This window comes from Coregonus lavaretus (genome assembly GCF_964263955.1).
Source record: "Coregonus lavaretus genome assembly, contig: HAP1_SCAFFOLD_2952, whole genome shotgun sequence".
Classification (NCBI taxonomy): Eukaryota; Metazoa; Chordata; class Actinopteri; order Salmoniformes; family Salmonidae; genus Coregonus; species Coregonus lavaretus.
In genome coordinates, this window is record NW_028161840.1 from 1 (window position 1) to 70,915 (window position 70,915).

A 70,915-nucleotide genomic window follows, 5' to 3' on the forward strand; every position below is an offset into this window, starting at 1 on the left:
GTGATTTACCTAAATATATATACAGTATTTAGAATCACAACGTGTTCCCACAATCATACCATGTGTCCACAGAACATACCCATTATTTGTTTAAGCACCGTTTTGAAACACAATGCTAAATGGATTCATGAGTACAAAGCTCAGGTCGCTCAGACTTCAGAATCAGATGATGACTGCGTCCCAAATGGCACCCTATTCCCTAGTTAGTGCACCTCCTTTCGACCAGGGTCCATACGGCTCTGATCAAAAGTAGTGCACTACATAGGGAATAGGGTGCCATTTGGTACCCCAAACCAATGTTGCTACAGAGAGTGGGCTCTTACGTAACATTAGCATGACATTACCATTGTAAGGATGACATCTGCTAGGGACCTGTCCTCTGCTAGGGACCTGTCCTCTGCTAGCGACCTGTCCTCTGACTAGGGACCTGTCCTCTGCTAGGGACCTGTCCTCTGCTAGGGACCTGTCCTCTGCTAGGGACCTGTCCTCTGCTAAGGACCTGTCCTCTGCTAGCGACCTGTCCTCTGACTAGGGACCTGTCCTCTGCTAGGGACCTGTCCTCTGCTAGGGACCTGTCCTCTGCTAAGGACCTGTCCTCTGCTAAGGACCTGTCCTCTGACTAGGGACCTGTCCTCTGCTAGGGACCTGTCCTCTGCTAGGGACCTGTCCTCTGCTAAGGACCTGTCCTCTGACTAGGGACCTGTCCTCTGCTAGGGACCTGTCCTCTGCTAGGGACCTGTCCTCTGCTAAGGACCTGTCCTCTGACTAGGGACCTGTCCTCTGCTAGGGACCTGTCCTCTGCTAGGGACCTGTCCTCTGCTAGGGACCTGTCCTCTGACTAGGTAATGTACACTCAGAGGACAGGTCAGAGTGTAGAATGGTATCCTTACAGAGGACAGGTCCCTAGCAGAGGACAGGTCCCTAGCAGAGGACAGGTCCTTAGCAGAGTGTATATTACCATAGTCAGAGGACAGGTCCCTAGTCAGAGGACAGGTCCCTAGCAGAGGACAGGTCCCTAGCAGAGTGTATATTACCTAGTCAGAGGACAGGTCCCTAGCAGAGGACAGGTCCCTAGCAGAGGACGGGTCCCTAGCAGAGGACAGGTCCCTAGCAGAGTGTATATTACCTAGTCAGAGGACAGGTCCCTAGCAGAGGACAGGTCCCTAGCAGAGTGTATATTACCTAGTCAGAGGACAGGTCCCTAGCAGAGGACAGGTCCCTAGCAGAGGACGGGTCCCTAGCAGAGGACAGGTCCCTAGCAGAGGACAGGTCCCTAGCAGAGTGTATATTACCTAGTCAGAGGACAGGTCCCTAGCAGAGGACAGGTCCCTAGCAGAGGACAGGTCCCTAGCAGAGTGTATTTTACCTAGTCAGAGGACAGGTCCCTAGCAGAGTGTATATTACCTAGTCAGAGGACAGGTCCCTAGCAAAGGACAGGTCCCTAGCAGAGTGTATTTTACATAGTCAGAGGACAGGTCCCTAGCAGAGGACAGGTCCCTAGCAGTGTGTATATTACCTAGTCAGAGGACAGGTCCCTAGCAGAGGACAGGTCCCTAGCAAAGGACAGGTCCCTAGCAGAGTATATATTACCTAGTCAGAGGACATGTCCCTAGCAGAGTGTATATTACCTAGTCAGAGGACAGGTCCCTAGCAGAGGACAGGTCCCTAGCAGAGTGTATTTTACCTAGTCAGAGGACAGGTCCCTAGCAGAGGACAGGTCCCTAGCAGAGTGTATTTTACATAGTCAGAGGACAGGTCCCTAGCAGAGGACAGGTCCCTAGCAGAGTGTATATTACCTAGTCAGAGGACAGGTCCCTAGCAGAGGACAGTTCCCTAGCAGAGTGTATATTACCTAGTCAGAGGACAGGTCCCTAGCAGAGGACAGTTCCCTAGCAGAGTGTATATTACCTAGTCAGAGGACAGGTCCCTAGCAGAGGACAGGTCCCTAGCAGAGTGTATTTTACCTAGTCAGAGGACAGGTCCCTAGCAGAGTGTATTTTACCTAGTCAGAGGACAGCTGTTCAGTAGGCACAAAAGAAAAACACTGAGAAAACACTCATAAATGGAATGAAAAACGGAGGTACTTGGTGAACTTGTCCCATAAGAAACATTAGTTTTCCTTTTACATTTTTCTCCGGTATGCCCTATGAACACAGCCCCATTCTCAACCAGGTCATAACCCCATCCCCAAGGAGGTCAGTTCTCAACCAGGTCATAACCCCATCCCCAAGGAGGTCAGTTCTCAACCAGGTCATAACCCCATCCCCAAGGAGGTCAGTTCTCAACCATGTCATAACCCCATCCCTGCAGAGGTCAGTTCTCAACCAGGTCATAACCCCATCCCTGCAGAGGTCAGTTCTCAACCAGGTCATAACCCCATCCCTGCAGAGGTCAGTTCTCACCCAGGTCATAACCCCATCCCTGCAGAGGTCAGTTCTCAACCAGGTCATAACCCCATCCCTGCAGAGGTCAGTTCTCAACCAGGTCAAAACCCCATCCCTGCAGAGGCCAGTTCTCAACAAAAATATAGAACTACAACAGCTGGAATAGGCAAAGCAACTTAGGCCACTGCAATTGGACTGTACATGCATGGGTGTATACAGATGTAGGATCTGGGTGTATACAGATGTAGGATCTGGGTTTATACAGATGTAGGATCTGGGTGTTTACAGATGTAGGATCTGGATGTTTACAGATGTAGGATCTGGGTGTATACAGATGTAGGATCTGGGTGTTAACAGATGTAGGATCTGGGTGTATACTTGAATGGGAATGTACATTCTAAAGTAAAGTGAGAACAGCTCATAGGAGCAGGAGTCTATCTCCTGTTTCTGTAGTGAGGCAGCTTGATGTACAGTACACCCCCTGGACAGGACGCTAGTCTATCTCCTGTTTCTGTAGTGAGGCAGCTTGATGTACAGTACACCCCCTGGACAGGACGCTAGTCTATCTCCTGTTTCTGTAGTGAGGCAGCTTGATGTACCAGTACACCCCCTGGACAGGACACTAGTCTATCTCCTGTTTCTGTAGTGAGGCAGCTTGATGTACAGTACAACCCCTGGACAGGACACTAGTCTATCTCCTGTTTCTGTAGTGAGGCATCTTGATGTACAGTACACCCCCTGGACAGGACGCTAGTCTATCTCCTGTTTCTGTAGTGAGGCAGCTTGATGTACAGTACACCCCCTGGACAGGACACTAGTCTATCTCCTGTTTCTGTAGTGAGGCAGCTTGATGTACAAGTAGACTCCCTGGACAGGACACTAGTCTATCTCCTGTTTATGTAGTGTTAGACAGCTTGATGTACAGTACACCCCCTGGACAGGACGCTAGTCTATCTCCTGTTTCTATAATGAGACAGCTTGATGTACAAGTACACCCCCTGGACAGGACGCTAGTCTATCTCCTGTTTCTGTAGTGAGGCAGCTTGATGTACCAGTACACCCCCTGGACAGGACACTAGTCTATCTCCTGTTTCTGTAGTGAGGCAGCTTGATGTACAAGTACGTCCCCTGGACAGCACACTAGTCTATCTCCTGTTTCTGTAGTGAGACAGCTTGATGTACAGTACACCCCCTGGACAGGACACTAGTCTATCTCCTGTTTCTATAATGAGACAGCTTGATGTACCAGTACACCCCCTGGACAGGACACTAGTCTATCTCCTGTTTCTATAATGAGACAGCTTGATGTACAGTACACCCCCTGGACAGGACGCTAGTCTATCTCCTGTTTCTGTAGTGAGGCAGCTTGATGTCCAAGTACACCCCCTGGACAGGACGCTAGTCTATCTCCTGTTTCTGTAGTGAGGCAGCTTGATGTACAAGTACGTCCCCTGGACAGGACACTAGTCTATCTCCTGTTTCTGTAGTGAGGCAGCTTGATGTACAAGTACGTCCCCTGGACAGCACACTAGTCTATCTCCTGTTTCTGTAGTGAGACAGCTTGATGTACAGTACACCCCCTGGACAGGACACTAGTCTATCTCCTGTTTCTATAATGAGACAGCTTGATGTACCAGTACACCCCCTGGACAGGACACTAGTCTATCTCCTGTTTCTATAATGAGACAGCTTGATGTACAGTACACCCCCTGGACAGGACGCTAGTCTATCTCCTGTTTCTGTAGTGAGGCAGCTTGATGTCCAAGTACACCCCCTGGACAGGACGCTAGTCTATCTCCTGTTTCTGTAGTGCGGCAGCTTGATGTACAAGTACACCCCCTGGACAGGACACTAGTCTATCTCCTGTTTATGTAGTGTTAGGCAGCTTGATGTCCAAGTACGTCCCCTGGACAGGACGCTAGTCTATCACAGGGCCTTACCCCCAATTCATCTCTTTAATGCTGAGTGCCAAACAGGAACGCATTGGGTCCCATTTTTAGAGTCTTTGGTGTAGCGGTAAAGAGGCTATTCAACAACCGGAGTGTTCGAATCCCGGTCTGACAGTAAAAATCTGGCGGGAAGTGAGCTGGCAACCGGAGGGTTGCTGGTATCAAATCCTAGATGCCGTTGCCTGCCGTTGTGCCCTTGAGCAAGGCACTTAACCCCCCCCCCCCCCGCACCTCTCCAAAACCTGTACGTGTGTGTATGTGTGTCTTTCGGAGGGGTTGGGTTAAAAGCGGAAGTCACAATCGACCAATAACGTGAACTTAATCTTAATGACTCGGGCCGGGGATCGAACTCCACAACCTTCCAATCTCAGGACGGACACTAACGACAAGGCCACGGAGTTGGAATGTACATTCTAGTCTGTCTATTTCTATGCTGTATAAATCCACACTCACAGGGGTCTTGGAGGGGGGGCTGAGCTCCATCCAGTGCTGTGCCTCCTCAGGGCCCAGCTGTCTGAGGGAGAGGACACACTCTGCCACCGTCCTCTTCCTGGGGTGGTGGGTCTGCAGCCGGAGGACCAGACCACTGCAACGCAGCTGTTGCAGCCGCAACGCAAACACAAAGGTCTCCATGAAGACTGTGTCCTAGGAGGGAGGGAGGGAGGGAGGGAGGGAGGGAGGGAGGGAGGGAGGGAGGGAGGGAGGGAGGCAGGCAGGGAGGGAGGGAGGGAGGGAGGGAGGGAGGGAGGGAGGGAGGGAGGGAGGCAGGGAGGGAGGGAGGGAGGGAGGGAGGGAGGGAGGGAGGCAGGCAGGCAGGGAGGGAGGGAGGGAGGGAGGGAGGGAGGGAGGGAGGGAGGGAGGGAGGGAGGGATGGAGGGAGGGAGGGAGGGAGGGAGGGAGGGAGGGAGGCAGGCAGGCAGGCAGGCAGGCAGGCAGGCAGGCAGGCAGGCAGGCAGGCAGGCAGGCAGGGAGGGAGGGAGGGAGGGAGGGAGGGAGGGAGGGAGGGAGCAGAGAAAGAAGATAAGAGTTCTATTCAATCCACATCGCGGAAGTTAAACTTTACAGTGTGATTGAAATTTAAAGGCAAATGTTCCTGCTTTAGCGGAGACTGCATTCATGGTAAACGCTGCATATGTCGGCTCAATCTGAAATTACATTTACATTTATATTGTGGAATCTGTAAAGCTTGAACAGAGCCCTTATACGGTAGTCCACTCTGGCTCTGTCTGGTAGTCCGCTATCAGAGAATCACTTTGTTTCTTGACTTACTTACCCACTTCCTTGTAGCTCCTAGTGGAGCGAAGAGCCTCAACAGTGCAAATGAATGAACCCCGTTGTCCCTTAGATTCCCTGGGGTATGTCACTGTATTCACTGGCACAAACTAATTCCAGGCCAAATAAATCAGTCAGACTTTTCAGGCCTGCAACAGCTCAACAACAGAAAAACACTGTGCCAGAAGAGAGGCTAAACGTCGGTGAGAACTACAGCCAGCGACGTGGTCAAGGAATATTAGAGCTCTGAGGAGATCTCTCTCTATCTTCCTTGGCAGTGGTCAGGTCTGGGCCCCTACCCACAATGCCTCTTAGAGTAGGCGCGCTGATTTTTTTATTGATTTTTTTAACCCTTATGCTGCTGGCAGTGATCTAGGATCTGTCCATATAATCTTATTAATTTTGATCTAAAAGGCAAAACTGATCCCAGAACAGCACTCCTACTCTGAGACACTTTGTGGATACAGGCCCTGAGCAGGTAATGTAATGCCCAGGGGAATGATATCAGCTGCCAGAGAGAATTACCTTTCCTCTCTATCAAACAGAGCACCAATGTCTAGAATGGGAGTCAGAACTGCTACTTGGATTGGATGTGAAGCTATTAGATAACTGACCATCAGTGGTCCAGTGTTTTAGATAGGTGAGGTGATGCTGGAGTAGCCTGGTTCCAGATCTCTTTGTGCCTTCTTCTTTTCAACTCCCAAGGTCATTGCATGTTTAGGAGTTTGCTATAGGCCTACAACACAAGCAGGTATGGGACCACCAGGCTGATGCTAGTCTATCTAGATGTGATTGGAGTTGTACAGTACATAGAGTTACCTGGTGCCAGATCTGTTTGTGTTGTCTTTCCTACATCACTGATCATAGGAGTTGGTATGACAGCACAAACAGATCTGGTACCAGGCTAAGATGTGGTTGGGATGCGCTAAATAACTTACCGGAGAGCCTTCCTTCACGGAGCTCTTGAACTGTACTGGTTTGGTCATAGTGATGATGCCTTTAAAGCCAATCTTCTGCTGCTCACTGCTGTCCTGAGCGAGGGACACATCCTTACACTGAGAGAAGGAGAGGAAGAAGAATTGGAGGTGTGGCTACATAGTTGGAGGTGTGGCTACAGAGTTAGAGGTGTGGCTACAGGGTTAGAGGTGTGGCTACATAGTTGGGGGTGTGGCTACAGAGTTAGAGGTCTGGCTACAGAGTTAGAGGTGTGGCTACAGAGTTGGGGGGGGGGGTGGCTACATAGTTGGAGGTGTGGCTACAGAGTTGGGGGTGTGGCTACATAGTTGGAGGTGTGGCTACAGAGTTAGAGGTGTGGCTACAGAGTTGGGGGGTGGCTACATAGTTGGAGGTGTGGCTACAGAGTTGGGTGTGTGGCTACATAGTTGGAGGTGTGGCTACAGAGTTGGAGGTGTGGCTACAGAGTTGGAGGTGTGGCTACATATTTGCGGGGGTGGCTACATAGTTGGAGGTGTGGCTACAGAGTTGGAGGAGTGGCTACATAGTTGGAGGTGTGGCTACAGAGTTGGAGGTGTGGCTACAAAGTTAGAGGTGTGGCTACAGAGTTGGGGGGTGGCTACATAGTTGGAGGTGTGGCTACATAGTTGGGGGGTGGCTACATAGTTGGGGGGTGGCTACAAAGTTAGAGGTGTGGCTACAGAGTTGGGGGGGTGGCTACAGAGTTGGAGGTGTGGCTACAGAGTTGGAGGAGTGGCTACATAGTTGGGGGGGTGGCTACATAGTTGGAGGTGTGGCTACAGAGTTGGAGGAGTGGCTACATAGTTGGAGGTGTGGCTACAGAGTTGGAGGTGTGGCTACAAAGTTAGAGGTGTGGCTACAGAGTTGGGGGGGTGGCTACATAGTTGGGGGGTGGCTACATAGTTGGGGGGTGGCTACAGAGTTGGGGGGGTGGCTACAGAGTTGGGGGTGTGGCTACAGAGTTTGAGGTGTGGCTACATAGTAAGAGGGCTGGCTAGGTATCATAGTGTATTTATTATACAGGGACTTGTGTCTCATGTCATTTATTTGCTAGTGTATCTACGCTGTTTTAGTTCTGTTATATGATCAGATGACTGTGACCCTTTAAAGTTTTGTTTGGAACGGAAATTGTTGTTCATCATTACTAGTGAGTAACCTCTCAGAAGTTAGGGCGGCAGGTAGCTTAGTGGTTAAGAGCGTTGTGCCAGTAACCGAAAGGTCGCTGGTTCTAATCCCCGAGCCGACTAGGTGAAAAATCTGTCGATGTGCCCTTAAGCAAGGCACTTAACCCTAATTGCTGATGTAAGTCGCTCTGGATAAGAGCGTCTGCTAAATGACTAAAAATGTAAAAAAATTAACAGAGCAGTGACTTGTGAAGAGAGAGGAGATATTGAGATGGAGTTTCTGGGTCCTGGTTTCTGTTCCAACAGTCTGAGACAGAGGCCCCATTCAGCCAGGTACAATGGGCCCTTTAGCCCCCCAATCCCCCCCCCATCCTCACCCCTCCTCCCGGCCTGTAACCGTACCTGTACCAACGTGATCCACACCTGCTCCAGGGCCTCTTGGTAACTCAGCCGGACACACACCTTCCCCAGATCTCTCTGCCATCTCTCATCCCCTGACAACGTGATGGACTCTACAAGACAAGCACACAGAGACATACGTTAGCTCAATGGAAAACACAACGTTGTAACCCACACTCTAAGAAAAAAAAAGGTTCCAAAAGGTTTCCTCGGCTGTCCCCATATTAGAACCCTTTTTGGTTCCAGGTAGAACCCTCTGTGGAAAGGGTTCTACATTGAACCCAAAAAGCGTTCTTTAAAGGGTTCTCCTATGGGGACAGCCGAATAACCCTTTTTGGTTCTAGATAGCACTTTTTTTTCTAAGGGTAAGCTATATATTTTTATTTTATTTAACCAGGTAAGTTGACTGAGAACACATTCTCATTGACAGCAACGGCCTGGGGAATAGTTACAGGGGGGGAGGAGATGAATGAGCCAATTGGAAGCTGGAGATGATTTGGTGACCATGATTGTATGAGTGAACGGAAATCTTAACACTACAGCATACAATGACATTCTAGACGATTCTGTGCTTTCAACGTTGTGGCAACAGTTTGGGGAAGGCCCTTTCCTGTTTCCGCATGATAATTCCCCCGTGCACAAAGTAAGGTCCATACAGAGAGGTTTTTTTTAGATCGGTGTGGAAGAACTTGACTGGCCTGCACAGAGCCCTGACCTCAACCCCATCGAACACCTTTGGGATGAATTGGAACGCCGACTGCGAGCCAGGCCTAATCGCCCAACATCAGTGGATCACTAATGCTCTTGTGACAGAATGGAAGCAAGTCCCTGCAGCAATGTTCCAACATCTAGTGGAAAGCCTTCCCAGAAGAGTGGAGGCTGTTATAGCAGCAAAGGGGGGACCAACTCCATATTAATGCCCATGATTTTGGAATGAGATGTTCATGTAGTGTATATACAAGCAATTTGTTTGTACACAAGTCAACACTTTGTTACAGTGAGAAACAAGCTGCCTGCCTGTCTAGCTGGGGAAATGTCTAGAAACAAGCTGCCTGCCCGTCTAGCTGGGGAAATGTCTAGAAACAAGCTGCCTGCCCGTCTAGCTGGGGAAATGTCTAGAAACAAGCTGCCTGCCTCTCTAGCTGGGGAAATGTCTAGAAACAAGCTGCCTGCCTGTCTAGCTGGGGAAATGTCTAGAAACAAGCTGCCCGCCTGTCTAGCTGGGGAAATGTCTAGAAACAAGCTGCCTGCCCGTCTAGCTGGGGAAATGTCTAGAAACAAGCTGCCTGCCTGTCTAGCTGGGGAAATGTCTAGAAACAAGCTGCCTGCCTCTCTAGCTGGGGAAATGTCTAGAAACAAGCTGCCTGCCTGTCTAGCTGGGGAAATGTCTAGAAACAAGCTGCCTGCCTCTCTAGCTGGGGAAATGTCTAGAAACAAGCTGCCTGCCCGTCTAGCTGGGGAAATGTCTGTCTTTATGTTGAGAGTCCACAGTGTTATCTAAGCATTGGAATGCTGCCGACCCTGGAGCGACCGACTAGACCGACCTATGTGAAAACATTTGGAAGTAATTACTGTGTCTTCCATTTCACGATTTCTCAATACTGAGCAGGCAGAGCAGAATGATCTCAAGCGCAACATCTCTAAATGCAATCGCGTGTTAAAAACAGTTTTGGTGTATGATTTAAAAGAGCTACTATTTTTATTTCTCAACTGGTCATTGAAGTGGCCTCCCATTCACCATTCAAATGCAGGCAACAGGCTATCAGCGCCTCACCCATCACTTTACAATGTGAGCTGGAGACAGTACTCATTTTGAAAACATACTTAATTGTTTAAAACCTGAATGTTTTATTTCATATTATGAGGCATGTCTTACCTTGCTTCAAAGTAGCCTTTAGGCAAAATCCAACCATGGAAACTTGGAGACAATTATTTTATAAAGACTTCATAGGTGGCGCGTGAGTTTCAAGTTTGGGGAAGCTTACAATTTATCCTACCGTTTCTACATGGCAGTTATGATTTTCATATGCACATTTGCGTAGAACAGTTTAATTTCAATAATAACATTTTTTACATTTTTTTGTATTTTTAGTCATTTAGCAGACGCTCTTATTCAGAGCGACTTACAGTAAGTGAGTGCATACATTACATGTTTTTTTGTTTTGTGTTTTTTGTTATTTTTTATAGTATATATATATATTTTTTATATATATATTTTTTTTCTTTATACTGGAAATGAACCCACAACCCTGGCGTTGCAAACGCCATGCTCTACCAACTGAGCTACATTTCTGCCGGCCATTCCCTCCCCTACCCTGGACGACGCTGGGCCAATTGTGCGCCGCCCCATGGGTCTCCCGGCTAAAGAAATGAGCGCATGGAACTCACAGCCTATAGGCCAATGCAGCAGTAGGCCTATAACTTCCATTGCTCTTTCACACCGAGGATTGGTGATTATCGTAGGGGAGATTGCTGGAAAGATTTTTCAAATAGCTTACTATGAGGAACTATATATTTTTTAATAGTATCATTCGCAAAAAAACACTTTACTACATTTCCAAGCAGCAGGCCAGGTAGGGTACTATGTGGTAACTGCCCCCCCTCCCCTGTAATTCACATTAAGACCATAAGATGTCACCAAATTATTTCCCCAACACTTTCCCTGGCTTCCACTGCTATTGCTCAACAAAACATTTCCTCTGTGTCATCACAACTTTTGGAGATATTACAACAAAACGATTTTGTGGTAAGTTGATCAAATTTTTTGAAATTTTGAAAAAGTTGTAGGTATATTCTAATGACGTAGATCTATAATTGTTTTTTTTTTAAATATACAAGTAGGAAAGCCTTAAGATAAATAATCCACATGTTTAGAGAGAAAAATGTAGATCATTTTTAGTAAAGTAGTAATATGTTGGATGAGTGTGTTGGGGCCCCTGGGGGGTAGATACCACTTTATGGTTATGAATGTGTTTCTACCCGTCGTTTAGACAATGACTGGCCCAGTTAGCACTCGTTTATGCTAACTTGCTATCTAGCAACTTCACTAGCAGTAAATGCTAGCCAGCTAGCTAGTTAGCATAAGCTGCTAGGATTGCTAGCTAGCAACCTTACTACCAGATCGTCTGAGGTCAAATGCATTAAAAAGCTAGTGTAACATAACTGCAGTTCTAAATGTTTCAACTAGTGACTGATAGCTTTACAGTTAATGTTACTTTATAGCCTTTTAGCTATTTCACACAGCATTTTATGTCATATAGCTAGATAGCTAGCTACGTTTTTAAGAGAGAGCTTTTCAGTTGGCATCTCCCCCCCCCCCCCCCCTGTTTTCAGTCACAGGTGGGGGCTGGGTTAGGTGTGAGCAGTGAAGGAGGTGGACTCATGAGTTGTGCTCCAGTTTGACTGGAGATAGCTTTATTTATGACCTATGTACAAATTAGAATTGTGCAATAGCATAGCAGAGCATAAGAGAATTCACACATCAATGTTACACTGAGTTAATTAGTTAAGTTATTGTTATTAAATGTTATATTCCAATGTTATTTACTGTTATTAGTTATATCCCATTCCAATTATAATTTTTTGTATGAATTAAAAACAACTATTGAAAACCTTTTGCTCCTGAATGTCATTTTAAAGACTGCTGGGATTTAAAATCTTGCATTATTCAAATATTATTTAGTGCAATTGTATGGAAAAGGAACAACAAAGAAAGAACAAAGAAAATTAATGTGCAGATGAGTTAAAAAGAGGGACTTTACATCAAATCTCCTCATAGTGCAGATATTAATGGTAACATGTGAAACACCATTTCCCCCCCATATTTTATTTAAATAATTAAAATAAGACAACTCGACTTAGCTTTGAAGTATTACTTATTCGTGGTCCTCTGTAGCTCAGCTGGTAGAGCACGGCGCTTGTAACGCTAAGGTAGTGGGTTCGATCCCCGGGACCACCCATACACAAAAATGTATGCACGCACGACTAAGTCGCTTTGGATAAAAGCGTCTGCTAAATGGCATATTATTATTATTATTATTATTATTAAAGAAATTCTAAATAAAACGGATTAAATGGATTTTAACACACTTGTGTGAAACCCTATGCCATAATCTTCTACCGGGGTAACTGGCACCCCCGGTTACCCCGGTACTTTAAAAAAAACGCCCCTTTTCTAAAAACAACATTTCATGAAATAACAAAAAAAGGGTAAACTGTAGCCATTTATTTCCCTTTATAGTTTATTCGCCTAAGCATGACCATCCACATACTATTTTTGTTCTCCAAATGTTGCTTTTTTGTCAGCAATTAGACATTGTTCATAGGGGGGGGCTAGTTACCCCCTAGTACCCTACTTCTATGCATGCTCAGGACCACATGCTCCCTCAACATTATCAGGACAGAAAAATCTGAGATGTGCTCATTGCTCACATTGAGCAGTCCATACAGAAGTCTATGAAAAAATGGACAAATCTCATAACTGATGGTTATGAAATAAACCAAAACTTGTTTCTGACAAGTGTAGAAGGTTGTGACCTCTGCAAACAACGTTTCCGCTCCGAGAATGAGAACGGTAAATTACTGCAATTAATACATGCATTAACATAAATGAATGTAACCAAATGACGGGGATTAACGGTACATTTACTACTGGTGACATATTTAAATGGGGAATTTATAAATAAATAAAAAATCTAAGGGCAAACAATTCACACAATTTAACAATGAATGCGCAAGAATTGGCGGGAGACGGCTGAGCCATTCTGGAGAGAGACTGGCCCGTGTCTTCGCCACACACCCCTTGTTGTCTCAACATTTTGAATGTTCCTGAAGACACATTATCTTCACACATATTTAAGATGCTTTTCACTGACAGCAACAACTCAGTAATCAGATAGACCTATCACCACGCGCGCTGCCCAAATTCAAAAGAAGATTCTGGATTCCTATGTGGCTAAGTCTTGCTTTCTGGTTAAGTATTTTTAATGATTTAATTTATTTCTGTATAGACAGGAGTAATTATATAATTTCAGCAAATGTATTTTCATATCTATTGGACCCACCGCTATGACATTTCTCTCCTGTTTTACACTCTCAGAAAAAAAAAAGGTTCTATCTAGAACCTGAAATGGTCCTTTGGCTGTTCCCATAGGAGAACCCTTTGAAGAACCCTTTTTGGTTCCAGGTAGAACACTTTTGGGTTTCATGTAAAACCCTTTCCACAGAGGGTTCTAGATGGAACCCAAAATAGTTATACCGGGAACCAAAAAGGGTTCTACCTGGATCTAAAAGGGGTTCTTCTATGGGAACAGCCGAAGAAACCTTTTGGAGAAAAAAAATTCTACAAGCGTGTTGGTTTTCATATCAACTTTCTTTCGTTGTCCAGAAGCCAAATGCACAATCCTAGTCATATTAGCAACCCATCCTAGTCATATTAGCAACCCATCCTAGTCATATTAGCAACCCGTCCTAGTCATATTAGCAACCCATCCTAGTCATATTAGCAACCCATCCTAGTCATATTAGCATCCCATCCTAGTCATATTAGCAACCCATCCTAGTCATATTAGCAACCCATCCTAGTCATATTAGCATCCCATCCTAGTGATATTAGCATCCCATCCTAGTCATATTAGCATCCCATCCTAGTGATATTAGCATCCCATCCTAGTCATATTAGCAACCCATCCTAGTCATATTAGCATCCCATCCTAGTCATATTAGCATCCCATCCTAGTCATATTAGCAACCCATCCTAGTCATATTAGCAACCCATCCTAGTCATATTAGCAACCCATCCTAGTTGTTGCATATTTAGATTCCCCCTCTTACATTTCTAACAGAGATTGTCATCTGTCTAATATGGAACCGCTAACACGTGCGCTGTTTAGAATGGGGTTTTCCCTGGTGCGCTGTTTAAATGGTGTTTTCCCAGGTGCGCTGTTTAGAATGGTGTTTGCCAAGGTGCGCTGTTTAAATGGTGTTTTCCCAGGTGCGCTGTTTAGAATGGTGTTTTCCCAGGTGCGCTGTTTAGAATGGTGTTTGCCAAGGTGCGCTGTTTAGAATGGTGTTTGCCAAGGTGCGCTGTTTAGAATGGTGTTTTGCCCAGGTGCGCTGTTTAGAATGGTGTTTTGCCCAGGTGCTCTGTTTAGAATGGTGTTTGCCAAGGTGCGCTGTTTAGAATGGTGTTTGCCAAGGTGCGCTGTTTAGAATGGTGTTATCCCGCAAATTGCATTTTGGCAAATGTTTGAAAATGAAGTTGTATTGGCTGCTTCATTACATGAGTTGCATGTTCTGTTAAGATGCATTGCCATAATCTAAATGTGATTTCTGTCATTCTGAGCACCGTGTGTGGACGCCCTAATGAGTTATGCACCCAATGCATATGGGTCCGGTAAATTTCTCAAATGGTGGCTAAATTAAAATCTCCCCGGTCACGTTGTCCGGCGCCACATTTTCCTAACGGAAACCCTGGTGTGTGTGTGTGTGTGTGTGTGTGTGTGTAATGGTTACCAAGGCTACGGCTGCTCTCCAGTAACTCCGTCTTCGAGGATGACGCACTGCTGCTCTGGACACTGGACACACGGTCGTAACGCTGCATCAGGACAAACAAACACAATGTGTTAGACAATAGACACGCTGTCGCAACAAACACAGCGACAACATTGTGTGCGTGACATCAAGGCAAAGTCAACAGGACATGAACAGGATGCTCAAACAGCCTCTGTATTATTATGTACCGGTATGCACGATTACACTACACTAAACTACACAGCAACAGCTGTAGAGGTAGTTTCCCCCAATAAGGCATTATGAAAACAATACGACACACTAAGAACAGCCAAAGACTCTAATCACAAAGTTCTGGCCAGGATAAACCAGGTACAATATACATCCCAAATGGCAGCCTATTTCCTTTATAGTGCACTTCTTTTGACCATGGCCCATAGGTCACTATAAAGGCAATAGAATGCAATTTGGGACGTAAGTCCAGGAGTAACATCTGTTCAGACTGAAACACATGCAGCTCTGAAGTTTATAACGTTATTTATCACGAGGTTCTGTACGAGAGATTGTAATGTTTATTGTGGTTTTGGGCGAGACATGAGACGGAGTATTCATGACGACTTCACTATCGATATATATATACCTGGTAACAAATGGGTTGTTAATGACAAGCGGATACGATGCAATACAACACGATATCCCTTATATCACTAATACAGCTAAGAGAACCCCACCCACCCAGACAGCCCTAACCAAACCCTTTGTAATACACTACATATAACTGTAATTGATTACCACGTCATTCAACACAATTAACAGAGATTTGCACCGTCTTTTACAGACAGGGAGTTGAGTAACGGTCAATGAAAACATTGACAGTACAAGAGACGCACAATGACTTAAGAGGACAGAAATATGTATGGCAGCTCATTGGTGGATTTAGGCTTGGTTTACAGGGGCGGTGCTGAGTTAAATAATACAGGTGTTTGGTTATTACATAAACATAAACCTCACCTGTATGTGGCTGTGAGGGCTGGAGTTGGACAGATCAAACATGGATTTGCTCAGACTCTGTCTTCCAGTCTTCATATCCCCACCTGAAAGCCAAGCAAACCAAGAGGATTTATCCCAACGTGAAAGTCAAGCAAACAGTTACTAAGACACAGGAACATCTAGATTATGCAATGTCAACCTTTCTTAGAGTGATAATTTTCTATTTAATTTTTCTGATATTCTAGTTACACACCTGATTCAGAGGTCCTGGTCTCTCCTCGCGCTAAAATAATGTAAAGGGTACATATTCGCAAACTGTCGAACATTTGGAAAAATCCAAAACGGAAGATGCAAAACAGTACCTAGGGTTCCATCCAATTGGCGACAGATCTTCAAGCGAATATTCAAAAATCTGCATAAAGAATATATGCGAATTTTCCCACCAGTGGTGTTTCCACCAAGCCGCCTTGTTGCAGATAAAAAATAATAATTGCGTGATATAGTGAACATTTTACTTTTTTGCTTAAGTTTTTATGTACCGATTTTTTGTTTTTTCAACTCTACGGATAGTTTTGTCACAAAAACTGTTGCGTTAAATAGAAATTGTGCCTACTCTGGTCTTGCGCTCTAGACAACAACTCGGAGATGAAGGTAGTCTAAATGATGAGATTATTATGGTCAGAGCAATAATATTTTTCTTTGTCAAACTGCAGTCAAGGCAAGCATCGATCATCATGTCACCAGAATCAGACCCTCAACATTTATTGGAAATGAGCATCAAGCTCATACCGTGCACATTATTACAGTACAGGGTTAGTGTTAGATTTTTTTTAAAACACCCCCCTCCCCAACGTAAAAAATATTTGACATGACCCTCCCCTTGTACTGTAAAAAACTAAGTGCACACCCTCCCATCTCATAAAAATAACTCAAAAACAATGATTACCACCACAAATAACAACAACTGTAGTAACCCTGTGTTTATAAACGTGGATATAGACTTGACCACTTCAGCATGGTTTTGTGGCACAGTCGATGCCACGCAGAGCTAACGGGACAGAAGTTGAGGGTTCACGGACCACCGCGGACGACCTCACCTTCCCTGCCTGTCTCATTACACTACGATCAGAGCCGGCTGCAGACAATGATCAACCAGTGCGAAATCAGATGTAACATTTTGATGCTATATTTATAATTATTTATAACGATTTTCCACCGACAGGTTTCTGTGGCAATGCACCACACACAACCAATAAACGACCATTAACCGATTACCAACTTCGAGCGCTTCATCATGGTTTGTGGGTGATTTCTATGTGGAGAAATAACAAGGGCACTGACAGCTGTCAGTGTAGCTAGCTAGCATGCTAACCTTATCTAGCTAACTAATGTTAGCTGTTGTTGCTACACCTTATTCAAAAGCTTTGCCAGCTAGGCTATGGCTGTTTCTGGAGCTGCATTTGTCATAAGCATGCAGGGGAAACTTCACCACAGATGGATTGTCTTTGACATCTATTGTTATATCCAAAGTTTTGGCATCTTCCATAAATTGTGACCATGAATTTGCCATAGAAACAGAAAGAATAAGATGAAGCTCTGGTAATATTCATCTTGGGGAGGTGTTCCAAACTCAAATCAAATCAAATTGTATTTGTCACATGCGCTGAATACAACAGGTATTACCTTACCTTGAAATGCTTACTTACAAGCCCTTAACCAACAACGCAGTTCAAGAAAGAGTGAAGAAAATATTGACTAAATAAACTAAAGTAAAAAATACAATAAAAAGTAACACAATAAAATAACAATAATGAGGCTATATACAGGGGGTACCGGTACCGAGTCAATGGGCTGGGGTACAGGTTAGTCCAGGTAATAGTACATGTAGGTAGGGGTAAAGTGACTATGCATAGATAATAAACAATGAATAGCAGCAGTGTAAAAACAAAGGGAGGGGGGCGGCATTTGATTCAATGTAAATAGTCTGGGCGGCCATTTGATTAATTGTTCAGCAGTCTTATGGCTTGGGGGTAGAACCTGTTAAGGAGAATTTTGGTTCTAGACTTGGTGCTCCGGTACCGCTTGCCATGCGGTAGCAGAGAAAACAGTCTATGACTTGGGTGACTGGAGTCTTTGACAATTTTTTGGGCCTTCCTCTGACACCGCCTAGTATATAGGTCCTGGATGGCAGTACAGTGATGTACTGGGCCGCATTACCTTCTGTAGCGCCTTACGGTCAGATACCAGGCGGTGATGCAACCGGTCAGGATGCTCTCGATGGTGCAGCTGTAGAACGTTTTGAGGATCTGGGGACCCATGCCAAATCTTTTCAGTCTCCTGAGGGGGAAAAGGTGTTGTCGACTGTCTTGGTGTGTTTGGACCATGATAGGTCATTGGTGATGTGGACACCAAGGAACTTGAAACTCTCGACCCGCTCCACTACAGCCCTGTCGATGTTAATGGGGGCCTGTTCAGCCTGCCTTTTCCTGTAGTCCACGATCATCTCCTTTGTCTTGCTCACATTGAGGGAGAGGTTGTTGTCCTGGCACCACACTGCCAGGTCGCTGACCTCCTCCCTATAGGCTGTCACATCGTTGTCTGTGATCAGGCCTACCACTGTTGTGTCGTCAGCAAACTTAATGATGGTGTTGGAGTCGTGTTTGTCCACGCAGTCATGGGTGAACAGGGAGTACAGGAGGGGACTAAGCACACACCTCTGAGGGGCCCCAGTGTTGAAGTCCAGGATCCAGTTGCAGAGGGAGGTGTTTAGTCCCAGGGTCCTTAGCTTAGTGATGAGCTTTGTGGGCACTATGGTGTTGAACACTGAGCTGTAGTCAATGAACAGCATTCTCACGTAGGTGTTCCTTTTGTCCAGGTGGGAAGGGGCAGTGTGGAGTGCGATTGAGATTGCGTCATCTGTGGATCTGTTGGGGCGGTATGCGAATTGTAGTGTATCTAGGGTTTATGGGATAATGGTGTTGATGTGAGCCATGACCAGCCTTTCAAAGCACTTCATGGCTACAGACGTGAGTGCTACGGGTCGGAGGTCATTTAGGCAGGTTACCTTCGCTTCCTTGGGCACAGGGACTATGGTGGTCTGCTTGAAACATGTAGGTATTACAGACTCGGTCAGGGAGAGGTTGAAAATGTCAGTGAAGACACTTGCATTTAGCTCGTTTGGTAGGCTCACGTCACTGGGCAGCTCATGGCTGGGTTTCCCTTTGTAGTCCGTAATGCAATCATATCACACGCAATTTTACCATTTATAAAATGGTCATATACACTGAGTGTACAAAACATTATGAACACCTTCGACAAATATTTCGGCTATATTGAAGCGTTAGGTTAGGTTCTAGGTCGAGGAATAGCCACTCGGATCAGAAAAGAGGCAGAACGCACGTTAAGCTTTCCTGAATAACTGGGCCTGCTGGAAGCATAGGCCCATGTGGCTACGCTATATAGGAGGACTTGGGAGAATGATGATCTGCAACAGACAGCGCATCAGTATCAGAAGTAAAAAATACAGCCAGACTTACCTGCCACTGTGCCTTTCTAGACCATATAAACTGTCCAGAGTAGGACCCACAACTGATCCACATGGAATTTTCACTGCAGTTTACAGCCTAGAGTAGAATTGTACTCAATTGTACTCACTTGAAAACAATAATGCAATGATTCATTGCATTGTGGTGCTGTAGGCTAGAGAAGGATAGTTTTACTGTCCCTAAGGCCATACAAATGTCATTAACTGTATAGGGGATTTATTCTTTGGAAAAGTGAGTCGAGCCAGCGAAAAAAAAAAAGCTGTACCCCTTGTAATAATACTAAACAACTTTTGTACAACACCTAGCGACCTCACCAAGAGATGTTAGCCTTTTGGTATTGTAGCGAACGGTGGGGCAGGGAATACAACTCTGGTCTCTGGCGAGAAAGACAGACACCTTACGCATCGTGCCAATAGGGTTAACCCACTTGCTGGGAATTGTAACGTGGCTCATATAGCAAGGTTTGCTACACTGCCCCCTACGTACTTGAAGGCACGTCCCTGTGCTTCGACTACTCAGCCCCCTAGCACGTCCAAGCCGTGTGTTCCGATGGCCGCCATCCCACTTCTGACACCAATGTAGCAAACGGCAGGACAAGGAAGGGAAATCGGGTCACTGGCGTGAAAGGCAAACACCCTATGCATTTACAGTAAATTACATCTGTATGGCCTAAACTAGATCAATAGGGAAGCTTTTTGTGTCTCATGTCTTGACTGTTCTTTCATGCTAAATGATGCACCTGGCCTCTCCACTGCACCTGTGGTATGATTGCTAGTTAACCTATTGCAGATCTGGACCTGTGGTATGATTGCCAGTTAACCTATTGCAGATCTGGACCTGTGGTATGATTGCTACTTAACTTATTGCAGATCTGGACCTGTGGTATGATTGCTAGTTAACCTGTTGCAGATCTGGACCTGTGGTATGATTGCTACTTAACTTATTGCAGATCTGGACCTGTGGTATGATTGCTACTTAACCTATTGCAGATCTGGACCTGTGGTGTGATTGATAGTTAACCTATTGCAGATCTGGACCTGTGGTATGATTGCTAGTTAACCTATTGCAGATCTGGACCTGTGGTATGATTGCTACTTAACCTATTGCAGATCTGGACCTGTGGTATGATTGCTAGTTAACCTATTGCAGATCTGGACAAACGATCCATCTACCACTAATCTCACTATGGATAGAGGGTATGATAGAGTGGACTGGATACTAGGATAGAGGGTATGATAGAGTGGACTGGATACTAGGATAGAGGGTATGATAGAGTGGACTGGATACTAGGATAGAGGGTATGATAGAGTGGACTGGATACTAGGATAGAGGGTATGATAGAGTGGACTGGATACTAGGATAGAGGGTATGATAGAGTGGACTGGATACTAGGATAGAGGGTATGATAGAGTGGACTGGATACTAGGATAGAGGGTATGATAGAGTGGACTGGATACTAGGATAGAGGGTATGATAGAGTGGACTGGATACTAGGATAGAGGGTATGATAGAGTGGACTGGATACTAGGATAGAGGGTATGATAGAGTGGACTGGATACTAGGATAGAGGGTATGATAGAGTGGACTGGATACTAGGATAGAGGGTATGATAGAGTGGACTGGATACTAGGATAGAGGGTATGATAGAGTGGACTGGATACTAGGATAGAGGGTATGATAGAGTGGACTGGATACTAGGATAGAGGGTATGATAGAGTGGACTGGATACTAGGATAGAGGGTATGATAGAGTGGACTGGATACTAAGCGTGCAGAAGAACTAAGTACCAAAACACCTTGATAGGGGAGGTGCCTGCAAGCGGATGAGGAAATGTGGCTATATGGAGGAAATTATCTAGTAAAACATGCAAAATGGGTAATGTAAACAACAACAAAAAATGCACTACCCTCCTGTTCCCAATTTTTTAAAAATCACATAACCCTCCCCAAAGCAAAAAATAAGTTAGAAAACCCTTCCCTATTTTTGGACGAGACCCCATTTTTCGCTCTTAGAAAAGCCCAGACAATGGTGGTTGTAATAAAGACATTGATTGGTTGGTTGATTGGTACATACTGTGTAGCCCTGGTGGATGGTAGCGTGAGCCTGCTAGTTGGATGAACGTGGGGAGGACAAAGGGAACGTCTTTCCCACCCGGGGGGAGTTTAGAGAGGAGATAGTCCTCCGTTACCCCTAGACCCTTCCTGGGGTCACCTGAGATGGCTCTGGCAGGGGGCATCTTCATCATTATCACTACAGAGTAGGACATGAATAGATCAGTTAATATATACTGGACAAAAATATAAACGCTATACGCAACAATTTCAATTATTTTACTGAGTTACAGTTCATTTAAGGAAATCAGTCAATTGAAATAAATAAATTAGGCCCTAATCTATAGGTTTCACATGACTGGGCATAGGCCCACCCACTGGGGAGCCAGGCCCAGCCAATCAGAATGCGTTTTCCCCCACAAAAGGGCTTTATTACAGACAGAAATACTCCTCAGTTTCATCAGCTGTCCGGGTGGCTGATCTCAGACGATCCCACAGGTGAAGAAGCCGGATGTGGAGGTCCTGGGCTGGCGTGGTTACACGTGGTCTGCAGTTGTGAGGCCGGTTGGACGTACTGCCAAATTCTCTAAAACGACGTTGGAGGCGGCTTATGGTAGAGAAATGAACATTCAATTCTCTGGCAACAGCTCTGGTGGACATTCCTGCAGTCAGCATGCCAATTGCATGCTCCCTCAAAACGTGAGACATCTGTGGCATTGTGTTGTGTGACAAAACTTCACATTTTAGAATAGCCTTTTATTGTCCCCGGCACAAGGTGCACCTGTGTAATGATCATGCTGTTTAATCAGCTTCTTGATATGCCACACCAGTTAGGTGGATGGATTATCTTGGCAAAGGAGAAATGCTCACTAACAGGGATGTAAACAAATGTATGCTCAAAATGTGAGAGAAATAAGCTTTTCGTGCGTATGAAACATTTCTGGGATCTTTTATTTCAGCTCATGAAACATGGGACCAACACTTTACATGTTGCATTTATATTTTTGTAAAGTTAACAATTTACCTTGCTGTTTGATTGCCTTGTCCTTGTCTAAGAAGCTTTTGCAGCAGTTCTTGATGCATTCCATTGCGATGCTGTGATACGGTTCCAATCAGAGTCGACAATAAAGCAGAGAGCAACATTAATCACTGGACAGGAGGCAAATTACCTCTGACAGTTTCTCATAATTACATTCTGATTAATTTATAACTGACTCTTTTTTTTTTGACCACAGAATAGTGAAATTAATAGACAGTAGTCAGCTATCGGTCGATCTTATGATGAGAATAGATCAATATCTAGAAAATATTGTACCAGTAAGATTCCTATAACAATAAGCATCTATTATAATATCACAATAACCGGATCAACCAAACAAAACAACTTCTAAATACCTGCAAAGCGGTTATCCCTCCTGGAATAAGCAGAACTTCTATCTTTCTCTAGAGAACAGGTGGAATAGTGGGAAATCTCCAAGGCTGTGTGTTCTGGTAAACCTCCACTGGAACCATAGAATAGTGTTGGGTCCTAGTGCCTTTTAACTACAGTGCTGGTTGGTGTGTCCACACACTTTCTCTCTCTCTCTCTCTCTCCCACACACACTCTCGGTCTCAAGGGGAATGCCCTTCAACAAGACATTCTCGGAATAGCACCACAAGCTTCCTTCTCTGAACAAAGTAAACAATAAACAAGGAGATTCTAAAGTGCTTCCTTAAGAGAGAATACGCAATAGTCTTAAACTTTATCTCTCTATATATGTACAGTGCATTTTTTAGGCTACCCTTATCACAAGTGACCTCATTTGACCACTAATAAAGTTCTTATTCCAAAATACACATGACAGTTATATAACAATAATACATTTGACCAGATATAGCGTTCAGGTCTAGTACAATGTTTTGTCTGACTAGGCTCACTTGTAGAACTAACAGGTTGTTACTGAAGGGGAATGAATTAAATCTGCCAAAGACTTTTAAACAAAAACACAAAATACAAAACAGAACTGACCATTGTTTTTGTTCATGGCAAACGTTGCAAAATTAAACGCATTATCAGAATTAATGTCATACGTTTTACTCAAAAGACAATATTCGACGGAAATGTATCTTGTTCAATCCGTAGTGCATCTGAGGGGCACCGTTGACAAATGATTGTCTCAAAATGTAATATGTGTAACTCTTGATTAGGACACAGTGACGTCCAGTCACCAGCCGATGTACAGTGGGGAAAAAAAGTATTTAGTCAGCCACCAATTGTGCAAGTTCTCCCACTTAAAAAGATGAGAGAGGCCTGTAATTTTCATCATAGGTACACGTCAACTATGACAGACAAATTGAGAAGTATTTTTCCAGAAGATCACATTGCAGGATTTTTAATGAATTTATTTGCAAATTATGGTGGAAAATAAGTATTTGGTCACCTACAAACAAGCAAGATTTCTGGCTCTCACAGACCTGTAACTTCTTCTTTAAGAGGCTCCTCTGTCCTCCACTCGTTACCTGTATTAATGGCACCTGTTTGAACTTGTTATCAGTATAAAAGACACCTGTCCACAACCTCAAACAGTCACACTCCAAACTCCACTATGGCCAAGACCAAAGAGCTGTCAAAGGACACCAGAAACACAATTGTAGACCTGCACCAGGCTGGGAAGACTGAATCTGCAATAGGTAAGCAGCTTGGTTTGAAGAAATCAACTGTGGGAGCAATTATTAGGAAATGGAAGACATACAAGACCACTGATAATCTCCCTCGATCTGGGGCTCCACGCAAGATCTCACCCCGTGGGGTCAAAATGATCACAAGAACGGTGAGCAAAAATCCCAGAACCACACGGGGGGACCTAGTGAATGACTTGCAGAGAGCTGGGACCAAAGTAACAAAGCCTACCATCAGTAACACACTACGCCGCCAGGGACTCAAATCTTGCAGTGCCAGACGTGTCCCCCTGCTTAAGCCAGTACATGATCAGGCCCATCTCAAGTTTGCTAGAGTGCATTTGGATGATCCAGAAGAGGATTGGGAGAATGTCATATGGTCAGATGAAACCAAAATATAACTTTTTGGTAAAAACTCAACTTGTCGTGTTTGGAGGACAAAGAATGCTGAGTTGCATCCAAAGAACACCATACCTACTGTGAAGCATGGGGGTGGAAACATCATGCTTTGGGGCTGTTTTTCTGCAAAGGGACCAGGACGACTGATCCGTGTAAAGGAAAGAATGAATGGGGCCATGTATCGTGAGATTTTGAGTGAAAACCTCCTTCCATCAGCAAGGGCATTGAAGATGAAACGTGGCTGGGTCTTTCAGCATGACAATGATCCCAAACACACCGCCCGGGCAACGAAGGAGTGGCTTCGTAAGAAGCATTTCAAGGTCCTGGAGTGGCCTAGCCAGTCTCCAGATCTCAACCCCATAGAAAATCTTTGGAGGGAGTTGAAAGTCCGTGTTGCCCAGCGACAGCCCCAAAACATCACTGCTCTAGAGGAGATCTGCATGGAGGAATGGGCCAAAATACCAGCAACAGTGTGTGAAAACCTTGTGAAGACTTACAGAAATCGTTTGACCTGTGTCATTGCCAACAAAGGGTATATAACAAAGTATTGAGAAACTTTTGTTATTGACCAAATACTTATTTTCCACCATAATTTGCAAATAAATTCATTAAAAATCCCACAATGTGATTTTCTGGATTTTTTTTCCTCATTTTGTCTGTCATAGTTGACGTGTACCTATGATGAAAATTACAGGCCTCTCTCATCTTTTTAAGTGGGAGAACTTGCACAATTGGCGGCTGACTAAATACTTTTTTCCCCCACTGTAGCTCTTGATTAGGACACAGTGACGTCCAGTCACCAGCCGATGTAGCTCTTGATTAGGACACAGTGACGTCCAGTCACCAGCCGATGTAGCTCTTGATTAGGACACCGTGACGTCCAGTCACCAGCCGATGTAGCTCTTGATTAGGACACAGTGACGTCCAGTCACCAGCCGATGTAGCTCTTGATTAGGACACAGTGACGTCCAGTCACCAGCCGATGTAGCTCTTGATTAGGACACAGTGACGTCCAGTCACCAGCCGATGTAGCTCTTGATTAGGACACAGTGACGTCCAGTCACCAGCCGATGTAGCTCTTGATTAGGACACAGTGACGTCCAGTCACCAGCCGATGTAGCTCTTGATTAGGACACAGTGACGTCCAGTCACCAGCCGATGTAGCTCTTGATTAGGACACAGTGACGTCCAGTCACCAGCCGATGTAGCTCTTGATTAGGACACAGTGACGTCCAGTCACCAGCCGATGTAGCTCTTGATTAGGACACAGTGACGTCCAGTCACCAGCCGATGTAGCTCTTGATTAGGACACAGTGACGTCCAGTCACCAGCCGATGTAGCGGAGGAAGAGAACCCTGCGCTGTTCTTTCCCAATACAGTGACAGAAACTAAGTGTACCCAGACCAGAACAGTCGTAGCCTGGGTACCAGTCTGTTTGGGCTAATATTCCACTCCTTGCCATTCCTTAGAATGATAGCACAAACAGATATGGGACCAGGCTAGTTCAGTCAAGGTAGGTAGGTAGAAAACATACTGCCATGGTCAAGGTCCTTTTTGAACATATCTTAGTCCGTAGATACACATAAAAAGCCCATAGTCACACAAAGCATCACTAACACATATCGTAACGCTCACGTTCACAGCTTATTTAAAGGATAACGCTTCACAGAAAATAAGGTGACTGTGAGTTCATTAATAACACAAATAGAAGTATGCAGTATTTGTATTTGTATTTATTATGGATCCCCATTAGTTCCTGCCAAGGCAGCAGCTACTCTTCCTGGGGTCCCGCAAAATTAAGGCAGTTATACATTTTAAAAACATTACAATACATTCATAACAGAGTTCACAACATATTAAGTGTGTGCCCTCAGGCCTCTACTCTACTACCACATATCTATAACACAAAATCCATGTGTACATGTGTGTATAGTGCGTATGTTATCGTGTGTTTTTTATGCATGTGTCTATGTTTGTGTCTCTTCACAGTCCCCGCTGTTCCATAAGGTGTATTTGTATCTGTTTTTTTATCTAATTTTACTGCTGGCTTGAGTTACCTGATGTGGAATAGAGTTCCATGTAGTCATGGCTCTATGTAGTACTGTGCACCTCCCATAGTCTGTTCTGGACTTGGGGACTGTGAAGAGACCTCTGGTGGCATGTCTTGTGGGGTATGCATGGGTGACCACCAAGCTGTGCGCCAGTAGTTCAAACAGACAGCTCGGTGCATTCAACATGTCAATACCTCTCATAAATACAAGTAGTGATGAAGTCAATCTCTCCTCCACTTTGAACCAGGAGAGATTGACATGCATATTATTAATATTAGCTCTCTGTGTACATCCAAAGGCCAGCCGTGATGCCCTGTTCTGAGCCAATTGCAATTTTCCTAAGTCCCTCTTGGTGGCACATGACCACACGACTGAACAGTAGTCCAGGTGTGACAAAACTAGGACCTGTAGGACCTGCCTTGTTGATAGTACTGTTAAGAATGCAGAGCAGCAATTTTTATTATGGACAGACTTCTACCCATCCTAGCTACTGTTGTATCAATATGTTTTGACCATGACAGTTTACAATCCAGGGTTACTCCAAGCAGTTTAGTCACTTCAACTTGCTCAATTTCCACATGATTCATTACAAGATTTAGTTGAGGTTTAGGGTTTAGTAAATGATTTGTCCCAAATACAATGCTTTCAGTTTTTGAAATATTTAGGACTAACTTATTCCTTGCCACACATTCTGAAGCTAACTGCAGCTCTTTGTTAAGTGTTGCAGTCATTTCAGTCGCTGTAGTAGCTGACGTGTATAGTGTTGAGTCATCCACATACATAGACACACTGGCTTTACTCAAAGCTTTACTCAAAGCCACTGGCATGTCGTTAGTAAAGATTGAAAAAAGTAAACAACCAACACTGCTTTCAATTACCTTAATAGTAAATGTAATTGGAAATATGTATTTTTAAAGAGCAGGGGAGAGAGAGAGTCAGACAGCCTTTACAATACAACATAAATACCCTTCTGTGCGGATACGTCCTTAGTCTGGTAGGCACCGTAATGTACAGTCCAGTAACAGTCTGATGTATAGACAGTCGTAATGTACAGTCCATTAACAGTCTGATGTATAGACAGTCGTAATGTACAGTCCATTAAAAGTCTGATGTATAGACAGTCGTAATGTACAGTCCATTAACAGTCTGATGCATAGACAGTCGTAATGTACAGTCCATTAACAGTTTGATGTGGATGTCAGGGTGGGGAGGGGAGGTGGTGAAATGGAGAGCAAGGTACCCCCCCCCCCCCCCCCCCTCTCCTATAACAGTTTATTGAGACGTAATAATAGTTGTAGTGAAAGAGACCCCATCATCCATAGAACGGAGTGAAGCGGAGTGGAGCTGCCTGCTGGAAGATGGTAGATCGGTAGATTTTGGAGAGTAAAGGAATCTAGGAAGGTATGCTTCGGGCTTGTGAGAGTTGGACCGGACGTGGTGATTAATCAGAGGTCAGAGGTCAGAGGTCAGGGGGGAGGGGCCTCAGTAAGGATGCTCAGACACGTATATCGTGAGCCGTATGATACTGCTGCCTCTGAAGTTGATGACGTTGTTAACGGTTACCATCTCCAGGTCCAGGACCAGCTCCCTGGGACCCTTGATGGGCCGAGACAGGACCAGAGTGGCACTCACGTTACTGGTTTGCTGTAACGAGAGAGAGAGAGAGAGAGAGACAGAGACAGAGACAGAGACAGAGACAGAGACAGAGAGAGAGAGAGAGAGAGAGAGAGAGAGAGAGAGAGAGAGAGAGAGAGAGAGAGAGAGAGAGAGAGAGAGAGAGAGAGAGAGAGAGAGAGAGAGACTTCAGACGTAATGGACTAATGGCTGAATGTAGCTCCTAACTTCAGACATCTGGGCCACTGTGTTTCTGCTTGTAGGCCGTGTAGTTACTGTAGTTTAACTGTTGATGTAAAAAAAGGTGTTAGAAATACATCTGATAGATTGATTGTTTGACATCGTGTAATTTAATCTACAGTACCAGTCAAAAGTTTGGACACACCTAATCAGCTTTGCACACTCTTGGCATTCTCTCGACGAGCTTCACCTGGAATGCTTTTCCAACAGTCTTGAAGGAGTTCCCACATATGCTGAGCACTTATTGGCTGCTTTTCCTTCACTCTGCGGTCCAACTCATCCCAAAGCATCTCAATTGAGTTGAGGTCGGGTGATTGTGGAGGCCAGGTCATCTAATGCAGCACTCCATCACTCTCCTTCTTGGTAAAATAGCCCTTACACAGCCTGGAGGTGTGTTGGGTCATTGTCCTGTTGAAAACCAAATGATTGTCCCACTAAGCCCAAACCAGATGGGATGGCGTATCGCTGCAGAATGCTGTTGTAGTCATGCTGGTTAAGTGTGCCTTGAATTCTAAATAAATCACAGAGAGCACCCCCACACCATCACACCTCCTCCTCCATGCTTCACGGTGGGAACCACACATGCAGAGATCATCTGTTCACCTAATCTGCGTCTCACAAAGACACGGTGGTTGGAACCAAAAATCTAAAATTTGGACTCATCAGACCAAAGGACAGATTTCCACCAGTCTAATGTCCATTGCTCATGTTTCTTGGCCCAAGCAAGTCTCTTCTTCTTATTGGTGTCCTTTAGTAGTGGTTTCTTTGCAGCAATTCGACCATGAAGGCCTGATTCACGCAGTCTCCTCTGAACAGTTGATGTTGAGATGTGTCTGTTACTTTAACTCTGTGAAGCATTTATTTGGGCTGCAATTTCTGAGGCTGGTAACTGTAATGAACTTATCCTCTGCAGCAGAGGTAACACTGGGTCTTCCTGTCCTGTGGCGGTCCTCATGATCAGCCAGTTTCATCATAGCGCTTGAAGGTTTTTGCGACTGCACTTGAAGTAACTTTCAAAGTTCTTGAAATTTTCCGGATTGACTGACCTTCATGTCTTAAAGTAATGATGGACTGTCGTTTCTCTTTGCTTATTTGAGCTGTTCTTGCCATAATATGGATTTGGTCTTTTACCAAATAGAGCTATCTTCTGTATACCACCCCTACCTTGTCACAACACAACTGATTGGCTCAAACGCATTAAGAAGGAAAGAAATTCCACAAATTAACTTTTAAGAAGACACACCTGTTAATTGAAATGCATTCCAGGTGACTACCTCATGAAGCTGGTTGAGAGAACGCCAAGAGTGTGCAAAGCTGTCATCAAGACAAAGGGTGGCTACTTTGAAGAATCTCAAATATAAAATATATTTTGATTTGTTTAACACTTTTTTGGTTACTACATGATTCCATATGTGTTATATCATAGTTTTGATGTCTTCACTATTATTCTACAATGTAGAAAATAGTAAAAATAAAGAAAAACCCTGGAATGAGTAGGTGTGTCCAAACTTTTGACTGGTACTCCCCACAAAACTGGTATTAGCAGGCCCATCGTGTGATGGTAATATAGAAGGAACTCGACAATATTAACCTTTCCCTTCCCTTCTGCATAGCAGTGGTTTAGTTAACCACTTCCTCAATGCACCATGCAAGTCATGATTTATGGCAGTGATTCCCAAACTAGGGGTCGCGGCCTGATGTGGGGTCGCCTGATATGAAAATGGGGTCGCAGGAGAATTTCCAAAATCCTGGTAAAAAAAATATATACACTACATGACCAAAAGTATGTGGACACCTGCTCGTCGAATATCTCATTCCAAAATCATAGGCATTAATATGGAGTTGGTCCCCCCTTTGCTGCTATAACAGCCTCCACTCTTCTGGGAAGGCTTTCCACTAGATGTTGGAACATTGCTGCGGGGACTTGCTTCCATTCAGCCACAAGAGCATTAGTGAGATCGGGCACTGATGTTGGGCAATTAGGCCTGGCTCGCAGTCGGCGTTCCAATTCATATCAAAGGTGTTCGATGGGGTTGAGGTCAGGGCTCTGTGCAGGCCAGTCAAGTTCTTCCACACTGATCTTGACAAACCACTTCTGTATGGACCTTGCTTTGTGCATGGGGGCATTGTCATGCTGAAACAGGAAATGGCCTTCCCCAAACTGTTGCCACAAAGTTAGAATGCTGTAGCTTTAAGATTTCCCTTCATTGGAACTAAGGGGCCTAGACCGAACCATAAAAAACAGCCCCAGACCATTATTTCAACTCCACCAAACTTTACAGTTGGCATTATGCATTGGGGCAGGTAGCGTTCTCCTGGCATCCGCCAAACCCAGATTCGTCCGTCGACTGAGCATGGTGATCTTAGGCTTGTGTGCGGCTGCTCGGCCATGGAAACCCATTTCATGAAGCTCCTGACGAACAGTTATTGTGCTGACATTGTTTCCAGAGGCAGTTTGGAACTCGGTAGTGAGTGTTGCAACCGAGGACAGACGATTATAACGCACTACGTGCTTCAGCACTCGGCGGTCCCGTTCTGTGAGTTTGTGTCGCCTACCACTTCGCGGCTGAGCCGTTGTTCCTCCTAGACGTTTCCACTTCACAATAACAGCACTTACAGTTGACCGGGGGAAGCTCTAGCAGGGCAGCAATTTGACGAACTGACTTGTTGGATAGTTGGCATCCTATGACGGTGCCACGTTGAAAGTCACTGAGCGCTTCAGTAAGGCCATTCTACTGCCAATGTTTGTCTATGGAGATTGTATGGCTGTGTGCTCGATTTTATGCACCTGTCAGCAACGGGTGTGGGCTGAAATAGCAGAATTCACTCATTTGAAGGGGTGTCCACATACTTTTGTATATATATAGTGTGTGTCTGTCAGTAACCACGTTTCCGTCCCACCTTTTTAATGCGAGTAAAGTCCAGTGGATAAAAAATGTCACGACAGGCTTGATGGAAACAGCTAATTTGTCTGGTGAACTTTCCAAATGTCGACAAATAAAAATACACTACAAAAAGTGGGATCTTTTTGTGTCTGCGAAATTAATTATGTGAGAAATGGTGGTGGAAACGCCTTTTTATGTGCAAATATTGACATAATAATTATCATATCAAAGTAAACTTGGAGTCACGTGATGACATGTTGTGTGGTCCTCCCACTATGACTCATGGAACCATGCAGTTCATTAGCCTACAGATTAAATAAATGATGACGGCAGGTAGCTTAGTGGTTAAGAGCGTTGTGCCAGTAACCGAAAGGTCGCTGGTTCTAATCCCCAAGCCGACTAGGTGAAAAATCTGTCGATGTGCCCTTGAGCAAGGCACTTAACCCTAATTGCTCCTGTAAGTCGCTCTGGATAAGAGCGTCTGCTAAATGACTAAAATGTAAAATGTAATGAACTTCACAGGGCGCACAGTGATGAGTTTGATGTTCCTTTCCCAATACATATCAAGGGTCTTATTCTGGTGACATGATGATCGATGTTTGACAAATAAAAAATAATCTAGCTCTTTTTGTCCATAATAATCTCATCATGTAGGCTATACCCGGACTGTATCTGTAAGCTGTTGGCTAGAGCCCACGGGCCAAGAACATTCGCTATATACACTACCGTTCAAAAGTTTGGGGTCACTTAGAAATGTTCTTGTTTTCGAAAGAAAAGCAAATTTTTTTGTCCATTAAAATAACATAAAATTGATGAGAAAATACAGTGTAGACATTGTTAATGTTTTAAATGGCTATTGTAGCTATCTACATAGGCGTTGTGATGTCACGAGAGGCTGTGTCCTGGAGGGACGTTACATCCCCCTGAGGTGGCTGCAAACCCAGACAGCTATGGCTCCATCTGCTGGTATGGTTGGGAACTCCACCCCTCTATGGCCAATCTTCCCACGCACCTGAAACAAATCAGGAGCTGATGAGCTGAAGGTTTTGGGAAGGGAAGAGACACACTGAGGGAGTGTGTGGGGGGTGAAGAAACACAGTCTCCAACCTGGGCTCTCTGGAGGACAAGAGTGCTGCACGTCCACTCCCATGAGGAATATAAGGATTTGGAGATACTTACCTTTGGGAAATACTCACCTTTGGATATATGCACCTGTGGAAATACGTGAGAGACATTTGGAAGGACTTTCTGCTGGGTTGGCCACTAGCTGCAACGTGGACTACAGTAAGGCTGGGGAAAAGTTATCTGAGCGAGTGAGAATTATGATTTTGGATGTGGAAGAGACATCCCTGAACTGTTAACCCTTAAAGAGCCACAAGAGAACAGACTTTTGTTATATTTTCGTTAATTTCCCAAGACCTATAATAAAATCCTTGGTTTGTTTGAACCTTGTCTCCTTGCACTACTTGAGCAACCCCGCTGAAAGCTGTGTAGCCTCTCGTGACGTCACAGATGGTGGAGAATACGGGCAAGCTCAAGCGTTAATAGTGCATGTCAGAGGAGGATACCAAAGGTTTGATCACCCAGTTTTCCAAGTTGGCCGTAGGCTCCCCGCCGATTGAAATGGAGGACATATTGAAAGCCCTTGTTGCTGGCCAGCAAGCCCAGATGCAAGCAAACGTGGCTCTCCTGGAGGAGCAAAAGAAAGCCAACCTTCTGAAGGCAGAGGAATTGCAGTTGCAGAGACAGAGGGTTGTCCAAAATACCCGCCCAATAAAGGCAAGTGACTTTATATCTAAGATAGGAGCTACCGATGACATTGAGGCATACCTGCATGCATTTGAGGCCACGGCCACTAGGGAAGCCTGGCCCAAGCAACAGTGGGTTGGTCTGTTAGCCCCCTTTCTAACCGGGGAATCGCTGAATGCTGTCCGGGACCTGGGCCCTGACCAGGTTACTGACTATGATGCCCTGAAGGCTGAGATCCTCAGCAGATATGGACTCACAAAGTTTGGTATGGCCCAGCGCTTTCACAGCTGGACCTTCCTACCAGACCAACCTCCTCGGGCGCAGATGCATGAACTTGTCCGAATCGCAAGGAAATGGCTGGATCCGCAGAGGAATACAGCAGCGGCGGTGGTGGAGGCCGTTGTGGTGGATCGTTACCTACGCGCCCTGCCTTATGAGGCAAAACGGTTCATCAGTCAACAGGCCTTGACCACGGCTGATCTGACCGTGGAAGCTGTGGAAAAGTACCAGGCCACAGCGGAGATGCTGAATGCTTCCCGGAAAGACCCCAGGAGTGCGGCCCCACCACAAATGGGAAGAACCCGTCCAAAGGACCCCAAGGTCTCGAACGCAGCCACGTCAGGACTTATCCCGGCTCCAGGGGGAGCCAGAAACCAGGCGGGTCCAAGAAGAGTACACCAGGAGGGGGAAACTCGACAGTGTTACCGGTGTGGGGAGATGGGACATATCTCCTGGCAGTGTGGGAAACCCGCCGATGAACCTATGCCCACTGCGGAGTCCTCCAGCTCAGCACCCACACACCGTTTTGCCTCGCTCTTGGGAGTCGTAGATGGCGGCCCAGATCGACCCCCCACCTGCCCGGTAACTGTGAATCACCATGATGTGGAGGCCTTACTGGATTCTGGTAGCCGGGCCACCCTGGTGCGTAAGGATTTGGTGGGCCCAACGTGTCTGACCCCGGGGAAAGTCCTCCCAGTTTCCTGTGTCCATGGGGACACCAGAGAATACCCCATTACTGAACTTACAATGACCAGCACACGGGGAACCATACACACGACGGCGGGGGTGGTTGATTCCCTCCCCGTCCCTGTCCTAATTGGACGAGACTGCCCAGCCTTTTACCCACTCTGGAGAGAGTCTCAGGAGAGGATAACCCGAGTACCTCGGAAACGGAGAGGCAAGACTCATCCTGGGAAGGCTCCGGTGCAATCCTCAGAATTACTCACTCCCGCCCGGGCTCTGATAGGGATGGCAGGTGCCCAGACCGACACAGAGACGGAGCTACAGAATCTGGACAAAGAACTGTCTGGTCTGAAGGGGACCGCTGAGAGGTATCGTTTGTTAAAGCAACAGTTAGACATGAAGACAGAAGAGTTAGATATCCTCCAGGCTAAACTCCAACAGAGCTCCTTCCCTAAGCAACAGGAGGAGCTGGAGATGCTGCGCAGGACCATCGAGGAGTGTGAGGAGACCCTGCGCAGTAGTAAGGAGGTCCAGAAGAAGGCAGAGGAGAAGTACAAGGTGTTGGAGAACAAGATGAAGAATGCGGAGGCAGAGAGAGAGAAGGAACTGAAAGCTGCTCAACAGAAGCTAAACTCTGCTAAAACCAAGGCTGATGCGTTCAGTAAGAAACTCAAGGAGAGACCCCAGAGACCGGCACTGTACAACACAGCACCAACTCACCGGATGGAGTGGAAACAGCCGAGGGCTGGCAAGCACCACGGCAATGCGGACGCCCTCTCCCGGCGTGATGCCTTCTTCGCTGCCTTTACCCCGACGAGGACGTCGGTCCCGAGGAGGGGGATGTGTGATGTCACGAGAGGCTGTGTCCTGGAGGGACGTTACATCCCCCTGAGGTGGCTGCAAACCCAGACAGCTATGGCTCCATCTGCTGGTATGGTTGGGAACTCCACCCCTCTATGGCCAATCTTCCCACGCACCTGAAACAAATCAGGAGCTGATGAGCTGAAGGTTTTGGGAAGGGAAGAGACACACTGAGGGAGTGTGTGGGGGGTGAAGAAACACAGTCTCCAACCTGGGCTCTCTGGAGGACAAGAGTGCTGCACGTCCACTCCCATGAGGAATATAAGGATTTGGAGATACTTACCTTTGGGAAATACTCACCTTTGGATATATGCACCTGTGGAAATACGTGAGAGACATTTGGAAGGACTTTCTGCTGGGTTGGCCACTAGCTGCAACGTGGACTACAGTAAGGCTGGGGAAAAGTTATCTGAGCGAGTGAGAATTATGATTTTGGATGTGGAAGAGACATCCCTGAACTGTTAACCCTTAAAGAGCCACAAGAGAACAGACTTTTGTTATATTTTCGTTAATTTCCCAAGACCTATAATAAAATCCTTGGTTTGTTTGAACCTTGTCTCCTTGCACTACTTGAGCAACCCCGCTGAAAGCTGTGTAGCCTCTCGTGACGTCACAGCGTACAGAGGCCCATTATCAGCAACCATCAGTCCTGTATTCCAAGTTGATAATTTTAGAAGGCTAATTGATCATTAGAAAAACCCTTTTGCAATTATGTTAGCGCAGCTGAAAACTGTTGTGCTGATTAAAGAAGCAATAAAATGCTGACCTTCTAGGAGGAGTTACAAAGAAAAAGCTATATCTCAGACTGCCCATCTTCATCTTTTCTTTTTATTGGCCAGTCTGAGATATGGCCTTTTCTTTGCAACTCTGCCTAGAAGGTCACCATCCCTGAGTCGCCTCTTCACTGTTGACGTTGAGACTGGTGTTTTGTGGGTACTATTTAATGAAGATGCCAGTTGAGGACCTGTGAGGCATCTGTTTCTCAATCTAGACACGCTAATGTATTTGTCCTCTTCCTCAGTTGTGCACCGGGGCCTCCCACTCCTCTTTCTATTCTGGTTAGGGCCAGTTTGCCCTGTTCTGTGAAGGGAGTAGTACACAGCGTTGTACGAGATCTTCAGTTTCTTGGCAATTTCTCGCATGGAATAGCCTTCATTTCTCAGAACAAGAATAGACTGACGAGTTTCAGAAGAAAGTTATTTGTTTCTGGCCATTTTGAGCCTGTAATCGAACCCACAATTGCTGATGCTCCAGATACTCGACTAGTCTCAAGAAGGCCAGTTTTATTGCTTCTTTAATCAGCACAACAGTTTTCAGCTGTGCTAACATAATTGCAAAATGGTTTTCTAATGATCAACTAGCCTTTTAAAATGATAAACTTTGATTAGCAAACACAACGTACCATTGGAACACAGGACTGATGGTTGCTGATAATGGGCCTCTGTACGCCTATGTAGATATACCATAAAAAATCAGCCGTTTCCAGCTACAATAGCTATTTACAACATTAACAATGTCTACACTGTATTTCTGATAGATTTGATGTTATTTTAATGGACAAAAAAATTGCTTTTCTTTCGAAAACAAGGACATTTCTAAGTGACCCCAAACTTTTGAACGGTAGTGTACCTCTTTTTTTTGTTGTTGCACAAAACCATCAGTAGAGTGTAAAATATGATGGAAACCCATTTAACTTGTATTATTTATTCGGTATATGGGAATTTAACCACAGAAGTTATGTTCATGCACACTGCGTCATCATGAACATCCTTTTATCCGCAACAATTACATTTGATAGAAACATCTCCGGTGGGAAAACGCTAATAGTTTTGCAGATTTTTTTTTCCCGCATGGAAATATGTCGCCAATTGGATGGAAACATAGTTAGTGATCATGAGTTGACGTGATACTTCTGATGTATAGTTGTATATATACACACAGTACCAGTCAAAAGAAGAAAGACTAGTCAGGATCGAGGGAAAGATGAACGGAGCAAAGTACAGAGAGATCCTTGATTAAAACCTGCTCCAGAGCGCTCAGGACCTCAGACTGGGGCGAAGGTTCACCTTCCAACAGGACCACGACCCTAAGCACACAGTTAAGACAACGCAGGAGTGGCTTCGGGACAAGTCTCTGAATGTCCTTGAGTGGCCCAGCCAGAGCCCGGACTTTAACCCAATCGAACATCTCTGGAGGGACCTGAAAATAGCTGTGCAGCAACGCTCCCCATCCAACCCGACAGAGCTTGAGAGGATCTGCAGAGAAGAATGGGAGAAACTCCACAAATACAGGTGTGCCAAGCTTGTAGCGTCATACCCAAGAAGACTCAAGGCTGTAATCGCTGCCAAAGGTGCTTCAACAATGTACTGAGTAAAAGGGTCTGAATACTTATGTAAATGTAATATTTAAGTTTTATATATTTCATACATTTGCAAAAATGGTATATACACTACTGGTCAAAAGTTTTAGAACACCTACTCATTCAAGGGTTTTTCTTTACTTTTAATATTTTCTACGTTGTAGAATAATAGTGAAGACATAAACTATGAAATAACACATATGGAATCATGTAGTAACCAAAAAAGTGTTAAACAAATCAAAATATATTTGAGATTTGAGATTCTTCAAATAGCCACCCTTTGCCTTGATGACAGGGTTGCACACTCTTGGCATTCTCTCAACCAGCTTCATGAGGTAGTCACCTGGAATGCATTTCAATTAACAGGTGTGCCTTGTGTAAAAGTTAATTTGTGGAATTTCTTTCCTTCTTAATGCATTTGAGCCAATCAGTTGTGTTGTGACAAGGTAACAGTTATGTCCAACAGTGTTGCAGATTACTTTGTGTTCTGTTCTGTATATCCCCCCCAAAATAGTCTGTAAGTATCCTGCTGGTATTAGTTTAAAAAGGCTGATAACGAATGATGAAACTCCTGAGAGCATCTTAATCATTCTCCGACTTATCCAACAGGTGGCGCCATTCTATCGCGAACTACACACTGCAAACAGAGTTACATCATTATCTGTTTATTGTTGTCCTCAGGCCTGATTTGTATTAGTATTTATTTTGGATCCCCATTAGTTCCTGCCAAGGCAGCAGCTACTCTTCCTGGGGTTTATTATGGATCCCCATTAGTTCCTGCCAAGGCAGCAGGTACTCTTCCTGGGGTTTATTATGGATCCCCATTAGTTCCTGCCAAGGCAGCAGCTACTCTTCCTGGGGTTTATTTTGGATCCCCATTAGTTCCTGCCAAGGCAGCAGCTACTCTTCCTGGGGTTTATTTTGGATCCCCATTAGTTCCTGCCAAGGCAGCAGCTACTCTTCCTGGGGTTTATTATGGATCCCCATTAGTTCCTGCCAAGGCAGCAGCTACTCTTCCTGGGGTTTATTTTGGATCCCCATTAGTTCCTGCCAAGGCAGCAGCTACTCTTCCTGGTGTTTATTATGGATCCCCATTAGTTCCTGCCAAGGCAGCAGCTACTCTTCCTGGGGTTTATTATGGATCCCCATTAGTTCCTGCCAAGGCAGCAGGTACTCTTCCTGGGGTTTATTATGGATCCCCATTAGTTCCTGCCAAGGCAGCAGCTACTCTTCCTGGGGTTTATTTTGGATCCCCATTAGTTCCTGCCAAGGCAGCAGCTACTCTTCCTGGGGTTTATTATGGATCCCCATTAGTTCCTGCCAAGGCAGCAGCTACTCTTCCTGGGGTTTATTTTGGATCCCCATTAGTTCCTGCCAAGGCAGCAGCTACTCTTCCTGGGGTTTATTATGGATCCCCATTAGTTCCTGCCAAGGCAGCAGCTACTCTTCCTGGGGTTTATTATGGATCCCCATTAGTTCCTGCCAAGGCAGCAGCTACTCTCCCTGGGGTTTATTATGGATCCCCATTAGTTCCTGCCAAGGCAGCAGCTACTCTTCCTGGTGTTTATTATGGATCCCCATTAGTTCCTGCCAAGGCAGCAGCTACTCTTCCTGGGGTTTATTTTGGATCCCCATTAGTTCCTGCCAAGGCAGCAGCTACTCTTCCTGGGGTTTATTATGGATCCCCATTAGTTCCTGCCAAGGCAGCAGCTACTCTTCCTGGGGTTTATTTTGGATCCCCATTAGTTCCTGCCAAGGCAGCAGCTACTCTTCCTGGGGTTTATTATGGATCCCCATTAGTTCCTGCCAAGGCAGCAGCTACTCTTCCTGGGGTCCAGCAAAATTAAGGCAGTTATGCAAAAACATTACATCACATTTCACAACAGATTTCACAACACTTTAAGTGTGTGTCCTCAGGCCACTACTCTACTACCACCATCATGTAGAACTCCTTCCTTCCCTCCCTCGCTCTCTCTCTCTTACTCACCCTCGTGTAGATCTCACTCTCTCTCCCTCCCTCACCTTCATCTCTCTCCCTCCCTCCCTCACCCTAATGTAGAACTCTCCTCCCTCCCTCCCTCCCTCATGTAAAACTCTCGTCCCTCCCTCCCTCCCTCCCTCACCCTCATGTAGAACTCTCCTCCCTCCCTCCCTCACCCTCATGTAGAACTCTCCTCCCTCCCTCCCTCACCCTCATGTAGAACTCTCCTCCCTCCCTCCCTCCCTCATGTATAACTCTCCTCCCTCCCTCTCTCACCCTCATATAGAACTCTCCTCCCTCCCTCCCTCACCCTCATGTAGAACTCTCCTCCCTCCCTCCCTCACCCTCATGTAGAACTCTCCTCCCTCCCTCCCTCCCTCCCTCCCTCCCTCATGTAGAACTCTCCTCCCTCCCTCCCTCCATCCCTCCCTCCCTCACCCTCATGTAGAACTCTCCTCCCTCCCTCCCTCCCTCCCTCCCTCATGTAGAACTCTCCTCCCTCCCTCCCTCACCCTCATGTAGAACTCTCCTCCCTCCCTCCCTCACCCTCATGTAGAACTCTCCTCCCTCCCTCCCTCACCCTAATGTAGAACTCTCCTCCCTCCCTCCCTCACCCTCATGTAGAACTCTCCTCCCTCCCTCCCTCATGTAGAACTCTCCTCCCTCCCTCTCTCATGTAGAACTCTCCTCCCTCCCTCCCTCCCTCCCTCCCTCCCTCGCTCCCTCCCTCACCCTCATGTAGAACTCTCCTCCCTCCCTCCCTCACCCTAATGTAGAACTCTCCTCCCTCCCTCCCTCCCTCCCTCATGTAGAACTCTCCTCCCTCCCTCCCTCACCCTCATGTAGAACTCTCCTCCCTCCCTCTCTCACCCTCATGTAGAACTCTCCTCCCTCCCTCCCTCCCTCATGTAGAACTCTCCTCCCTCCCTCCCTCACCCTCATGTAGAACTCTCCTCCCTCCCTCCCTCACCCTCATGTAGAACTCTCCTCCCTCCCTCCCTCACCCTAATGTAGAACTCTCCTCCCTCCCTCCCTCCCTCCCTCCCTCATGTAGAACTCTCCTCCCTCCCTCCCTCACCCTCATGTAGAACTCTCCTCCCTCCCTCCCTCCCTCATGTAGAACTCTCCTCCCTCCCTCTCTCACCCTCATGTAGAACTCTCCTCCCTCCCTCCCTCACCCTCATGTAGAACTCTCCTCCCTCCCTCCCTCCCTCCCTCCCTCACCCTCATGTAGAACTCTCCTCCCTCCCTCCCTCACCCTAATGTAGAACTCTCCTCCCTCCCTCCCTCATGTAGAACTCTCCTCCCTCCCTCCCTCACCCTAATGTAGAACTCTCCTCCCTCCCTCCCTCCCTCTCTCCCTCACCCTCATGTAGAACTCTCCTCCCTCCCTCTCTCACCCTCATGTAGAACTCTCCTCCCTCCCTCCATCCCTCCCTCCCTCACCCTCATGTAGAACTCTCCTCCCTCCCTCCCTCCCTCCCTCCCTCATGTAGAACTCTCCTCCCTCCCTCCCTCACCCTAATGTAGAACTCTCCTCCCTCCCTCCCTCCCTCCCTCCCTCACCCTCATGTAGAACTCTCCTCCCTCCCTCCCTCACCCTCATGTAGAACTCTCCTCCCTCCCTCCCTCACCCTAATGTAGAACTCTCCTCCCTCCCTCCCTCACCCTCATGTAGAACTCTCCTCCCTCCCTCCCTCATGTAGAACTCTCCTCCCTCCCTCTCTCATGTAGAACTCTCCTCCCTCCCTCCCTCCCTCCCTCCCTCCCTCACCCTCATGTAGAACTCTCCTCCCTCCCTCCCTCACCCTCATGTAGAACTCTCCTCCCTCCCTCCCTCCCTCCCTCATGTAGATCTCTCCTCCCTCCCTCCCTCACCCTCATGTAGAACTCTCCTCCCTCCCTCTCTCACCCTCATGTAGAACTCTCCTCCCTCCCTCCCTCCCTCACCCTAATGTAGAACTCTCCTCCCTCCCTCCCTCATGTAGAACTCTCCTCCCTCCCTCCCTCACCCTCATGTAGAACTCTCCTCCCTCCCTCCCTCACCCTCATGTAGAACTCTCCTCCCTCCCTCCCTCACCCTAATGTAGAACTCTCCTCCCTCCCTCCCTCCCTCCCTCCCTCATGTAGAACTCTCCTCCCTCCCTCCCTCACCCTCATGTAGAACTCTCCTCCCTCCCTCCCTCCCTCCCTCATGTAGAACTCTCCTCCCTCCCTCTCTCACCCTCATGTAGAACTCTCCTCCCTCCCTCACACTCATGTAGAACTCTCCTCCCTCCCTCCCTCCCTCACCCTCATGTAGAACTCTCCTCCCTCCCTCCCTCACCCTAATGTAGAACTCTCCTCCCTCCCTCCCTCCCTCATGTAGAACTCTCCTCCCTCCCTCCCTCACCCTAATGTAGAACTCTCCTCCCTCCCTCCCTCCCTCCCTAATGTAGAACTATCCTCCCTCCCTCCCTCCCTCCCTCCCTCATGTAGAACTCTCCTCCCTCCCTCCCTCACCCTCATGTAGAACTCTCCTCCCTCTCTCCCTCACCCTCATGTAGAACTCTCCTCCCTCCCTTCCTCATGTAGAACTCTCCTCCCTCCCTCCCTCACCCTCATGTATAACTCTCCTCCCTCCCTCACCCTAATGTAGAACTCTCCTCCCTCCCTCCCTCACCCTAATGTAGAACTCTCCTCCCTCCCTCCCTCCCTCCCTCATGTAGAACTCTCCTCCCTCCCTCACCCTCATGTAGAACTCTCCTCCCTCCCTCCCTCCCTCTCTCACCCTCATGTAGAACTCTCGTCCCTCGTTGCCCGGTCCTTTGATCTGGAAGATATAGAAAGCTCCGGGGTATCGCGTGGTGGCCTGCATCTGGAAGATGTCTGCTGGGACACCGCGGCCTGAGGACAGGTCCATGTGGCGGTACAAGATGGTGAAGGGCCTGTCTCTACAGGCTGGGTTCTCAGCACTACACATACACTGACTGGTGAGAAAAAAAATATTTGAAGCTTGGTTATTTTAAGGTTAATATATGACAGTATAGTAGGTACTTTTAAGATCACCTAAAATGAAAACATTAAAATATTAATTTATTAGATTTGCCTGTGTTTTATATACAGTACCAGTCAAAAGTTTGGACACACCTACTCATTCAAAGTTTTTTCTTTATTTTTACTATTTTCTACATTGTAGAATAATAGTGAAGGCATCAAAATTATGAAATTACACATATGGAATCATGTAGTAACCAAAAAAGTGTTAAACAAATCAAAATATACAGTGCCTTGCAAAATTATTCATCCCCCTTGGCGTTTTTCCTATTTTGTTGCATTACAACCTGTAATTTAAATTGATTTTTATTTGGATTTCATGTAATGGACATACACAAAATAGTCCAAATTGGTGAAGTGAAATGAAAAAAACTGACTAGTTTCAAAAAATTCTAAAAAATAAATAACGGAAAAGTGGTGCATGCATATGTATTCACCCCCTTTGCTATGAAGCCCCTAAATAAGATCTGGTGCAACCCATTACCTTCAGAAGTCACATAATTAGTTAAATAAAGTCCAACTGTGTGCAATCTAAGTGTCACATGATCTCAGTATATATACACCTGTTCTGAAAGGCCCCAGAGTCTGCAACACCACTAAGCAAGGGGCACCACCAAGCAAGCGGCACCATGAAGACCAAGGAACTCTCCAAACAGGTCAGGGACAAAGTTGTGGAGAAGTACAGATCAGGGTTGGGTTATAAAAAAATATCCGCAACTTTGAACATCCCTCAGAGCACTATTAAATCCATTATTAAAACATGGAAAGAATATGGCACCACAACAAACCTACCAAGAGAGGGCCGCACACCAAAACTCATGGACCAGGCAAGAAGGGCATTAATCAGAGAGGCAACAAAGAGACCAAAGATAACCCTGAAATAGCTGCAAAGCTCCACAGTGGAGATTGGAGTATCTGCCCATAGGACCACTTTAAGCCGTACACTCTGCTTAAAGAAATAAATAAGCAAACACGTTTGGTGTTCGCCAAAAGGCATGTGGGAGACTCCCCAAACATATGGAAGAAGGTACTCTGGTCAGATGAGACTAAAATTGAGCTTTTTGGCCATCAAGGAAAACGCTATGTCTGGCGCAAACCCAACACCTCTCATCACCCCGAGAACACCATCCCCACAGTAAAGCATGGTGGTGGCAGCATCATGCTGTGGGGATGTTTTTCATTGGCAGGGACTGGAAAACTGGTCAGAATTGAAGGAATGATGGATGGTGCTAAATACAGGGAAAGTCTTGAGGGAAACCTGTTTCAGTCTTCCAGAGATTTGAGACTGGGACAGAGGTTCACCTTCCAGCAGGACAATGACCCTAAGCATACTGCTAAAGCAACACTTGAGTGGTTTAAGGGGAAACATTTAAATGTCTTGGAATGGCCTAGTCAAAGCCCAGACCTCAATCCAATTGAGAATCTGTGGTATGACTTATAGATTGCTGTACACCATCGGAACCTATCCAACTTGAAGGAGCTGGAGCAGTTTTGCTTTGAAGAATGGGCAGAAATCCCAGTGGCTAGATGTGCCAAGCTTATAGAGACATACCCCAAGAGACCTGCAGCTGTAATTGCTGCAAAAGGTTGCTCTACAAAGTATTGACTTTGGGGGGGTGAATAGTTATGCACGCTCAAGTTCTGTTTTTTTGTCTTATTTCTTGTTTGTTTCACAATAAAACATATTTTTCATCTTCAAAGTGGTAGGCATGTTGTGTAAATCAAATGATACAAACCCCCCAAAAATCCATTTTAATTCCAGGTTGTAAGGCAACAAAATAGGAAAAATGCCAAGGGGGGTGAATACATTCGCAAACCACTGTGTGTTATATTTTAGATTCTTCAAAGTAGCCACCCTTTGTATTGATGACAGCTTGCACACTCTTGGCATTCTTTCAACCAGCTTCATGAGGTAGTCACCTGGAATGCTTTTCCAACAGTCTTGAAGGAGTTCCCACATATTCTGAGCACTTGTTGGCTGCTTTATCTTCACTCTGCGATCCAACTCATCCCAAAGCATCTCAATTGGGTTGAGGTCGGGTGATTGTGGAGGCCAGGTCATCTGACGCAGCACTCCATCACTCTTCTTCTTGGTTAAATAGCCCTGTCCTGTTGAAAAACAAATGATAGTCCCACTAAGTGCAGACCAGATGGGATGGCGTATCGCTGCAGAATGCTGTGGTAGCCATGCTGGTTAAGTGTGCCTTGAATTCTAAATAAATCACAGACAGTGTCACCAGCAAAGCAGCATCACACCTCCTCCTCCATGCTTCACGGTGGGAACCACACATGCGGAGATCATCCATTCACCTACTCACAAAGACACAGTGGTTGGAACCAAAAATCTCAGATTTGGACTCATCAGACCAAAGGACAGATTTCCACCGGTCTATGTCCATTGCTCGTGTTTCTTGGCCCAAGCAAGTCTCTTCTTCTTATTGGTGTACTTTAGTAGTGGTTTCTTTGCAGCAATTCGACCATGAAGGCCTGATTCACGCCGTCTCCTCTGAACAGTTGATATTGAGATGTGTCTGTTACTTGAACTCTGTGAAGCATTTATTTGGGCTGCAATCTGAGGTGCAGTTAATTGCCGATTTCTGAGGCTGGTAACTGTAATGAACTTATCCTCTGCAGCAGAGGTAACTCTGGGTCTTCCTGTCCTGTGGCGGTCTTCATGAGAGCCAGTTTCATCATAGCGCTTGAAGGTTTTTGCGACTGCTCTTGAAGAAGACATTTTCCGGATTGACTGACCTTCATGTCTTAAAGTAATGATGGACTGTCGTTTCTTTTACCAAATAAGGCTATCTTCTGTATACCACCCCTACCTTGTCACTACGCAACTGATTGGCTCAAACACATTAAGAAGGAAAGAAATTCCACAAATTCACTTTTAAGAAGGCACACCTGTTAATTGAAATGCGTTCCAGGTGACTACCTCATGAAGCTGGTTGAGAGAATGCCAAGAGTGTGCAAAGCTGTCATCAGCTACTTTGAAGAATCTCAAATATAAAATATATTTTGATTTGTTTAACACTTTTTTTGGGTTACTACATGATTCACTGTGTTATTTCATAGTTTTGATGTCTTCACTATTATTCTACAATGTAGAAAATAGTAAAAAATAAAGAAAAACCCTGGATTGAGTCGGTGTGTCCAAACTTTTGACTGATACTGTATATACACCTAAACATCAGAAGTATTACGTATAACTCATGATCACTAACTAGGTTTCCATCCAATTGGCGACAGATTTCCATCCGAATAATAAAAACATCTGCAAAACTATTAGCGTTTTCCCACCATCAAATGTAATTGTTGCGGATAAAAGGATGTGCATGATGACGCAGTGTGCATAAAAAAAAACGTATGTGGTTAAAATTCCCATATACCGAATAAATATTACAAGTTAAATGGGTTTCCATCACATTTTACACAAAAAAAAGGGGTATATAGCGAATGTTCTTGGCCCGTGTGTGGGTATAGCCTACATGATGAGATTATAATGGACAAAAGAGCTAGATTATTTTTTATTTGTCAAACGCCAGCCAAACATCGATCATCATGTCACCAGAATAAGACCCTCGATATGTATTGGGAAAGGAGCATCAAACTCATCACCGTGTACTTTCACCACCCTGTGAAGTTCATCAAAATGTATTTAATCTGTAGGCTAATGAACTGCATGCTTTCCCGAGTCGTAGTGGGAGGACCACACAACATGTCATCACGTGACTCCAACTTTACTTCGATATGATAGTAATTATGTCAATATTTGCACATAAAAAGGCGTTTCCACCACCATTTCTCACATAACTAATTTTGCGGACACAAAAAGATCCCACCTTTTTGTAGTGTATTTTTATTTGTCGACATTTGGAAAAGTTCACCGACAAATTAGCTGTTTCCATCAAGCCTGTCGTGACATTTTTTATCCACTGGACTTTACTCGCATTAAAAAGGTGGGACGGAAACCTGGTTACTGACAGACACACACGATATATATACAAAAGTATGTGGACACCCCTTCAAATGAGTGAATTCTGCTATTTCAGCCCACACCCGTTGCTGACAGGTGTATAAAATCGAGCACACAGTCATATCTTCTGTCCTCGGTTGCAACACTCACTACCGAGTTCCAAATTGCCTCTTGAAGCAATGTCAGCACAAGAACTGTTCGTTGGCAGCTTCATGAAATGGGTTTCCATGGCAGCCGCACACAAGCCAAAAGATCACCATGGGCAATGCCAAGCGTTGGCTGGAGTGGTGTAAAGCTTGCTGCCATTGGACTCTGGAGCAGTGGAAACGCGCTCTCCTGAGTGATGAATCACGCTTCACCATCTGGCAGTCCGACTTACAAATCTGGGTTTGGCGGATGCCAGGAGAACGCTACCTGCCCGAATGCATAGTGCCAACTGTAAAGTTTGGTGGAGGAGGAACAATGGTCTGGGGCTGTTTTTCATGGTTCGGGCTAGGCCTCTTAGTTCCAGTGAAGGGAAACATTAATGCTACAGCATACAATGACATTCTAGATGATTCTGTGCTTCCAAATTTGTGGTAACAGTTTGGGGAAGGCCCTTTCCTGTTTCAGCATGAGAATGCCCCCGTGCACAAAGCGAGGTCCATACAGAAATGGTTTGTTGAGATCGGTGTGGAAGAACTTGATTGGCCTGCACAGAGCCCTGACCTCAACCCCATCGAACACCTTTGGGATGAATTGGATCGCAGACCGCGAGCCAGGCGTAATCGCCCAACATCAGTGCCCGACCTCACTAATGCTCTTGTGGCTGAATGGAAGCAAGTCCCCACAGCATGTTCCAACATCTAGTGGAAAGCCTTACAATAAATTATAATATGCCATTTAGCAGACGCTTTTATCCAAAGCGACGTACAGTCATGCCTTCCCAGAAGAGTGGAGGCTGTTATAGCAGCAAAGGGGGGACCAACTCCATATTAATGCCCATGATTTTGGAATGAGATGTTTGACGAGCAGGTGTCCACATACTTTTGGTCAAGTAGTGTATCACTTAAAAAACTTCTGATTTCATAAAGGTGGTAATACAATTTTTTAAGTTATAATCATTATAATGAGAGATGAGAGGTATTGACTAGACATATATGAAACACAGTCCTTAGAGAGAAATAGTATTGAGTGCACTCACTTGTCACTGAGTTCAACGTACGGTGGATCACATTTTAGCGGATCCAAGCATGTATAGCCTCCCTGGAAATTGAAACATACTTGTGCTGTTCTACACGTGTTGTTACCAGTCTCACATTCATTGATATCTTCAAAATCAAACACACAACAATTCACGTCAGTTAGACAACAACATCGGCAACATCATCCATTATAACAATTTACAAATATTATTATTACACAAACAAACAAGCAATTAGCTTTGGTATACTATAATAAAAGGGCTCTCCAACCCTGTTCCTGGAGAGATACCCTCCTGTAGGTTTACATCTATCTAGTCCAGGGCTCTTCAACCCTGTTCCTGGAGAGATACCCTCCTGTAGGTTTACATCTATCTAGTCCAGGGCTCTCCAACCCTGTTCCTGGAGAGATACCCTCCTGTAGGTTTACATCTATCTAGTCCAGGGCTCTCCAACCCTGTTCCTGGAGAGATACCCTCCTGTAGGTTTACATCTATCTAGTCCAGGGCTCTCCAACCCTGTTCCTGGAGAGATACCCTCCTGTAGGTTTACATCTATCTAGTCCTATCTAGAAAGGTTATGGTAAAGTTAGTCCCAGGGTGAATCTAAAAAGTATTCTCCTCACGTCCTTCTTAAAAATGCCAGAGGTAAACGAGGACAGAATTGGAGAGAAGATCCTCAGTTTCCTCTGACATTTTGAGTAAGAAGCGAGGAGAGAGGAAGCAAGGAAAAGTATCTTGAGATTCACCCAGTAAGTCAGTCTCCTGTCATGCCGACAGATTATTACCTTCACAGCTCCTCCCATCCTCATAAATGTAGTATCCCCCTGGGCAGTGACACTGGAAGGAGCCAGGTGTGTTTACGCAGTTGTGCTGGCACAGAAACTCAGAGAAACCACACTCGTCCAAATCTACAGGTGATACTCAGCATTAGTAGTTATCACATAACACCACAGTACATCACATAATAGTCATCACTGTCATTACAGTATTGCCCAAGAATTACAGTTCAAAGTGTAAAGGAGGTGCACAAATAATGACTGAACCATAGCTAGATGTAAAATAATGATTTGGATCGTTATGGATCACTAGGATAGACCTCCTTTATCTGTCGCACTTCAACAATTTTGTGCGTTCCAAATGGCACCAAATTCCCTATATAGTGCACCATTGCGCTCTGGTCAAACATAGTGCACTATATAGGGAATAGGGTGCTATTTGGGACGGACAGCCTTCTCTTTGGTTACTGTAACACGGAACATATTTGATCTCGCGTCATCACCATTGCACGTGGTCCCATCAGAAGCCAGCTCAAATCCCTCTTCACAGTTACACATGTAGGAGCCGTAGGTGTTGAAACAGCCGTGGGTACAGGGGTTATCCTCGCACTCATCCACATCTAGAGAGGAGAAAGCAGGAGGTTTGAGTAACACCTTCACTACAACATTACCACAATGTGCCCCCGCACATCGACTCTGCAACGGTACCCCCCTGTATATATAGCCTCCCTACTGTCACTTTATTTTACTTCTGCTCTTTTTTCTCTCAACACTTTTTTTGTTGTTGTTTTATTTTTACTTTTTTTGTAAAAAATAAATACACTGTTGGTTAAGGGCTGTAAGTAAGCATTTCACTGTAATGTCTGCACCTGTTGTATTCGGCGCATGTGACCAATACAATTTGATTTGATTTTTGATTTGATTTGATTACAGGTGTTGAAGCAGGAGGTTAGAGTAACAGAAAGTATTCACACCCCTTGACTTTTTCCCCATTTTGTTGTGTTACAGCCTACATTTTAAATTGATTAAATGGAGATGTATTGTCACTGGCCTACACACAATACCCCATAATGTCATTAAAAAAAAAAAATAATTAATAAAAAATGAAAAGCTGGAATGTCTTGAGTCAAGAAGTATTCAACTCCTTTGTTATGTCAAGCCTAAATAAGTTCAGGAGTAAAAATGTGCTCAACAAGTCTCATAATAAGTTGCATGGACTTACTCTGTGTGCAATAATAGTGTTTAACATGATTTTTGAATGACTACTTAATCTCTGTACCCCACACATACAATTATCTGTAAGGTCCCTCAGTCGAGCAGTGAATTTCAAACACAAATTCAACCACAAAGACCAGGGAGGTTTTCCAATGCCTCGCAAAGAAGGGCACCTATTGGTAGATGGGTAAACATTTAAAAAGCAGACATTGAATATCCCTTTGAGCATGTTGAAGTTAATCAATTAATTACATTTTGGATGCTGTATCAATACACCCAGTCACAACAAAGATACAGGTGTCCTTCCTAACTCAGTTGCCGGAGAGGAAGGAAACTGCTGATAGATTTCACCATGAGGCCAATGGTGACTTTAAAATAGTTACAGAGTTTAAAGGCTGTGATAGGAGAAAACTGAGGATGGATCAACAAACCTAAATGACAGAGTGAAAAGTACAGAATACAAATATTCCAAAACATGCATCCTGTTTTCAACAAGGCACTGAAGTAATACTGCAAAAAAATGTTTCAAAGCAATTAACTTTTTGTCCTGAAAACAAAGTGTTATGTTTGGGGCAAATCCAATACAACACATTACTGAGTACCACTCTCCATATTTTCAAGCTTAGTGGTGGCTGCATCATGTTATGATTGTAATCGTTAAGGACTGGGGAGTTTTTCTGGATAAAAAAGAAACGGAATGGAGCTAAGCACAGGCAAAATCCTAGAGGTAAACCTGCTTCAGTCTGCTTTCCACCAGACATTGGGAGATTAACTCACCTTTCAGCAGGACAATAACCTAAAACACAAGGCCAAATCTACACTGGAGTTGCTTACCAAGAAGACAGTGAATGTTCCTGAGTGGCCGAGTTACAGTTTTGACTTAAATCTGCTTGAAAATCTATGGCAAGACCTGAAAATGGTTATCTAGCAATGATCAATAACCAATTTGACAGAGCTTGAAGAATTATGAAAATAATAACGGGCAAATGTTACACAATCCAGGTGTGGAAAGCTCTTAGAGACTTACCCAGAAAGACTCACAGCTGTTATCGCTGCTAAAGGTGATTCTAGCATATATTGACTCAGGGGGTTGAATACTCATCTAATCATGATATATTAGTGTTTTCTTTTTCATTTTTACAAATGTTAAAATGTTTCCTCCACTTTGACATTAGAGTATTTTGTGTAGATCGTTGACCAAAAATTACAATTAAATACACTACTGTTCAAAAGTTTGGGGTCACTTATAAATGTCCTTGTTTTCGATAGAAAAGCAATTTTTTTGTCCATTAAAATAACAGCAAATTGATCCGAAATACAGTGTAGACATTGTTAATGTTGTAAATGGCTATTGTAGCTGGAAACGGCTTATTTTTAATGGAATATCTACATAGGCGTACAGAGGCCCGTTATCAGCAACCATCAGTCCTGTGTTCCAATGGCACGTTGTGGTTGCTAATCCAAGTTTATAATTTTAAAAGGCTAATTTATCATTAGAAAACCCTTTTGCAATTATGTTAGCACAGCTGAAAACTGTTGTGCTGATTAAAGAAGCAATAAAACTGGCCTTCTTGAGACTAGTTGAGTATCTGGAGCCTCAGCAATTGTGGGTTCGATTACAGGCTCAAAATTGCCAGAAACAAATAACCTTCTTCTGAAACTCGTCAGTCTATTCTTGCCAAGAAACTGAAGATCTCGTACAACGCTGTGTACTACTCCCTTCACAGTATATGTGTGTATGTGTATGTGTGAGTATATGGGTGCATGCATGGATGCCAGTGTGTACGTGTGTGTGTGTGCCCACCTTGGCAGGTCCTGCTGTCAGGGTTGAGGAGGAAGCCAGGGTTACAGGAGCAGGAGTAGGAGCCTGGCACGTTGGCGCACAGCTGCTGGCAGTACCCATAGCGGCACTCATCAATATCTGGACACAGAGAGGTGGAAGTTAAACAATCAATGTCTGGAAACACAAAGAGACGTGGAACAATCAGGGGGAAGCAAAGTTTGACACAGCAAAAAAACAACTATTAGACATATTCACCTTATTTAAGAACCCAGAAAACAAAACAAATGTCTGAACGTTCTGTTTTGTGGAGGACTTCCGTTGTGGCGTTCTTGCCGTTTTGGGAACATTAGCTAGCTAGCTCAAAATGTCGTGGGATCATACCAAGAAAAACCTTTCAAAGTAGAATGGCAAGTCTGTGCCACATCCGTGGATTATTCAAGAGTGGTCCTCTGTAGCTCAATTGGTAGAGCACGGCGCTTGTAACGCCAGGGTAGTGGGTTTGATCCCCGGGACCACCCATACGTTAAAAATGTATGCACACATGACTGTAAGTCGCTTTGGATAAAAGTGTCTGCTAAATGGCATATTATTATTATTATTATAGTGGGAGGACGATATGGAAAAAAAAAGGGCCACATATCAACTACGAAGACATCTTCAATTATTTTGTCTTGTCTCTCTGTGGGTCAGAGATGAGGAGCTACAAAAGCACATCTGTCGGCACGATGGAGACTGCAGGGAGTTCTTGTGTTGCAGGGCAGGGGAAGTCTTGCAGTCATGCAGCTGCAATACTATGGAAGTTAGCTAGCTCGCTGGCTTTTTTGTTTATCGTAACCCTTTCTATGACTGATACGTTTGACGTTAGCTAGTTGCTTAGCTAGCTAGCTAATTGTGATGATACCATATCACTGACCAGAACTGATAACGTTAACTATTACAACATGCACACACGGTTCTTGGTTTCAATGGCTCATTGTGGAAGTATATCAGTCTAATCTCGAATGGCAATGAGGTAGGTACAGAATCAAGGTGAGTTTTACAATCAAATAGGAAAATTACCAACATAACCTAAACCTACTAGTTGTGTAAACCAGTCAGCTGTGAACACCAGGTAAACTAGTGTTCTGTACTGTAATTGACTATTCTAACAGTAGTGTTTCGTTGAAGGTGCAGAATGCTGTGTATGGAGGATTGACAGGGGTGTCCTGTACAGATGAGCAAGGCCAGTGGAACTCGGGGACGCAGCGGAATTTAGCTCCAAAAAGGACGAGGCGAGATCCGTTTCAAAATTCACAAACCAAGTGCCGAAGTTCTCTGACAGCACCCCAGCCGCTTCTCCATCTCTACCTCCAACTCCTGCGTACCACTCCCACGACGCACTTAAGAAGAGTTTGGAAGTGGCCAATGTTGCAGTGGGGAGCCGTCTGCACAAGTGCATCAAAGCTAAACCAAACAGCAGCTACAGCAGCCTCACGGTGAACACAGCATCAACATGCAGTGTCAGAAATGCTTGTCATTTTTATGACGTTTATGTTAAGCTGGAGGAGTGGAAATGTGACAGCTTGGAGGAGGTCGCTAAAGCACAGAGTGGTGTGACGCGCCGAAACTTCGGCTCACTGCTAGCTCAGCAAAGAAGGTTCCTGTGCGCACCTCAACAAATCCCGACAACTTTGTGCGGGAGCATCTCTTCCCCAGGTTCCAGGGGGAACTCAGCAACCACACATGACAAGGAGAAGGAGCAGGTGGCCTACACATGGATGGAGAGCTGTGGGTTTAGTATGGAGAGTAGAGGCACAGTAGTGAGTGTCAAGGAGCCTTCACATGGATGGAGAACTGTGGGTTTAGTCTGGAGAGTAGAGGCACAGTAGTGAGTGTCAAGGAGCCGTGGCTTTCTGCAAGCCCAGGTGGAGTGTTAAACTCTCAAGAACTTCTAGAAATCAAATGTCCTGTTCTGAGTAAGAAGTGTGAGTCTCTGACCGAACTGTTCTCTACGCAAAACTCACCGACGTGAAGCTGGTGGACGGGGTTCGTCAGCTGCCACCTAATGGAGACCGTGGGTACTACCTGCAGGTGCAAATGGGCATGTTCTGCACAGGACTGGAGAGATGCAAACTGCTTGTCTGGGCTCCATCCCAAGCAGGCTGTTACTGATGTGCCTTTTGATGTGAAGTTCTGTGCTGATGTCATCCCTAAACTGAAGGCATTCTATTTCACACATATGCTGCCAAGGATAGTAGATGAGTTCTAGTGAGGCAGACTAACTCTGTGCTCCAAATATGTTCATCTCTGTGGTATCTAGGGGCCTAATACTTCTGTGTTTTTAAATAGTTCCTATGTTTTGTGCCTTGTAAAGCTCTCTGTCAGCGCTACCTTATTATCTAAGCATAACTCTTGATTGGTGTTTTTTTTTTGTTGTTGTCTTGCACAGTTCTCTTCATATGCAAATTTACCTGATTATATTTGCATAATTCTTGGTGTTTTTTTATTTTTTTATATCTAGTCTTGTACAGCTATTTTCATACATGTTTATCTAATGCCTACGGATAACTCCTTATGATTTATGAATATTTTTATTGTACCTTGTATCGCTCTTTCTTTTCGTATTGCACTTCATGAACTTATCTGAGCATGCCGTAATTCATCTCGCACTTGGCAAATTATTGTGTTAATAAAAACACTGAAATTCAAGTTTGTTGACATTTTCTTCGACACTTAACATTTTGAAATGAAGGAAGAGGAGGCGTGTCTAAGGGTTTCAAATGTGTTTTCAGTTTGATTCTGGGTTTGGTTTTCAAGGGCACTAATTAAGAAAACCGTGCGACACTTCATAAACAGTTGGCTTCCCTCTTGGTCTGTTAGAGACAGTTTGGTGTTGAAGAAAATGTATTTGAAATAGATTGAAGGAGGCATGATAGCATCACCTATTGGATGCCTGTAATTATCAGGAACAGGCGAAGTTACAGTACATTTCTAATGTAGGAACATTAAAATGATTCTGATTAAATAGGAAACTATATATACACACACAGTATCTCATGTGGATGAAATTATAGTGTATAAAGTTACATTTCATTTGTATGAACATTCTCACAGCTCACTTGGCATCCTCATGGATGATCTCACCCTGCATGTTAACAAGTGCTGCACAGATGCTAAGGACTTTGTCCATTTTGTGCGTCAGGTTGATGGGAACAGTCTGGGAGAGGATTTTGAACACCTTGAGTTGTCTGATAACTCTCTCAACATGTATACGTATATTAGCTATCCTTCTCGTGCTTGTGACATCCTCGTCAGACAGCTGGTCTCCTTTCTGAGTGAAGGCTGGTATGGCAAGGATTACCTTCCTCTCATACAGCAGATCTCCGAGGGTGAAGCCCCTGTCTGCCATAACTTCATCGCCAGGCCTAAGGTATTCCAGGAAGCCAGAGTTTTGGGTGATGAACTCGTCACTGCATCTGCCTCCATATGCATGAAACATAACAAGTCCATATGGAGCAATGGAAACCAAATACTTGAGAGTATTTCTGGAATAATAGTGGCTGTATGACCTCCCTTTGGAATAGATATTGTGGGCTTTCTGAAGAGTGGTTTCAGAGCAGTCAATGATGCGAGTGGTGTTGGGGGAACTTCTCTTTGAAGCACTGAGGCATTGTGTTCTGGAACGTCTCCCTCGGCAGCCATGGAATGTAGATCCTCATGTGCTCCTCCATTGTGTGTCAATCCAGTAGGCAAAAGGATTCTGCTCGCTACTCCCTGGGACACAGCGAAGCGTTCAGCACGATCACCCTGGAGTAGATTCAGCTTCAGCTTCATCAAGGTTATCAGTATTTGATCAGTGATATGCATTTTTGAAGTTAGCCGTGTAGAATTTCTGCAGAAACACTACATGGTCAAAGAAAACACTAAGACGAAGGCCAGTATATAACACTGAGCTAGAGTCATTCTTCAGGATGGTGTGGATCAATGGCTCTGCACCACCACATTGGGTTTATTTGTGGTAGGTGGGCTTGTTGACTGGTTCTCTTGACATGTATAGTGGCTTGTAAAAGTATTCACCCCCCTTGGCATTTTTCCTATTTTGTTGCCTTACAACCTGGAATTAAAATGGATTTTTGGGGGGGTTTGTATCATTTGATTTACACAACATGCCTACCACTTTGAAGATGCAAAATATTTTTTATTGTGAAACAAACAAGAAATAAGACAAAAAAAAAACAGAAAACTTGAGCGTGCATAACTATTCACCCCCCCCAAAATCAATACTTTGTAGAGCCACCTTTTGCAGCAATTACAGCTGCAAGTCTCTTGGGGTATGTCTCTATAAGCTTGGTAGATCTAGCCACTGGGATTTTTGCCCATTCTTCAAGGCAAAACTGCTCCAGCTCCTTCAAGTTGGATCGGTTCCGCTGGTGTACAGCAATCTTTAAGTCATACCACAGATTCTCAATTGGATTGAGGTCTGGGCTTTGACTAGGCCATTCCAAGAGATTTAAATGTTTCCCCTTAAACCACTCAAGTGTTGCTTTAGCAGTATGCTTAGGGTCATTGTCCTGCTGGAAGGTGAACCTCTGTCCCAGTCTCAAATCTCTGGAAGACTGAAACAGGTTTCCCTCGAGACTTTCCCTGTATTTAGCACCATCCATCATTCCTTCAATTCTGACCAGTTTCCCAGTCCCTGCCAATGAAAAACATCCCAACAGCATGATGCTGCCACCACCATGCTTCACTGTGTGGATGGTGTTCTCGGGGTGATGAGAGGTGTTGGGTTTGCGCCAGACATAGCGTTTTCCTTGATGGCCAAAAAGCTCAAATGTAGTCTCATCTGACCAGAGTACCTTCTTCCATATGTTTGGGGAGTCTCCCACATCGCTTTTGGCGAACACCAAACGTGTTTGCTTATTTTTTCCATTAAGCAATGTCTTTTTTCTGGCCACTCTTCCGTAAAGCCCAGCTTTAGTGATCCTATGATCAACAGATACTCCAATCTCCGCTGTGGAGCTTTGCAGCTCCTTCAGGGTTATCTTTGGTCTCTTTGTTGCCTCTCTGATTAATGCCTTCTTTGCCTGGTCCGTGAGTTTTGTTGGGCGGCCCTCTCTTGGCAGGTTTGTTGTGGTGCCATATTCTTTAATTTAATGGTGCTCCGTGGGATGTTCAAAGTTTCTGATATTTTTTTATAACCCAACCCTGATCTGTACTTCTCCACAACTTTGTCCCTGACCTGTTTGGAGAGCTCCTTGGTCTTCATGGTGCCGCTTGCTTGGTGGTGCCCCTTGCTTAGTGGTGTTGCAGGCTCTGGGGCCTTTCAGAACAGGTGTATATATACTGAGATCATGTGACAGATCATGTGACACTTAGATTGCACACAGGTGGACTTCATTTAACTAATTATGTGACTTCTGAAGGTAATTGGTTGCACCAGATATTATTTAGGGGCTTCATTGAAAAGGGGGTGAACACATATGCACGCACCACTTTTACGTTATTAATTTTTTTGCAAGGCTAGTTAGCTAGCAACACTGTATCAGATGGGCTGCCCTCAAGCTAGCCAGCTAAGTGAGTAAGCTAGGCAACAGTTAGCTACCTACAGTATGTTAGGACTTAGGAGTGGCTACCAACTGGTAACATAATTAGCTAAGCTAGCTAACTTCTGCCTGATTCAGGACACCCATCTGTGACGATAGCTAGCGAGTAGCAGCTAGCTAACAGCTACCTGTATGTGTTGATGTCCTGATGTGCTGTACTGGAGCGTCATAGCCCAGCCACTTCTCAGGGAAAGGGATGCTCTTCAGTCGGCCTCTTGTCCATGAAGTGATAGGAACACACATAGGGTCGGTTCGGTGGTTACTTCAAGTTCAATGCTTTGAGCCAAAGCCCGAAGAGACTCCTCGTCCTTAGCAGCTGGCTACAAATCGAAAGGCGCCTCACAACTGTACTCGTTCCTCGAAAAAGTTTGGTGGTCGAAACACTCCTGCTCGATGAACAGCTTCCGTTTCTGCCAGTTATTGTGGCATCCCCTTACCGAACATAAAATACCAGTTTTGCGTGAATCCATGTTTGGAAAGTTGTGAGAAGCGATACTGAGTTAGTTAGCTAGCTGCAAACTATTGGCCAGAAGTGCTTAACCGGAAGTCCCCCACAAAAAAACCTAAACAGACCCACTCATATTTCTGTTGAAAATGAGGTGAATAGTAATGGTTGTAGTGACGATATAGCATAGTATCTGGCCTACCCCTGAAATAATATGATTTCATTGTCTGTAATGGGTGGAAGCCCCCAGAACTTACCGTTCGTTGCACAACTTTCCCGCACACACACACACTCAGGTTCTTACCCTGACACTGTCCCCCGACCAGCCAGTAGCCCTCGGTACAGGAGCAGGTGTATCCTCCGGCTGTGTTGATACACACCTGGGTGGGGTTACACTGGTGGGAGTCTGTCTCACACTCATCAATGTCTGCAACAGAGGAACAGAGAGAGGTGGGTTCGAGTGGGTTAAATGCACCCCCCTCCCCAACGTAATCTATATTTTCACATGACCCTCCCCTTGTACTATAAAAAATGTGCACACCCTCCTATCTCATAAAATTAACTCAAAAACAATGATTACCAACACAAATAACAACAACTGTAGTAACCCTGTGTTTATAAACGTGGATATAGACTTGACCACTTCAGCATGGTTTTGTGGCACAGTCGATGCCACGCAGAGCTAACGGGCCAGAAGTTGAGGGTTCGCCGACCACCGCGGACGTGCTCACCTTCCCTGCCTGTCTCATTAAACTACGATCAGAGCCGGCTGCAGACAATGATCAACCAGGGGGAAATCAGATTTAACATTTTGATGCTATATTTATAATTATATAAAATATATGCAACGATTTTCCACCAACAGGTTTTTGTGCCAATGCACAACACACAACCAATAAGCAAAGCATAACTGCATACCGATTACGAACTTCATCGTAGTCTGCTCACCCAGTGCTTTTAGTTCATATGTGAATTCCATAAACTTGAATACCGCCTCGGTTTTCAAATCACATAGAGGACTTGGGGCTGTTGCACTATAGCAACCAAAGCCCATGTAAATCAGTTTACAAAATTCCATCATTGGTTACTCTGAGAGTTCCTCATATTGACATTGGCTGCGGGCTCAGGCCCTATGGTGTTAACCTTGGAAAAGTAATTACAATTTCTACTCGTTCCTCTTTTACTAATAAGGATAGACCAAATGGTGCAGATCTATACAATCTTATATTAATATCAACCATCAGACAGCAACCGCCTATTGAACGTAGTAGCTTGTTTGAGTTGGAGACTCCATGTGACTTTAAAAATCTAATTTGCCATTTTTTTCTTTAAGTCTTTGTCTGGGGAAGAACGTATCCATAACTGTCATATGAGTCTACCGTCCTCCCTCGGCTAACCTTTGTGCACTCGAGGAGTCAACTAGTTTGTCTTCTTTTACTAAATCAGAAGTTATTATCCTGGGTGACTTAAATTCTGACTGGGAAATGCAGGCTTCAGACAATCTAAAAGACATTTGTAATGATCTAAACCTAACCCAGCTGGTGACTAAGCCTACACGGCCCAACCCTAAAGATCCTTCAAAGTCAACTCTGATTGATCTTATCTTAACGAATACACCAGAGAAATATGCTTCTACTGGTGTCTTCACCCAAGACATTAGTGACCATCGCCCAGTTATTTGTGTTAGAGATTTGAGAATACAAAAATCGAACTTAAAAAACTTCAATGAAGAGGCTTTTTTCCATTATCTTTATTTTAGTGACCTTGATTGTATTTCAGCTATCCCTGAACTTGATTTCGTTTTGAGCCTTTTTGCATATGTCTTCAATACTATTGTGGATAATCATGCTCCCTTCCAAAAAAATAAGGGTTAAAAGGTAGATCGAATGCCTTGTACACTCCGGAATTATCAGAAGTCATTCATAACAGAGATGATGCTTGGGTCAAGGCCAGGAACACAGGCTTAGGCCCGGACTGGCAAGCTTTTAAGCAACTGAGGAATCATTGTGTAAAATAAATCAGAAAGGCTAAATCTGATTATTATGCAATGGGAACCCGGCTAAATTCTGGAAAACTGTCAAATCCCTGAAGGTTTCTACTTCCACCTCTCTGCCACAACAAATGAATTCAGACACTGGCCTCATTATGGAAAAAAATGCCATCATTGATGCATTTAATCACCATTTTATTTCAGCGCGCTATCTCTTTGAAATAACTTCTAAGCCTATTCACAATGATATTGGGCTGGATGCTGATAGGAGAAACTTGCTGAATGATCAGAGAAATGACAGTCAAAGCTTTTCTTTAAGGCTATTTACAGAAAAAAAAAATAAGTCCTGGATGCTTTGATAGCAATAGACAACAAGAAATCCCCAGGAGCCGACCAATTGGATCTATAACCACTTTGGGGTGATAAGTATTAAGAACACTACCATCTCTGCCCTTATGGAGTGGCAGCACAAGAGCTGATTTCCATACTTTTGCAATTGGATCCTGGTCTGCTTAAGTGTGTCTCAATAACCCACATTTTTTTATTTAACATTGTTATCAGGAAATATTCCAAAAGTATGGAAATCAGCTCTTGTGCTGCCACTCCATAAGGGGCGGGATAGTAGTGATCTTAATATTCATCGCCCCCATTTCAAGGCTTCCTTGTCTATCTAAGATTCTTGAATCCTTGGTAAATGTACAACTTGGTTCTTTTTTGTTATCAGAGAAATGTATTTTCAATGTAAACCCCATCAGGGTTTAGGCATAGCAGTATTACAGCAACCACTATAGCTGTTAATGATCTTGTCAATGCTTTAGACACTAAAATGAAATGTGCTGCTTTGTTTGTGGACCTGTCAAAAGCTTTTGATACTGTTGATCATGCTATTTTATTGAATAAGTTGTCCTCGATAGGCCTGAGCTCTGACACCTGTTCATGATTATCTTAGTGACAGAACTCAGGCCATTATGATTAAGTCTGAATTTCTTTAAGTACATAAAGGTGTACCCCAGGGGTCGATTTTGGGGCCTGTTCTCTTCATTATTTATATAAACACCATTGGTCAATCTGTAAAAAAAAATAATACTTAAACTCTTAAGGATTGGACCCTTTTTTTTAAATTTTCGCCTAAAATGACATACCCAAATCTAACTGCCTGTAGCTCGGGACCTGAAGCAAGGATATGCATATTCTTGATACCATTCGAAAGGAAACACTTTGAAGTTTGTGTAAATTTGAAATTAATGTAGGAGAATGTAACACATTAGATCTGATAAAAGATAAAACAAACAAAAAAACATGCGTTTTCTATTAATTTTTTTGTTCCATCATTGAAATGCAAGAGACCACAATATAATATTGCAGTTTAGTCGCAATTAAAATGTTGGCCACTAGATGGCAGCAGTGTGTGTGCAAAGTTTCAGATTGATCCAGTGAAGCATTGCAATACTGGACTATTTTGTATCAAGTCTGCCCAAATGTGCCGAATTGGTCAATTGACACATTTTCAAGTACATAACTATAGAGAACATACAAACATGATACGGTAATACAAAATGTAAGTTTACACACTCCCAGGAATGTCATACATGATGGATCATTAGCTTATACAATAACTTTCACACATCTAGATGGATTTTATCAAACAAAACTATGCTACATTTTATCTCTGGGACCCTTAGGATGACAAATCAGAGCAAGATTACTGAATGTAAGTACATTACTTACCTTCAGAGGTGAATGTATCAAACCAGTTGCCGTGATAAGTTTTTCTGTTGTTGTGCACTCTCCTCAAACAATAGCATGGTATTTTTTCACTGTAATAGCTACTGTAAATTGGACAGTGCAGTTAGATTAACAAGAATTTAAGCTTTCTGCCCATATAAGACATGTCTATGTCCTGGAAAGTTTGCTGTTACTTACAACAGTCATGCTAATCACACATGAGCACACATTAGCTCAACCGTCCCAAATATGGGACACCGATCCCGTAGAGATGATACTATTATGTATGCTATTGCCCCGACTGTTGATCTGGCTGTGACAAAACTACAGTCAGATTTTATAGCTATTTAGGAATCTCTTGCTGATTTAAAACGTCTGCTTAATGCGGGCAAAATGAAATGCATGCTGTTTTTAAACTCTCGTAAGAATGTTTTAGATGAACTAAATGTTCGCTCATTAGATTGTTCTCCAATCGAACGTGTTCCCGCATATGCATACTAAGGTATTCTGATTTATATGGATTTGATGTTTAAAAAAAACATATAGATGAGCTGGTTAAGAAGCTAAGATTTAATGTTCGCTATTTTCTACAGAAACAGGTGGTGCCTTTCTCTAAGCAGTAGGAAGCAGATTATTCAGTCAACCTTTTTATCTTGTTCTTGATTATGGTGATATTATTGAACAAAGTGCAGCTGCTGCTACTCTTAAACGTTTGGATGCCGTCTACCATAATGCCCTTTGTTTTGTTACAGATTACAGTTTTGATACTCACCACTGTATCAAAAGGTTAGCTAGATCTCTACATTACTCCTTTGTGTTTATAAGGCGCTACTTCATAAACCTCCGTCTTATCTAACTTTGCTGTTGAAGTATAGACACCTGAGTTGCCTAACCCGTTCACAGGATTGGTTAACTCTTGAGGTTCCTAGGTAAATCTGCTTTTAGTTTTAAAGCCGTTCGGGCAATTTAAAGTATTGATTGGGGACTTATTTGTGGAGGAATGTAACTGTTTTTTTGGGTGATTAGTGATGTTCTTTTGTGCTTCCCATGACTGTGTTTTTGTATTTTAATGTGTGTATATTTATATATATATATATATATATATATATATATATACACACATATAAAATATATAAAAAAATATATAAATATAAATATATATATAAACTCAGCAAAAAAAGAAACTTCCTCTCACTGTCAACTGCGTTTATTTTCAGCAAACTTAACGTGTAAATATTTGTATGAACATAACAAGATTCAACAACTGAGACATAAACTGAACAAGTTCCACAGACATGTGACTGACAGAAATTGAATAATGTGTCCCTGAACAAAGGGGGGGTCAAAATCAAAAGTAACAGTCAGTATCTGGTGTGGCCACCAGCTGCATTAAGTACTGCAGTGCATCTCCTCCTCATGGACTGCACCAGATTTGCCTGTTCTTGCTGTGAGATGTTACCGCACTCTTCCACCAAGGCACCTGCAAGTTCCCGGACATTTCTGTGGGGAATGGCCCTAGCCCTCACCCTCCGATCCAACAGGTCCCAGATGTGCTCAATGGGATTGAGATCCGGGCTCTTCGCTGGCCATGGCAGAACACTGACATTCTTGTTTTACAGTAAATCACGCACAGAACGAGCAGTATGGCTGGTGGCAGTGTCATGCTGGAGGGTCATGTCAGGATGAGCCTGCAGGAAGGGTACCACATGAGGGAGGAGGATGTCTTCCCTGTACCGCACAATGTTGAGATTGCCTGCAATGACAACAAGCTCAGTCCAATGATGCTGTGACACACCGCCCCAGACCATGACGGACCCTCCACCTCCAAATCAATCCCGCTCCAGAGTACAGGCCTCGGTGTAACGCTCATTCCTTCGACGATAAACGCAAATCTGACCATCACCCCTGGTGAGACAAAACCGCGACTCGTCAGTGAAGAGCACTTTTTGCCAGTCATGTCTGGTCCAGCGACGGTGGGTTTGTGCCCATAGGCGACGTTGTTGCCGGTGATGTCTGGTGATGACCTGCCTTACAACAGGCCTACAAGCCCTCAGTCCAGCCTCTCTCAGCCTATTGCGGACAGTCTGAGCACTGATGGAGGGATTGTGCGTTCCTGGTGTAACTCGGGCAGTTGTTGCCATCCTGTACCTGTCCCGCAGGTGTGATGTTCGGATGTACTGATCCTGTGCAGGTGTTGTTACACGTAGTCTGCCACTGCGAGGACGATCAGCTGTCCGTCCTGTCTCCCTGTAGCGCTGTCTTAGGCGTCTCACAGTACGGACATTGCAATTTATTGCCCTCATCTGCAATCCTCATGCCTCCTTGCAGCATGCCTAAGGCACGTTCACGCAGATGAGCAGGGACCCTGGGCATCTTTCTTTTGGTGTTTTTCAGAGTCAGTAGAAAGGCCTCTTTAGTGTCCTAAGTTTTCATAACTGTGACCTTAATTGCCTACCGTCTGTAAATAGTTAGTGTCTTAGCGACTGTTCCACAGGTGCATGTTCATTAACTGTTTATGGTTCATTGAACAAGCATGGGAAACAGTGTTTAAATCCTTTACAATGAAGATTTGTGAAGTTATTTGGATTTTTACGAATTATCTTTGAAAGACAGGGTCATGAAAAAGGGACGTTTCTATTTTTGCTGAGTTTATACAGTATCTCACAAAAGTGAGTACACCCCTCACATTTTTGTAAATATTTGAGTATATCTTTTCATGTGACAACACTGAAGAAATGACACTTTGCTACAATGTAAAGTAGTGAGTGTACAGCTTGTACAACAGTGTACATTTGCTGTCCCCTCAAAATAACACAACACACAGCCATTAATGTCTAAACCGCTGGCAACAAAAGTGAGTACACCCCTAAGTGAAAATGTCCAAATTGGGCCCAAAGTGTCAATATTTTGTGTGGCCACCATCATTTACCAGCACTGCCTTAACCCTCTTGGGCATGGAGTTCACCAGAGCTTCACAGGTTGCCACTGGAGTCCTCTTCCACTCCTCCATGACGACATCACAGAGCTGGTGGATGTTAGAGACCTCGCACTCCTCCACCTAACATTTGAGGATGCCTCACAGATGCTCAATAGGGTTTAGGTCTGGAGACATGCTTGGCCAGTCCATCACCTTTACCCTCAGCTTCTTTAGCAAGGCAGTGGTCGTCTTGGAGGTGTGTTTGGGGTCGTTATCATGTTGGAATACTGCCCTGCGGCTCAGAATCCGAAGGGAGGGGATCATGCTCTGCTTCAGTATGTCACAGTACATGTTGGCATTCATGGTTCCCTCAATGAACTGTAGCTCCCCAGTGCCGGCAGCACTCATGCAGCCCCAGACCATGACACTCCCACCACCATGCTTTGTACTCCTCACCTGGTTGCCACCACACACGCTTGACACCATCTGAACCAAATAAGTTTATCTTGGTCTCATCGGACCACAGGACATGGTTCCAGTAATCCATGTCCTTAGTCTGTTTGTCTTCAGCAAACTGTTTGAAGAAGCTTCCTTCTGCGACGACAGCCATGCAGACCAATTTGATGCAGTGTGCGGCGTATGGTCTGAGCACTGACAGGCTGACCCCCCACCCCTTCAACCTCTGCAGCAATGCTGGCAGTACTCATACGTCTATTTCCCAAAGACAACCTCTGGATATGACGCTGAGCACGTGCACTCAACTTCTTTGGTCGACCATGGCGAGGCCTGTTCTGAGTGGAACCTGTCCTGTTAAACCGCTGTATGGTCTTGGCCACCATGCTGCAGCTCAGTTTCAGGGTCTTGGCAATCTTCTTATAGCCCAGGCCATCTTTATGTAGAGCAACAATTCTTTTTTTCAGATCCTCAGAGAGTTCTTTGCCATGAGGTGCCATGTTGAACTTCCAGTGACCAGTATGAGGGAGTGTGAGAGCGATGACACCAAATTGAACACACCTGCTCCCCATTCACACCTGAGACCTTGTAACACTAACGAGTCACATGACACCAGGGAGGAAAAATGGCTAATTGGGCCCAATTTGGACATTTTCACTTAGGAGTGTACTCACTTTTGTTGCCAGCGGTTTAGACATGAATGGCTGGGTGTTGAGTTATTTTGAGGGGACAGCAAATTTACACTGTTGTACAAGCTGTACACTCACTACTTTACATTGTAGCAAAGTGTCATTTCTTCAGTGTTGTCACATGAAAAGATATACTCAAATATTTACAAAAATGTGAGGGGTGTACTCACATTTGTGAGATACTATATATATATATATATATATATATATATATATATATATATATATATATATATATATAAATATATATATATATATACATATACACACAGTCCCAGTCAAAGGTTTGGACACACCAACTCATTCAAGGGTTTTTCTAAATTTTACAATTTTTTACATTTACAATAGTGAAGACATCAAAACTATGAAATAACACATATGGAATCATGTCGTAAACAAATCAAAATATATTTTATTTTTGAGATTCTTCAAATAGCCACCCTTTGACTTAATGACAGCTTTGCACACTCTTGGCATTCTCTCAACCAGCTTCACCTGGAATATTTTTCCAACAGTGTTGAAGGACTTCCCACATATGCTGAGCACCTGTTGGCTGCTTTTCCTTCACTCTGCAGTCCGACTCATCCCAAACCATCTCAATTTGGTTGAAGTTGGGGGATTGTGGAGGCCAGGTCATCTGATGCAGCACTCCATCACTCTCCTTGGTCAAATAGCCCTTACACAGCCTGGAGGTGTGTTGGGTCATTGTCCTTTTGAAAAACAAATGACAGTCCCACTAAACCCAAACCAGATGGGATGGCGTATTGCTGCAGAATGCTGTGGTAGCCATGCTGGTTATGTGTGCCTTGAATTCTATATAAAATCAGTCAGTGTCACCAGTAAAGCACCCCCACACCATAACACCTCATCTTCCATGCTTTACGGTGGGAAATACACATGCGGAGATCATCCGTTCACCCACACACCACGTCTCACAAAGACACAGCGGTTGGAACCAAAAATCTCCAATTTGGACTCCAGACCAAAGGACAAATTTCCACCGGTCTAATGTCCATTGCTTGGGTTTTTGGCCCAAGCATTATTATTGGTGTCCTTTAGTGGTGGTTTCTTTGCAGCAATTCGACCATGAAGGCCTGATTCACGCAGTCTCCTCTGAACAGTTGATATTGAGATGTGTCTGTTACTTGAACTCTGTGAAGCATTTATTTGGGCTGCAATTTCTGAGGCTGGCAACTCTAATGAACTTATGCTCTACAGCAGAGGTAACTCTGGGTCTTCCTTTCCTGTGGCGGTCCTCATGAGAGCCAGTTTCATCATAGCGCTTGAAGGTTTTTGCGACTGCACTTGAAGAAACTTTAAACGTTTTTGAAATGTTCCGTATTGACTGACCTTCATGTCTTAAAGTAATGATGGACCGTTGTTTCTCTTTGCTTATTTGAGCTGTTCTTGCCATAACATGGACTTGGTATTTTACCTAATAGGGCTATCTTCAGTATACACCCCACCCCACACACAAAATAACTTTTAAGAAGGCACACCTGTTAATTGAAATGCATTCCAGGAGACTACCTCATGAAGCTGGTTGACAGAATGCCACGAGTGTGCAAAGCTGTCATCAAGGCAAAGGGTGGCTACTTTGAAGAATCTCAAAAATAAAATATATTTTGATTTGTTTAACACTTTTTTTGGTTACTACATGATTCCATATGTGTTATTTCATAGTTTTGATGTCTTAACTATTTTTACAATTTAGAAAATAGTAAGGCCGAGCACCAGGCGGTGATGCAACCAGTCAGGATGCTCTCGATGGTGCAGCTGTAGAACCTTTAGAGGATCTGAGGACCCATGCCAAATCTTTTGTCTCCTTAGGGGGAATAGGTTTTGTCGTGCCCTCTTCATGACTGTCTTGGTGTGCTTGGACCATGTTAGTTTGTTGGTGATGTGGACACCAAGGAACTTGAAGCTCTCAACCTGCTCCACTACAGCCCCGTTGATGAGAATGGGGGCGTGCTCGGTCCTCTTCTTTTTCCTGTAGTCCACAGTCATTTCCTTTGTCTTGATCACGTTGAGGGAGAGGTTGTTGTCCTGGCACCACACAGCCAGGTCTCTGACCTCCTCCCTATAGGCTGTCTCGTCGTTGTCGGTGATCAGGCCTACCACTGTTGTGTCATCGGCAAACTTAATGATGGTGTTGGAGTCGTGCCTGGCCACACAGTCATGAGTGAACAGGGAATACAGGAGGGGACTGAGCACACATCCCTGAGGGGCCCCCGTGTTGAGGATCAGCGTGGTGGAAGTGTTGTTACCTGCCCTTACCACCTGGGGGCGGCCCGTCAGGAAGTTCAGGATCCAGTTTTACATTTACATTTTAGTCATTTAGCAGACGCTCTTATCCAGAGCGACTTACAGTTAGTGAATAATTTTTTTTTTTTTTATACTGGCCCCCCGTGGGAATCGAACCCACAACCCTGGCATTGCAAACGCCATGCTCTATCAACTGAGCTACATCCCTGCTGGCCATTCCCTCCCCTACCCTGGACGACGCTGGGCCAATTGTGCGCCGCCCATGAGTCTCCCGGTCGCGGCCGGCTGCGACAGAGCCTGGATTCGAACCAGGATCTCTAGTGGCACAGTTAGCACTGCGATGCAGTGCCTTAGACCACTGCGCCACTCAGGAGTACACAGTTGCAGAGAGACGTGTTTAGTCCCAGGGTCCTTAGCTTAGTGTTGAGATTTGAGGGCAGTATGGTGTTGAACGCTGAGCTGTAGTCAATGAATAGCATTCTCACATAGGTGTTCCTTTTGTCCAGGTGTGAAAGGGCAGTCCAGGTGTGGAGCGCAATAGAGATTGCATCATCTGTGGATCTGTTGGGGCGATCTGCAAATTGGAGTGGGTCTAGGGTTTTTGGGATAATGGTGTTGATGTGAGCCATGACCAGCCTTTCAAAGCACTTCATGGCTACAGACGTGAGTGCTACGGGTCGGTAGACATTTAGGCAGGTTACCTTAGTGTTCTTGGGCACAGGGACTATGGTGGACTGCTTGAAACATGTTGATATTACAGACTCAGACAGGGAGAGGTTGAAGATGTCAGTGAAGACACTTGCCAGTTGTTCAGCGCATGCTCGTAGTACACGTTCTGGTAATCCGTCTGGCCCTGCGGCCTTGTGAATGTTGACCTGTTTAAAGGTCTTACTCACATCGGCTACAGAGAGCGTGATCACACAGTCATCCGGAACAGCTGATGCTCTCATGCATGTTTCAGTGTTACTTGCCTTGAAGCGAGAATATAAGTAATTTAGCTCGTCTGGTAGGCTCGTGTCACTGGGCAGCTTGTGGCTGTGCTTCCCTTTGTAGTCTGTAATAGTTTGCAAGCCCTGCCAAGTCCGACGAGCGTCGGAGGCCGGTGTAGTACGATTCGATCTTAGTCCTGTATTGACTCTTTGCCTGTTTGATGGTTCGTCGGAGGGCATTGCGGGATTTCTTATAAGCTTCCGGGTTAGAGTCCCGCTCCTTGAAAGCGGCAGCTCTACCCTTTAGCTCAGTGCGGATGTTGCCTGTAATCCATTGCTTCTGGTTGGGGTATGTACGTACAGTCACTGTGGGGACGACATCATCGATGCAGTTATTGATGAAGCCAGTGACTGATGTGGTGTACTCCTCAATGCCATCGGAAGAATCCCGGAACATATTCCAGTCTGTGCTAGCAAAACAGTCCTTTAGCTTAGCATCTGCTTCATCTGACCACTTTTTTATTGACCGAGTCACTGGTGCTTCCTGCTTTAGTTTTTGCTTGTAAGCAGGAATCAGGAGGATAGAATTATGGTCAGATTTGCCAAATGGAGGGCGAGGGAGAGCTTTGTATGCGTCTCTGTGTGTGGAGTAAAGGTGGTCTAGAGTTTTTTTCCCTCTTGTTGCACATTTAACATGCTGGTAGAAATGAGGTAAAACGGATTTAAGTTTCCCTGCATTAAAGTCCCCGGCCACTAGGAGCGCCGCCTCTGGATGAGCGTTTTCCTGTTTGCTTATGGCCGTATACAGTTCATTGAGTGCGGTCTTAGTGCCAGCATCGGTTTGTGGTGGTAAATAGACAGCCACGAAAAATATAGATGAAAACTCTCTTGGTAGATAGTGTGGTCTACAGCTTATCATGAGATACTCTACCTCAGGCGAGCAAAAACCTGTAGCCTTCCTTTAGAATTGTGTCTGGGGAGAACAGAACATGGCTGAGGTACCTGATGATCTTCTTGTCCTTCCTGCGACACCTGGTGTTGTAGGTGTCCTGGAGGGCAGGCAGTGTGCACCCAATGGTGCGTTTGGCTGAGCGTACCACATTCTGTGTAGAAACTTGCGGTCCCCGGCGGCGTAGTTGCCGTACCGGGCTGTAATGCAGCATTACAGTAGGCTCTCGACGGTGCTCCTGTAGAACACTGAGGGCCCTCGGGGACAGGACACATTTCTTCAGCCTCCTGAGGTTGAAGAGTCGCTGTCGTGCCTTCTTCACCACGGTGTCCGTGTGGTTTTACCATTTCAGCTCATCGGATATTAAATATATGAAAAAAAAGCATTTTGCAGTGACACAATTCTAAAGGAAGGCTACAGCAAATAAATACTGTTTGCGATTCACAAATGATTATTTTGATTCCCATGATTCGATTCAACACTATTTAACCGAACCTCAAATACTACAATTGCGAAGCACCTCATTCAATTTGTCATGAAGAATAGTTTAAAAAGAATAGTTTCAAATGAATCACTATTTTATTTGTTAATTTGTACTATTTTGAGAAATGTGAAGAGGGGCATCCGTTATATAGTAAATTAAATTTGTATGGGCCTAAACAAGATCAATAGGAGAGCTTTTTGAGCTGTGTGTCTCATGTCTTCACTGTTCTTTCATGATGCACCTTGCCTCTCTGCTTCACCTGTCCTCTCTGCTGGACCTGATCTCTCTGCTGCACCCGACCTCTCTGCTGCACCCTACCTCTCTGCTGCACCTTACCTCTCTGCTGCACCCCACCTCTCTGCTGCACCCTACCTCTCTGCTGCACCCTACCTCTCTGCTGCACCTTACCTCTCTGCTGCACCCCACCTCTCTGCTGCACCTTACCTCTCTGCTGCACCCTACCTCTCTGCTGCACCCTACCTCTCTGCTGCACCTGACCTCTCTGCTGCCTATCAGCTATTCCTCTATGTTCTTGTGGAGTTATATAGAAAATGTGTGCATATTTGAATGATTTTATGTGTGGTATGATTGCTAGTTAACCTATTGCAGATCTGGACAAACGATCCATCTACCACTAATCTCACTATGGATAGAGGGTATGATAGAGTGGACTGGATACTAGGATAGAGGGTATGATAGAGTGGACTGGATACTAGGATAGAGGGTATGATAGAGTGGACTGGATACTAGGATAGAGGGTATGATAGAGTGGACTGGATCCTAGGATAGAGGGTATGATAGAGTGGACTGGATACTAGGATAGAGGGTATGATAGAGTGGACTGGATACTAGGATAGAGGGTATGATAGAGTGGACTGGATACTAGGATAGAGGGTATGATAGAGTGGACTGGATACTAGGATAGAGGGTATGATAGAGTGGACTGGATACTAGGATAGAGGGTATGATAGAGTGGACTGGATACTAAGCGTGCAGAAGAACTAAGTACCAAAACACCTTGATAGGGGAGGTGCCTGCAAGCGGATGAGGAAATGTGGCTATATGGAGGAAATTATTTACTAAAACATGCAAGATGTGGAATGTAAACCACAGAAACAAAGTCACATAATCCCCCCCAAAGCAAAAAAAAAAGACAACCCTCCCCTATTTTGGACCCCCCCCCCCCCCACACACACACACACACACACATTTCAAACTGTCCCTTAGGTGGTAGAAAAGTAACTATTGATAGTGGAGTAATCTTGTGGTTCCCACAGACTGCACATAAATAACTGTAATTCCGTATCCAGTTAAAAAGAGTATACACTAGATTAAAGATTAATGTTCTGGGTGAAATTCCTTTAACTTCCCTTAAACAGTTTCACACACTACCCCATAATCACCACATAACATTACATTTCCTTATGTGGATATTACAAATCAAAATTCCAAACGGTTTATGGTTCTCAGACAATGAAGTCATTTTATATAGAGAGCTGAGTGAGTGAGAGAGAGAGAGAGACAGAGACAGAGAGAGAGAGAGAGAGAGACAGAGACAG

At 44.7% G+C, this 70,915-nt stretch overlaps 2 protein-coding genes across 2 annotated transcripts; both read right to left on the reverse strand.

Moving 5' to 3' along the window:
• Positions 1-4,786: 4,786 nt before the first annotated feature.
• LOC311120018 (tandem C2 domains nuclear protein-like) lies at positions 4,787-22,287 on the reverse strand (the record flags this gene model as incomplete). The annotated part of the gene is made up of 7 exons (XM_084194653.1): positions 4,787-4,978; positions 6,544-6,660; positions 8,107-8,216; positions 14,617-14,698; positions 15,625-15,713; positions 21,222-21,398; positions 22,224-22,287. Coding segments are annotated over 7 exons (831 nt in total), but the record flags the coding sequence as incomplete, so codon positions are not given.
• A 3,684-nt stretch (positions 22,288-25,971) lies between these two features.
• LOC311120019 (fibulin-5-like) lies at positions 25,972-58,059 on the reverse strand (the record flags this gene model as incomplete). Its single annotated transcript, XM_084194654.1, has 8 exons — positions 25,972-27,951; positions 41,730-41,928; positions 47,155-47,281; positions 47,940-48,062; positions 48,434-48,550; positions 50,950-51,066; positions 57,260-57,382; positions 58,044-58,059. 8 exons carry the CDS (start codon positions 58,057-58,059, stop codon positions 27,790-27,792), a joined length of 984 nt encoding a protein of 327 aa, XP_084050780.1. The 3' UTR covers positions 25,972-27,789.
• Between the last annotated feature and the right edge of the window lie 12,856 nt (positions 58,060-70,915).